Genomic DNA, 72,089 nt, shown 5'->3' on the forward strand with positions numbered 1-72,089 from the left:
AGAGGTCAAACGAAACACGTAAAATGGTGATGTGATAATAATGTAATTAAATAATTTATATGCACCTCTTTTTTCCTTTGAAAAAGTAATTATGCTAAATACAGTGTGGTGTTCCAAATCAGTGTTTGAAACAGAAGAATAGCATTAATAGAAAAGCTGGTGAAATCCATACAAAGTCTAGAGTTCAGTTAATAATGATGTACTGATGTGTGTTTCTCAGCTTTGAGAAATGTCTTATAGTAAGACGTTAACAATAGGAGAAATTGAGCAAAAGGCTTATGGGGATTCTCTGTACTTTCTTTGCAACTTTTCTGGAAATCTAAAAAGTTCTGGAGTAAAAAGTTAATTAGAAAAGTAGTTATAACTCACATGTTCTCTACCACATGTTACTCTTCCCTCAAATTTCCAGCTCAGGATTGTGAAAGTTTTGTTGAAGAGCTAATTTATATGACATTTAAAAAACTTTATGGACATATAATAGTAGTACATATTTATGGGGTACATGTGATATTTTGATACAAGCATACAATGTTTAATGATCAGATTAGAGTACCTGGGATATCTATCACCTTAAAAAATGTACCATTGCTTTGTGTTGGAAACATTTCAAATACATTCCTCTAGTTATTTCAAATTACACAATAAATTATGTAAACTACAGTCGCCTATTGTGCTACCAAACACTAGATCTTATTCCTTCGAACATTTTAACATTACAGACTCAAATATTGGCATGCAGTTTGTACAAGCTTTCAATCTAGCTGTTGTTTATTCTAAAGAAAATTAGAGAAAGGAAATCCATCAGTTAACACAGTTAAATTTGATGCACACTATCAGTTACAAATAAGCTATATATTTGCTACTTTATAATTTGTTTCAGATTAATTTTCAACTAGAAATTTCTTCTTGTATTCTTTTTTGCATGTTTTATGCAATGTTAATTTTGTTATAATTTTACTTTAATTTTTAGTGTAGTAGCCAATGAAAGTGCAGGCAGAGAATAATATATATGCAAAGCATTCTGTCATGTGCTCTATGGCACTCTTTTCCAAGCAATAGCCCAGTTCTACCATCAGGATGAAATTTCTAACCTTCATTCTTCCAGTTTATCTATGCTGGAGGTGAACAAATGCCTCATAAAACAGCCCAATGGTGCAATTATCACTTTAGTATTGGAGAGACACTAGAAAGTGCTAAAATTCCACATTAGATACAACATTTTATTGTAACTATAAACTCACAGTGGCCTTTAGGTATTTGCTACAGTGTTAGTGATGATTCACACTTGGCATCTGACAAGAAATGGAAGGATGCCTTATATGAAACCAGTGTAAGGAGATTAAGAGATGAGTTTAGGGTAAATTGTGTGAAAGATAATGGCACATCAAATATCCAGTGCCACCCTTCAATAAAGTGATGGCAATTTAACACATTTCATGGCAAAATATGATGTTTCAAGTTAAATATCACTGTCTATGATTTTCAAAGCACACAGTGGTGCCCTAAGCAGTCTTAACAGGTGAGGACATGAAGCCGGCTCTCTTTCCATTTATTTACACAAATGGCTGCCAGGACAATTCTAGGTTATCTGATTGAACAGAGCCTAAAAGAACATCACTAATATTTGCTGTATGGTTTGGTTAGTCTAAATTATAAATTTCTTATTTTGAATTCTACTTTTTTCTGGAAATTTTACCCACAACTATTTCTCTTTACTTTTGACAATTCCGAGAAACACTGAAGGAAAGGATTATTTTGTAAAGAACGTTCGAATACCTTTTACTCTCATTGCCTTAAACAAAAATAGATTTATGGAGATTTTCTTCACAATATTTCGGTATTAAAAATATCATCACTATAAATCTATAATGCCTTTTAAATTTTTAAAATGTAACATTAGATAAAGTTTTCTGTTTTCATATGGATTTTATAATTATGATGGATAAATAGTATTACATCGAGTGGGTCCCTATGCCAGAATTCATTTAGCTGTTCATCTGCTGTAGAACATTTCAATTTCTTTCAACATTTTTTTCATTGTAGATAACATTGCAATTGGCATCTTTATGTAGCTATCTTTTTTTTGTATAATTACTTTCTTAATATAAATTTCCCAGAAGTGGGATTATTGCTTTAAAATGGCAGCTATGTTATAGTTCTTAAGATATGTTTCCATATTGTTTTTATAATGTGTTTTGTCATCTTGCTGTCCTGCTTTCATGTACACACATTTAATGAAACGTGCCACACATGTTAACAGAACTCACATTTACATGATGGTTCCCCCAAATTCTATTTGGGTAGATAAGTTAGAGACATTTGCTTATATTTTTGTTATAGAAAGGAGTATTGTCTATTTTATTTTATCTTTATTTTAAAGACAGTATACATCTACTGAGGATATGAGCAACCTTTTATTTTTGCCTTTCCAGATTTTAAAAGTTGCACCATTACCAGATTGCACATTAAGTGTGAGTATTTCATAGTAGGAAATGTTGCTACCTAGCTTTATTGGTTGATATAACTTCTTCTTTTTTTTTTGTCTAAGTAAAATATAATCTAGTTCTAATGTTTATAGTACTCTAAATAAGACATCAACTTATTTGTATAAGTGATTTAAAATGGGACATCTACTTTTGAATGGGCTTGTTTGTTCTTTTCTTGTAAATATGTTTTAGTTCTTTGTAAATTCTGGATATCAGCCCTTTGTCAGATGGATAAACTGCAAAAAATTTTTCCCATTCTGTTGGTTGCCGATTCACTCTAATGACTGTTTATTTTGCCGTGGCAGAAGCTGTGGAGTTTGATTAGGTCCCATTTGTCTATTTTGGCTTTTGTTGCCAATGCTTTTGGTGTTTTGGTCATGAAGTCCTTGCCTACGCCTATGTCCTGAATGGTTTTGCCTAGATTTTCTTCTAGGGTTTTTATGGTGTTAGGTCTTATGTTTAAGTCTTTAATCCATCTGGAGTTAATTTTAGTGTAAGGTGTCAGGAAGGGGTCCAGTTTCTGCTTTCTGCACATGGCTAGCCAGTTTTCCCAACACCATTTATTAAACAGGGAATCCTTTCCCCATTGCTTGTTTTTGTCAGGTTTGTCAAAGATCTGATGGTTGTAGGTATGTTTACAAAAGAAGACATACACAAGGCCAACAAACATATGAAAAAATGCTCATCATCACTGGTCATTAGAGAAATGAAAATCAAAACTACATTGAGATACCATCTCATGCCAGTTAGAATGGCGATCATTAAAAAATCTGGAGACGACAGATGCTGGAGAGGATGTAGAGAAATAGGAACACTTTTGCACTGTTGGTGGGAGTGTAAATTAGTTCAACCATTGTGGCAGTGTGGTGATTCCTCAACGACCTAGAAATAGAAATTCCATTTGACCCAGCAATCCCATTACTGGGTATATATCCAAAGGATTATAAATCATTCTACTATAAGGACACATGCACACGAATGTTCATTGCAGCATAGTTTACAATAGCAAAGACCTGGAACCAGCCCAAATGCCCATCGATGATAGACTGGACAGGGAAAATGTGGCACATATACACCATGGAATATTATGCAGCCATCAAAAACGATGAATTCATGTCCTTTGTAGAGACATGGAAGAACCTGGAAACCATCATTCTCAGCAAACTGACACAAGAACACAAAATCAAACACCACATGTTCTCACTCATAGGCAGGTGTTGAACAATGAGAACACATGGACACGGAGGGGAGCACTACACGCTGGGGTCTTTTGGGGTGAAATAGGGGAGGGACAGCAGGGGTTGGGGAGGTGGGGAGAGATATCATGGGGAGAAATGCCAGATATAGGTGAAGGGGAGGAAGGCAGCAAATCACACTGCCACGTGTGTACCTATGCAACAATCTTGCATGTTCTTCACATGTACCCTAAAACCTAAAATACAATAAAAAAAAATGGGACATCTAGGCCAGGCACAGTGGCTCACCCCTGTAAGCCCAGCACTTTGGGAGGCCAAGGCAGGCAGATCATGAGGTCAGAAGATCCAGACCATCCTGGCTAACATGGTTACACCCCATTTCTATGAAAAATACAAAAAATTAGCCAGCCATGGTGGCATGCGCCTGTAGTCCCAGCTGTTTGGGAGGCTAAGGCAGGAGAATCGCTTCAACCCAGGAGGCGGAGGTTTCAGTGAGCCAAGATTCCGCCCTTGCACTCCAGCTTGGATGACAGAGAGTTGTAAAGCAGTAGTTTTATATCAAACAACAAACACTGTTACATAATTTGTTGTGAGGAATCATTTCAATTAAAGTAGATAATAATCATTATATATAATAACATAGCACATATAATTATAATATAACATATATGTGATTATAAAACATTCCAAACTACTTTTCTTAGTATCAGTGATAGCAAGTATAGAAACTGTGAATGTTGGGTTAGTCTGATCATTGACATTATAATGGTTAAATCTGATTCTATTATTATTAGATAATAATACATTGCTACTGATTAATGAGCTGTGAACAATGCAATTATTTAGAAAAAAATAACAAGATCAAATAAACCAAAGGATCTATTTTAGTTAGAAACATACAATAATTCGTATATTCTCAAGGTGTACTTGCCATCATTTAGTTGACTTTCTTCTATCTCAATATTTCTGTATTAATTGGGATGATCCTTATTACAGAGAAAATAATATGTGGTAACAGAATAGATTTCTGCTCTCACTTTGCTATATCAAACTGTGTAGAGGACATTATCAAAATATTTATTGGTATTTAAACTTCCCAATTTAAAGACTCCATAATCACATGATGAGAAATAAGTGTTAATAAGAAACTATTAAGTTGTGAAAAAAATTAGAAATTGGTGAAGGCTCACCATTACCTTGAGAGACACAAACAAATTAGTACAGCCTCCTCTGTAGAGTGATTTTGAGGGTAGGCTTAGGTATAAGTTGACTACTGGATTTTCAGAGCGTTGCTCTGTTATCCTCAGAGGTCAATTATGCAATCATTAATTGTCTTCATTTTGCTAATTTTTCTGTAAGAGGAAAACATTCACACATTAGCCCTAACTGTTTCACTTCAACTTACATACACTGGCTATGACTTCTGGGATGGGGAGGGGAGAATGAGGCATTTTCCAGTGAAATGAAGCTATTTCTTGCCAGCAAACTTATCTGATTAGAGCGCTAATAAATCCACCTAAACTGAAATGTCTGTGTGTAAAGCAACTACATGCAATAAACAACTAAAACTTCATAAATCATTTGAGATTGAACTTTCCGTAATAGAAATTGCTTGACAACCATTTTTTCCTGTAGACTGCCCTCTTGTTATATCCACATAAACCTGCTCCATGGAAGAAAAGTGAGATGATTCCAGGTAAAGCAGGCATAGGTAAATTTGGCTCTAAAATACTTGGTACTCTCAGTGGTGACCTTACTGCTTTGTGTTTCTCTCTTTTTATAAATCACGAATTCAGATATCATAAAAATAAAAGTTTGGATTTAGATTTTGAAATACTTACATAAATTATCCACGTATATATTTAGATAATTTGTTCAGCATGCATTTTTTGAGTAATTAGTTAGTATATGTGATGTTTTTCCTGGATACCTGAAATATGAGGATGAGAAGACAAACTCTCCATCCTTGGGGTGTTCTATCTGGTATTGTAGATAGGAATTAAAAAAAAATCATGTGTTTGTAATATTAGATAATTAAAGTATAGCAAAAATATTATATTTTTTGCAATGCAGTATATAGTATCTTGAAAATGCTCCACTCAGTTATTTTGCTGTTAAAAACATAGTTGATTGATGGTTGATGGCCCCAGCTGCTGTCCCTCTGTGTCTACCACTGACTTGTGCCAAGACACCACCTCTGGCTGCTCTCAGCCAATGACTGAGCACTGCAGGCATAATAAGGCGGGTCCAGTCTAGACGGACATAAGACTTCTCCCACAGGTATCACTGGATCAAAGACTCTCCATTGGCCTGGTGAAACATTTCTTGGACCTGAGGTGAAGTCTGAGACTTCTCCGTGATCTTTTTTGCCCTTGTCCTGCCCAGGTGCCAGACTTGCTGCTCTGTCAGAAGTACCTCCCTACCATCTCTTGCTTCCTCTCCTTTATATTTTATAGGTCTTTTCTTCAATAAGTCTCTTGTACATCTAATCTCATCTTGTCTGCATCTTGGAGAACCTGAATTAACCAACCATATATATTGAAGTCTTACTATGTGGCAAGAATGAGCTAAATACATTATCACACATCCTTTCCTCAGAGCAAGTCTGTATGCTAAGTCTCCAACAAGTCAAGTTTACAAGTGAGGAAATTAATACTTAGAGAGATTAAATGACTAGATTGATGTCATATGGCTAGCAAGAGATGGAGATGGAATTTGTAGCTCCCCAAATTTATACCAGCCACCAAGCTGCCACTACGCTTAATTGCAAAACCATAAAATGGGTAAAAGAAATGTACAAGCCCAAAAGAAATAGATTGTCCTGATATATGAGAAAATAACTATACAGTATGTAACTTTTTATGTTTTAAAGGGTAGGATGTAGCTGGCTAAAAGAGGATTTAAAAAGCACTATGGCATTAATCATAAAAAGACAAATGATTCCAACACTTTGGGAAGCTGAAGTGGGCATATCACGAGGTCAAGAGATAGAGACCATCCTGGCCAACATGGTGAAACCCCATCTCTAGTAAAAATACAAAAATTAGCTGGGCATTGTGGCGCATGCCTGTAGTTCCAGCTACTTGAGAGGCTGAGGCAGGAGAATCGCTTGAACCTGGGAGCAGAGGTTGCAGTGGACCAAGATCATGCCACTGCACTTCAGTCAGAGCAACTGAGTGAGACTCCATCTCAAAAAAAAAAAAAAAAAGACAAATGACTCACAAGAAAAATAGTAAAGGATATGAATAGACAATTATCCAACATTTATCCAAGATGATAAATGAAAAGATGCTTACTATCATTAGTAACTAAGAAAATGCAACACAAAATCCCAATGAGATTCTACTTCATACCTAATAAAATGGCTGTAATGAAAGAGACAGACGATAAGATATGTTCACAAGGATATGGAAAAATTGGAACCTGGAACATCACTGGCAGAAATGTAAAATAGTGCAGCCACTTTTGAAAACAGTTTGGCAGTTTCTCAAAAGGTTAAACCTAGAATTAACATATAACGCAATAATTGCACACCGAGTTATTTACCCAAAAGAATTAAAAATGCCAGTCCACACACAAACTTGTATATAAATGTTCACAGCATTATTATTCACATAGCAAAAAAATGCCAACACCCAAGTTTCATTAGTTGATGAATGAATAAAAAAAGATATATCTATATAATAGAATGTTATTTGGCCACAAAAAGTAATGAAGTATTGAAGCATGCTCTAACATGGAAGAATCTTGAAAATATACTGAAAAAAAAAATTAGCCAGACATAACAGGCCACATATTGTTTGATGACACATTTATTTACAATATAGAACAGGGAAATCCATAAAGACAGAAAGTAGGTTAGTGGTTGCCAGAGATTGGGGAAGTTTTCTTTTGGGGGGTGATGAAAATATTATAGATTTAGATAGTGGTGATTGTGTGATTTTTGTGAATATACTAAATACCATTGAATTTTCACACTTGGGAAGGGTAAATTTTGTGGTATTTGAAGTATGTCTCAATAAAAAGAAACTCAAAAGGTTAGAGAAAATGTTTAATACAGTTAAATTGTCATGCTTTCTTTTTCTCTGTGTTCACAAAGATGCCCGTCCAAATATCTGTAGAACATGATTTAAAAAACAATGGTTTCAGGATACAAATAAAAATGAAAATTAAAGCAAGACAACAATTACAATTTAAAAATCAACAATATTGGAGAGCACGTTATCTGTGGTTTGTAGGGTTCAAAGGAGAAAGTCGAAAGAATGTGTTGAAAATCAACATCCAAAGAAATTAATTTTCTGAAGGAGTATAAACTCTCACCTGAAGACAACAGTCAATCATCACCAGCTTTTGCAAAGAGGAGTGAATTGATTCTAATTGTGTCTCAAGACTAAAGTTCAAGGAGCAGAAACTGTAGGAAAATGTTATCAGGGAGAGGCTAGATGCAGGCAGGTGCTGGATGCAGGAATGTCTATTGGGAAGTCTGTGGTGATAGTTAAAATAGGAGTACTTGACCTAAGATAATGGTATTGGAGATGGAGGTGGAGGAAAGTTTGGAGTTACTCTTGTAGAATCCATAGGGCTTGGGTCCAAAGTGAGGATGGAAAGAGAAAGAAAAATTGAGATCCTGTCATCTCCTGCTAGGACACCTGGATACATCATAGAACTACATTAGTTTATATTGGTAATCTAAGACATTAACAATGAAAGTTGAAAATCAATATTTAGTTGAGTATTTTGACTTTGTGGTGCTTGCAAGACATTTGGGCAAAATTCTGTTTTTATGATTCAGAGATATGAGTCCAGGACACAGGAGAAAGATCTGGAGTAACACTCTGATATTAGCTTGTTTTCTCCATGAAATTACTTTCCTTCTTACCTTTTACTAGATACCAAGAGTTTTTTCTTGTACATTGTCTCAAGGTGTTTGTTTGTTTGTTTGTTTTTTAAATTGCAAAATGCATGCAGTTTCATTGTTCTTTATTGAGTTTCAAAAGAAAAGTCTGAATCCAGGGAAGAGACAGTTGCTTTCAGAGAGTATTATTTTGTCGTTGTAATATTCTTGGCATTTTATTACCTAAGCCGAAAAGTACCATAAGCAACAGATTTTTGGAAAAATACAAAGACCCACGCAGACAGAATAGACACTATGGTTAAGAGTTAGTTGCATGGCTAGGGATGGCGGTAATTGGAAAGTATTTAACAGACATTAAGTCCCTTGAGTTTCCTCAAGACCTCCACCCCTCATTTCTCTAAAGTGCAACCTTGAAGGTGATGGCTGATGTTAGGCGGGGGTGGGGTGGGTCAGTCAGATTTGTGTGAATTTTTCCTGGAAGAAAACCAGAAGTTGTAGCACATTCTTGTTAGAATTCCTATCCACTGGCATAGTCAGACAGCTGGAAGTAGAGACCACAGGTATTGTTTAGTTTTAAGTAATCCTGTGAAAGTCCCCATAAATTCTCTGTGTGCACCAGAGAACAGCTAAGGGCTTCTAGGTCATTGTGAATGATTTAAAGTAAATGCTTCAGTTTCCTCATCTGTAAAATGGAGAATTGATATGAGAATTAAATGAGTAGAAAGATATAGAATACTTAAAACTTAAAATAGCATCTAGCATGTAGCAAGTGCTCAATATGAATTATTGTTATTAGTGTAGAGTCGGGAAAGAAAAACTGAAATCTACCCTAGCCTCACTTGGCTGTGAGTACTGCAAATGCCCAAGTAGGAAAGATTGTAAGCTGACACCAAATCTGTTTATTAATTATAAATATGTGTATTTTTGTGTTACATGTTTGTGCATGGGCACCTACAGTTCACTATGTACAATATGCACAACTGGCAGGTACTCATAAAAATTAAAAATATTTTTAAAAGAGTAAATGTACCAGTCCTCAATGGTTCTACCATTAAGGACATTTGCTCATTGTTTTTAATAGAAAGTCTTGAGTTACAGAGTCCACTTAATTATACTTAAATGACAGTACTTGAAGCAGGTCTTCTACTTCACTATCTTAACCACTAATTTCATTTGGGTTCCCCAGTTTGGTAAACCCCATTACAAAGTCTTATCAAACTAGTACTCCAGTGGAATTGGAACTTGACTGGACTTAAATTGACCCTTCAATTGACTGGAGAATAATGCAGACTCACCTTATTTATTTAAGGGGTTCCCTCTTCAAAGTAGAGGTCTGAATTCTGCCTCCTTGTTCTGCATCCTGTTAAATGTCTGTTCAGCTATACCAAATGCAATCCCCTGGTCTACAAATTGTTTCTTGAAAATAAAATGAGGCAAATATTTAGTCTATAAAATCAGTTTAAGGGGTTTAAACATCAGAGACAGAAAAGTAGTTTACAATCTATAACTCACTATTCTGTCTTTTTCAAAGATGTTGTATTAAATTTGCTTATTTTCTCATATTTCTAAAAATGTGAAAACTTGATTGCCAGAATTCCTCTACCTTAATTTTGATTTTGACCTTGGCAATGTGTTGGGCTTTGGGAAGTGAAGTGTGACCTTATTCAGGAGTTGGAATCAAGGCTGAGGTTCACTGCCATCCCCATAGGAAGACTTCACTCAACACTGGGCAAAAACAGCCAAGGGACACTCAAGGGGAGACCTATTCATGAGTAAAGGCACAAGATAGAATGTGGATGTCATGTTAATTACTGAGTAGACGGTCTTCCATTCAAGAGAAGTGTCCAATTGTAGTGCAGAGGGATATTTGGGTGGAATGTAGCTAAGTAACTCCAAGAAGGGAGAAAGATTTGAACACGAAGAAAGTAAGCGTGGACTTTCGCTGGCAGAAATAGAATAGAGACTATGACAGAAATCTTAAGGCTTTGAGGAAATAAAAATCTCTTGTCTTTTCAAAAGTATTAGGTATATCTTGCCTGTAAGATGGTCTTTCATGCTTTAAGAACAGGGAATGCAAACTTAATAATACCTTTTCTACACTTTGGAAATGGAGGAGAGTGTAGGTCCAGAATCTTTACAGATATTGGCTTTTAAGGCTGTCAGTTCCATTTCATAACTATGATTCAGATTTACTGGTTGATCATTCCCACAGCAGGCAATGAAGACACTCTGAATATTAGGGAAAGGTGTTCTACATGGAATATACAGTCATTAATTCAGATAATTTGATATTATTTAGTATGAAATCAAAAACAAAATAAAAATTTAAATAAAACAATAATGCTTGATGCACTAGATAAACCATTTGCATTCAGCTCTCCTTGTATTTGTCAAAGAGACAGGGAACTTTAAGGACAAACACCTAGTGTGTTGTCCTCAAAGAACCATAATATATGTTGGCTTGTGTTGTGCTCATAAATGAGAAGGTGTGTATGTATTAGTTTATTCTTACACTACTATAAAGAAATACTGGAGACTGGGTAATTTATAAAGAAAAGAGGTTTAATTGTCTCATAGTTCTGCAGGCTGTATAGGAAGCATGGCTGGGAGGTCTCAGGAAACTTACAATCATGGCAAAAAGTGAATGGGAGAAGGCATGTCTTTCATGGCAGGAGCAAGAGGAAGAAAGAGAAGAGAAATGTGTCACACAGTTTTAAAGAACCGGATTCCATGAGAACTCAGTCACTATCATGAGAGCAGCAATGAGGGAATGGTATTAAACCATTCATGAAGAATCTACCCTCATTATCCAATCACCTCCCACCAGACCCCACATCCAACATTGAGGATTACAATTGAATATGAAATTTGGATGGGGACACAGATTGAACCATATCAAAGAGAGAAGCTATTTGCAAAAATAAGATGTTATAAGTATGCCACTGGTTGAAGAGGAGAAGGATAATGCAGATCCACTGTTTATTACAAGACTGTGGCTAACAACATATAGTTCTCTACATCATTGTGTGACATCATCTGGTAAATTATGACATTAACTTAATGAAGCCATGCAGAAATAAATTTCTGTTTCAGGCAAAACTGCATGAATAAAATGAAAGGAAATAGACTACTATTACTTAGTGACTTGCCGATTCTTATGCCCCTACCCCCCGCCCCCGCCCCCGCCAAATTCTAAAAGTTTCTTTGGGTTTTTCGGTTTTTGTTGGAGTTTGGAAATGGGAAACTCTTAAGTGGTTTTATAAACATTTAAATGCTTTACTTGGTTCCCAATCACATTAAAGAAACAGTAGGGAACAAGAAAGGAGAACCGGGCAAAACATTACATAAACATTCTACATTTCACAGCTATAACTAGTCAATAAAGGTGTGGGCATTAATTATAGGTTCAGAGGAAATGCACTTTATTGGATAAATTTACTGTTTTAAAGACTCTTCATGAAACTATTTCAGAAAATTAGAAAAGAAAGTAAAATATATTGTGCATCTTGCATCTCTGTACTCTATTTTTGTGTCTGTAATTACCATGTGTGTGTAGGGGAGGTGTATGTATTTATAGTAAAGTCATATTTACATATTATTTTTCCATTTTCATTTTTTATTTTTTGAGACAGGATCTCACTCCATCACCCAGACTGCAGTGCTGTGTTGTAATCAGGGCTCGCTCACTGCAGCCTCAGCCTCGGCCTCTTGGGCTTCAGTAATCCTTCCATCTTAGCCTCCCCAGAAACTGGGACTATAGTCATGTGCCACTATGCCAGGTTAATTTTTGTATTTTTTGTAGAGACAGGGTTTCACTATGTTGCTTAGGCTGGTCTTGAACTCCTGGGATCAAGTGATCCTCCCCATTCAGTCGTCCATAGTGTTGGGATTCCAGATGTGAGCCACCCTGCCTTGTCTATCTCATTTTATAAATTAACCTTTTGATATTTTTTGCACCACCTTGATTGCTTTTTTTTTAATAAAAGGCCTGATCCTTAGAGCAGTCTTAGATTTACAGCAAAATTTGAGTAGAAAGTACAGAATTTTCATATACTTACTGCCCCCACACAAATGCAGCCTTCCAAAAGTGGAACATTTTCACCTTTATTTTTAAAGTTTAGTCTAGACATCAGAGAAACATATTCAATGTAGTTATTTAAGAGAAAACTTACATTTAATACTATAGACTATGCAGTTCAGGCGTCTGAAACATACCCTTGCTCACAGAGACCCTGAATCACATGAAGATGATGTTATAAGTTAATTCCAGAAATAGGATCAAAGCTAAACAATCTTTGATGTCTCTTGTTTCTTTCTAGTTTTGTTATTGTCCCCTTTTCTAATCCTTGCAGCATTGTTACACTCCAATTATCTGTGAGAACTTTAACTTCTACAGCAATCACTATCCATTGTATTTCCCGACACATCATCTATGCTTTCCTTGTTTTCAACTGTTTCAAAATAACTAGAGCTCTTGGTTTAATTGGCATACTTTGCACCATATTCAATTTTATGTATGCATGTTTTCACATTTTTAAAACTGTTGATGTAGAAGGTATATAATATGTAACATCACATATTAAACAAATATACACACAGATTGAGTGTGTGTGTATAAATATATATGTATATATACATATATGATTTACCACAGAGTACTTAACTGCCAAAATATAGGTGAGTCTCTTTCAGTCCTGGCCACAAACAGCTTTTTCTAAAATCTGATGCTTGGGTCCTATCCCTTAGCCAATTGAATCTGAAGTTTTAGGAATAAGGCCTGGGAATCAATATGGTTGTGAAGTGCAAACAAGTTTGAAAACTCCTAATGTCGCCAAGTGTGGTGGCTTACACCTGTAATCTCAGCACTTTAGGTTGAGGCAGAGGATTACTTGAGCCTGGGAGTTTGAGTCCCACCTGGATAACATAGCAAGACCCTGTCTCTACAAAAAAAATAGTAAAATCTATTAGCTGGGCATAGTGGTACATCAGTGGTCCCAGCTTCTGAGAGACTGAGGTGAGAAGACTGCCCAAGCCCAAGAGGCTGAGGCTGCAGTGAGACATAGTCATGCGACTGCACTCCAGTGTAACAGAGTGAGATTCTATCTAAAAAAAAAAAAAGAAAAGAAAAAGAAAAATTATTTTAAATAAAAATAAAGCTTTTAATGTAAATGTTAGGCTTGGACAGCTAATTCGTTCATTAAAATGAAGGTTCCCAGTAGGTGTAGATTGAGGAGTTTTGTAAAGGAACCATAGAGTACAGCATTTGTCCATGAGAATGGTTCTGGATTTAGAGCATCCTCACCTAGGCTTTTGTGCCTACTCTATGTCTCCTGGTGACTTTTCACACTTTTCAAATTTTGTGTCTTCTATTTAGTTATCCAGGGAGCTGATCGTGGTCAAATATTTCAACTTTTATTCTAAAGTACATATTTGTTTTGCCTATCTTACACGTGTTTAATTATTAGATATTTGAATTCACACCCATTTTCTGACATTTCTACTCTTTAATCTTGATTTGGCACTGAAAGAAGAAGGTGAATCTAATTCTCTATGTGGCTGAGATAGGGTTCATACTAGGTAGACAAAAGCAATATGTGTTAAAGAGACGAACTTCATATGTATGTTCGCCTTTCAAGTAGCTGGGATCACAGATGCTTGCTGCCATACACAGCTGATAGTTTTTACTATTTTTTTTTTTAGAGACAGGGTCTTGCTGTATTATCCAGGTGGGTCTCAAACTCCTGGTCTCAACTGATCCTCCTGCCTTGACCTCCCCAAGTGCTGAGATTACAGGTGTGAGCCACTGTGCTTGGCTACACACACATACACACACATATCCAATACCAAAAGCAGTTCCTATTCTCATTTAGATGTGTATTCAAATAATGAAACCCTCATATGTTATACCAATTTATCCTTCCCTCAAACAACATCTTCAGAAATACTCTGCTATACTTCATGTCCCCATTTTCTTTTTAACAAACAATGTATTAATCATGGTCTTCTGTTTCACAGAATTCCACCTGGAGCTGTCATTCACTCTACATCAACTGAAAATACTTGAGAACCTTTTCTTGCACTCTTTCCCTTTCCTAACAGTTTCATACATAATCTATGGGTAATTCTACAGCACTTTTTTTTTTAAATGACTGAGTATATCTCTGATCAGGATGTAGCAATCACAGAATAATAAGCATAATCACATCAAGGAAGATTTTGTTGCTTTGTCTGTGGAAAATGCCTGTGGGAACCTGCACCTGCTCCAAATCTGGAAATGCTTTCAGGATGTCAAATATCAATTGTCATTGACTTCCAATGAACCTTTTCTGAAAACAGAATTAATGCAGTTTCCTTGAAATATTATCTCATTTGGCTTGTACATAGTCACCCTGAATTGTTTTATGAGGTGGGGGTGGGGGGGATATATATCACAGAAATAAAAAAGTTAAAATGAAGATTTTTGTGAATCATTTTTCCAGTTTAGAGAACAATTATTTTGAGAGATGGCTTTTTAAAGAAATAACTTGTATATATTTTTTCTGCTTTTATGAATGATTTACTCTTAATATGCTGAAATTTGGAATTCTCACAGAACCTGAAATACTAAAACCAGAGTGGATGAGTATTGACTTCATTAATTTCACTTGGCATTGTTAGAGAATTCTTAAATTATGTAATTCAAGGTTATTCCCAAAGAATAAGTTATTTTATTGTTCTACAGTGAAGTTGCTATCTTTCATGTCAAAGCATAAGATATATTTTCTATGCAAATTTGATAAAATGACTTCTCATTCGATTCTATTCAAGGAAGACTATGAAATTGTTTTTCAATGCGTCTCTAAATCTCATTAAGTTAGTGGTCAATGGGACATTACCTTTTAATCTGAAAACATATAACTATTTTATAAGTCTCATTTATCTGAATTATATTAGCACTGGTTATCAGTTGAGAAAAAGAGGAGATGTAAAAAATTGTAAAATGGCTACTATCACATAAGCAACCTGATGAGTGAGTCAATGCTATGAGAAGGTCAGAAAAAAACTCTGTTCACAGTTTCACAGTCTAATGTTTCTTTCATATTCTGAAGATTCTCTTCCTTCTCATGCTTACTCACATCTTCCTTGACTAAAGCTGCTATTCAGATGAATGGAAGCTCTCCATAGAGGAGATGCACAAAGGTGAAGAGCTGAATGAGAACAGAGTTAATGATGAGCAATCAGAAATCCTGTGTAATTAAGTGACAGCTTGCTGGCTTCAGCCAAGAGCATTAAAATGATTTCAGTGGACATTAGATATCCTCGATGAGATCTTAGTCGGCTGTGGCATTAATCCTTAAAGGAAGTCTGTGCTGTCTGGAGAAATACCGTTTCAGAGATCAGACTGAATTGCAGCTATGATCATATTCATTAGCAGTCAATTTGAATGTTCTCTTTCAATGACAAATCTGGGGTTCTTGGATATGAGAATTGCTTCTCTCACATGGCCTTGGACATTTTTCCGTTTTCTGGTCTGATTTCCTGAGTTTAAGGTATCAGCAATCAACTTTCATGATAGTCCCATGATTGAACAATTATGTAATGGATGTTTACAAGGAGCCACCATTGTTCTAAAAACTAGGATGTCTAAGCCAAATGGAAACATTACTACACACAAATACTTTATACTGTATTGGTAATAGACAAATACCAACAAAATAAATAATAACAAATTGGGTAAAATGTTGAAAATGGATTTGTTCTCTGCCTTTGTAAGCTTGAATTGTTTACGTTGTCTACTGGTTGCCATTAGTTTTTAATGGAAATATGTGCTGTCCAAAAATGGTGAGCATGTGACTTTTGTCAGGCTGTCGGTCTTGTTATCCATCTTTTTCTTTTCTTTTATTATGAAAATATATATAGTCTGCTTAAAAATTATCTTCTATACATTTATTATGTGTTTCAGTATCTTTATTGATAAACACTACATTTCAGTGAATATTTTATAATAAAAACTAGCAAAATAATGAGAATGTTTAAAGTATAAAGCCCTCTGTCACATATATGTGTATATATATGTATATGTATATATGTGTGTGTGTATATCTATATAGATATATATATGTATATATGTTGGTTTGTCTTAAGAAAATTGGGACAGAGCCATACCTACAACCTTAAACTTTGCTATTTATTTTTAAAACATCAAGGTAATATGTGCAGATTTATCTTATTCTGTTTTAATAGCTGCATAGTATTTCATTTTATGGCCATATCATGTTGTGTTAATTTGAAACCATTTTGAAAGACATTAGATTTCTTCAGACTTTTCAATAATACTAACATCATTGTACATATGCACTCATTTCTATGAAAGATGAAGGGTTGGTAGATGCAAATGCATTTTAAATTTAGAGTTACTGCCTAATTGGCCAACATAATTTTTATGCCAACTTGTTCTGTCCCAGTTACATCTGAAAATACCTGTTTCCCCACTAGAATGTTGACTCTTCAAGGACACAGCCTTATCTGCATTTCCACCACTATTTTTGGTCATGTCACTTGTCTACTGAAATCCCTTCAGTGGCTTCTGATTGCCTTATACAATCTGTTCCTTCCTCATCTCCTCGCCTCATTGATGCTGTTTGCCTCTTGCTTCCTGCACTCCCCACACTGATTTCTCTTTTAGTTTCTCACATATATTTGCTCCTTCTCACCTCACGTTTTTGTTCATATCGTGAATTTTTCTTGGAAAGTACTTTGTCCTCCTCCTTGCCCTGCTTCTTTTGACTCATCTCAGAATTCAAATCAAATGTTAATTTTTCGAAGGAAACTTCTCTTGCCCTGGTCAGTTCTGACATTATTAAATCCTGTAGGAGCCATAATATCTCGTTTATAGCACTTTTCACTATTTAAATGTGCATTTTGGTACGTGATTATTTTTTAAATGTCTGTCTCATCCGCTAGCAGGTAAGTTCCATAAGGGCAGGAACCAATCTTTCCTGCCCACCAGGAAACCCCAGTCCTCAGCAAACCACATTTTTACATGGTAAATGCTTTCTAAGATGATGCAGAATAAAATCATGTATCCCTAGTACCTAGTAAAATATCTAAGACACTCAATAATTTATTATTGAATAGAATGTTTTTCATGTCTGTTCCCAACATTAGCAATTATATTTTTTAAAATTCATGCCAACTTAAAGAAAACCTCATTGCAATTTGATTTTCATTTCTTTAATTATAATATCAACTTATTTTCATGTGTATTTTTTCATGTTTATTATTATATTTAATTTCTTTGGTGAATCCTCTATTTTCATTCTTTTCTATCTTTCAGTTGGGATAAAGAACAGTGTCCGTCCTTTACTATAGATCAGCAATCCCCAACCATTTTGGCACCAGGGACCAATTTCATGGAAGACAATTTTTTCCATGGATGAAGGGAAGGGTGGTGAATGGTTTCAGGATGAAACTGTTTCACCTCAGACCACCAGGCATTAGATTCTCATAATAAGTACACAGCCTAGATCTCTCACATGCACAGTTCACAATAGGGTTCTCACTTCTATGAGACTGTAATTCCTCGGTGGATCGGACAGGAGGAAGAGCTCAGGTGGTAATGCTTGCTCGCCTGCTTTTCACCTCCTGTTCACCTCCTGCTGTGCTGCCTGGTTCCTAACAGGACACCAGCAGAAACTGGTCCACAGCCCAGGATTTGGGGACCCCTGCTGCAGATGAAAATATGAAGGTCCATCGAGCTTGTAGCTCAGGCTACTGTACTTCTGCAGCCTCTCATAGCAACTCAGGTAGTAAAAATATCCTCCCAAATTCATATTGGTCAGGAATAGGAAGAGCACTGGATGGTCACAGGGGAACGGAGAAACCTAAACAACAACTAAAACAAAAACCAGGCAGAGAAACTACAGGGTAACAGAAAACCCAAAATAAGGAAGAGGAAATAGCCAAAACCTCAGTCAGGGTGATATATCCATGACTCTTTTAAACAAACCCAAATAAGGGAGAAAGTCAGTGGTAACTGGCAGGCCCCAGATAGCCCCTCCTTTTCCAGAATACCTTATAAGTATCCCATCCCGTTATTAAAGAAGTACCTATAAAATGGAAATACTGGGTGGTCACAGGAGAATTAGGAAAATATCAAGCCACAATTTCATACAGCAGCAGGAAAGGAGATATGAAAATTATCTACAAGGCAAGGAGGAGCCTGGGCTGATAAGCCCAACAACTGGGGTGGGGACTCCAGGTGATTGACCCACACCCAACCCAGGCCTAATTATATGCTTATTACCATACTAAATCACTCACCCACCAGTGCAATGGCAGATCCAAGCATGCCCATATTTAGTATAAAAATGGGGGGCAACTCAATGCTAATAAATCTCCACCTTTTCCCTAGAAAACCTCAGGATGATTCCACCCTCTAATGAGAAAAGCCCATAAAATTAGAAACCCAAACTCCAGGTGTGCGACTCACTCTCCCCAGTATGCTTGCATGCCTGCTCTTGAATGTGTACTTCCACTTTGCAATGAAAGTTCCTTGCCTTTCGCTTCCTTCTGACCCCTCCCTGAATTCTTCCTTGCTGCCATGTCAAGAACCTGGACACCAGCTGGGGCTAGGGTCTCAGCAGCATCCGGAGACCCACCTGAGCCCCTAGCAACAGTACCACTATTATGAAAACTGCAAATTCTGCCTCTAATGATGATTGATGGCTTTTCAAGAAACAGCTCCTTTAGTTCTGTTCTCCTCTCTCTCTATAATACAGGAACAAGCCTTTTCTCTGACTGTCCTAAGAATTTTTAGTATCTAAAAGGATGCTATTTATTGTTTGCTTTTTGTGTATTCTCTTCTCACATCCCCCACCCTCCTTCCCACAGTCCCCCCTGCCCCCACCCCCCACTGCCCCATTAAGAAGGAATTGTTTTAAAGACTGGGACTCTTTCTTGGTTCCTGGTGAATCTTCAGTGGCAACAACAGGACATGGAATATAGTAGGAACTCAATAATTATCTGTTGACTTATTGAGTGGCTGGCCTGTCCAGAGAACATTGCAAGTTACAAGCATCAAGCTGTTAAAAGAAAAAAATCATCCATCTCTTCCAACATTAACTGTTTTGATCTAGATCTGTGCTCCTTTATTCATCTCTTCCACTTGGATGCATTTTCCCAGGACAACTGTCAGTGTTTCAGAGTAGAAATCTCATCCAGATATTAGCCTCAGGTGAGCACAGGCCTACTCTGAGCCTGGCAGGCATTGTGCAAGAGTGGGATGTATGGCTGTGCCTCCCCGGGGGTGGTGAAATGTCCAGATTCTGTATAAAACTGTTAGAATTAGACATGGCTCCATATAACCTTGGGCATTCCATTTAACCTCCTGGCGCCTATTTTTCCCCAACTTCTAAATGGACTAACAAGAGTGCCTGCCTTGTAGAGTTAGTGTGAGGATTAATAGAAGTAATATATGTAAAGTGCTTAGAGCACTGCCTGGCACATAGTAAGTGCTTGATAGATGTTGTTAGTATTCTATTATTCTGGTCTAGCTAGAATTATGTGTCTGTCTACCTCCCTTGAGGTTAACAGGGAATCCACACATAGAAAGGCTGTGGCAGATGTGGATCTGACTTGTTTGCAAATTACTACCCAGGAATTATTTTTTTCTAACACTCATTTATGTAAAATGCCATACACTTTTACTTTTCATTTATTTTCTGTGAATATCTGTGATCAGAGTGGGTATCATCCTATTCCATTTGAAAGTCTGAGGCATAGAAAGGTTAAATGATTTGCTCAAGGACATAACAAATGACTGGTGACTGGGAGATAGAAATTATATGACTTCTAGTCCACTGCTCCAGACCAGGCTCATTCTATTTAGATGTTAAGTTCTTACTTAATATTATACATCCAAATGGCCTGGACTGATCTCACATTTCCTGTATCATAGTGGTATGCAGATGGTGAGTGTAAAAGCAAGGTTACAAGTCAAATATTGTAGCATAGACAGAAAGACTATAAAATTGAAACATGATCCTTTATATCATTCCACTTTTATTTGAGATCTGTTCTTTCTCCTTACTCACATGAAAATACTATTTATTTGCTTTTTGGAGATGGCATATCCTAGTTTGAAATTATTTCTGTCAATTGCAAAATAAAGTTGCCAACTATATAAAATAAAAAAAGATCACCTTGGCAACTTCAAAAATAATGAAGTATGCTATTATAAGAAGTAAATTTTTACACTAGCAGCAATTTATAATAAAACCTTAAATTCGTATTTATTGCATGAAAAATAAATTGGACCACATTTATACCTACTACTTTACAGCCACATGCTATATTAGAGGAGAAAGCTGTAATGCATAATAGAAATATACAAATAGAAAAATATTTCCCAAAGCTGTTTTAGTGACTGAGACTAAGGTAAGCCTTTTGTTAAAATTACACGTTGGTATTTCATGAATTGAAATTTGGAGTCATGCTTTAGAGAAAATGGCACTGCAGGTTTCATCTCATGCTGTGAAGTATAGTTCATCAGAATGAGGGTGGGAAGAAGAAACAGCTCAGAGCAGCTGGCTATGGAAACAAGGCAGAGCAGCTGAAAACTGCTGTGGGAAGTGGCAAAGGCAATGATCCCAGTGCCCCCAACAGCAACAAGTTCCAATAGATGAAGATTGTGAACCATGAGACAGCAGTAGTGACCAAGAGGAAGAAAACAGCGCAGGTACCAGTACCACCAATAACAGTTGGGCAAATAAGGGTAAGAGTGAGCAGGCGTTCAGGCTGAAGGTGTTGGTCACAGCCATGAGAGGAAGAGCGTACTGCCAGTGACCTAAAGGGCCAGTGACTGTACATGGGGCATGATCTTTGGGTTTTTTCCATGCTGGATGAAGAAGGAAATATCGAAAAGAAATATATATCAAACTGAAAAAAAATCAGGCCTGGTTTGTAATTTCAGACACCACAGTGTAGTAAAGCCCTGGGCCATTTCAGTTCCCATAATATACAAGACTTCTGTTAATAAGTCTAATATCACAATGTACCGTGACTTACTGAACACTTATTCTATGTCAAACATATTTTATCTCATGCAACTTTTATAAAAAGCCTTGCTAGGAAACATTATTATGCCCAACTCCACAACAGGCATAATAATGTTTCCTAGCAGGGTTTTTGTAAGAGTTGCATGAGATAAAATGAGCTCCAAAAACACAAAATTAATCTTCAGTGTCACCAATGGAGGTGTCAGGATTACAGCAGGGCCCATGAACTTTTCACCTAGCTTTATTTCCTCTGTTTAGGAGACCATTATCTCCAGAGCTTATAGTCTAAATTTGGTTATTAAAGCAATGCAACCAGTTTGAAAAAGCAACATTTTCTGGAAAACGGACTGTTAATTTGTCTTAAATATTTTTCACTGAGATTGTAGGCACTGCTTTGCTTGTACCTTTCCTTCTTCAGAGATGGAAATTGCTTGGCAAATTTCTCTGCTGCCATTTAAGAAACTTTGTATAGCAAGTAAAATAAGACCCAATTCACATGGACGTATACAGAAAATAGACTTTTTGTTCAGGTAATGGAAAAGTCACTGGGTATGTCTGGAGCTTCAAAACCAGTTTGATTCAGAGACTCAGGAACGTCACCACAGCCTCAGCTCCTACTTTCTGCACATTTCCTAACTGTCTAACTGTATGAATTCCAAAAATGTGCTACCCTTGGCCTAGAATTGGGCAAAGTGAACCATCTCTAAAGCTAGAGAAGGCTTTGCCTGGCCATGAGAGCTGAGAGTGGAAGAGTAGGGGTTCCTGTATATGGAAAGTCGGGTTAGTTTCTAGGACAGTGAACCTCCGGATAGAGAGAAATAAATAGAAAAGGGCTATAGTAAAAATCTGAACTGCAAGTCAGCACCAGGGAGTTCACTTGATCTCTGTGAGTATGCCCTGAAGGCTATCTGTAATATTGTTATGAAGGGGGTAATGGGAAGAGTTTACTTTATATTTGTGATGAATGGAAGACTTTATTCTTCAAAAGTTTTCCATAAGAAATAATGTAATATATGAACATGATGAATAAGTCAAACAGCCTGAGGAGGCTATAATGAAAATAGAGGTCTCTCTCTCCATCTTCATCACTCCTGTCCCCTAAGTCTTTATCCCTCCTCCCCAAGGTGACCACTGTAATAGATTTGCTGTGAAATTCCAGCAAGAAAGTATACATTGAAATTTGTTTTTGTTCCTCCAAATATTTATAATAGAAAATGAAGAAACATTTCCCAATTTATTCAAGAAGGCTAGTACAATTCTCATCACAAAATAGCAAAAATAGGTTACAAGAAAGACAAAGCTCAGGCCTATTTTACTGATTATTATATAGGTGCTAAAAATCTTATGCAAATTTGCAATCTGGATGAAAATATATATTTAAAGAGATAATATACCATGAATAAGTGGGTACAGAAGAATAGTTTCCATCAGAAAATCCATGAATGTTGTTCATTACACTAACAATTAAAAGAGAAAACAAATAATCATCTTATTAGATAGAAAAGACATCTGATAAAATTAAATAACTACTTAATGCAAAACTATCAGTAAATTGAAAATAGAAGGAAACTTCCCTAGCCTGATGAGCATACCATTTATTACAAATCTGAGCAAATAGCACCCTAAGTGGAGAAACATTAAAACACAGTCTTTAAGGAATGACAGAAGATGCCCACTCATTACTTCTAATGGAAACCTTAAACAGTGTAATGAGACAAGAAAAAGGAATTAGAGGAGAAAGGAGTGAAATGGAGGAAATGAAAATCCAGTTGACCCTTGAGCAACATCACTTCGAACTGTGTGCATCCACTTACGCATGGATGTTTATCAATCGAATGTGGACTGAAATTGTAGTATTTGAGGATGCAAAGCTTGGGTAGACTGAGGCTTTTCATTTGTGAGTTCTTCAGGGCTAACTGGGAGACTGAGTATGCATGGAATTTGGTATCACAGGGGTCCTGGAAAAATCCTTTCCTGTATACTAAGGTATAACTGCATTATTATTTCTAGATGATAGATTTGTTTTTGACGATTCAAAAGATTCTACAAACAAATCATTAGAAACTACAAAAATGTTTACCCCAAGTGTGTTAGATATAAAATTCAATTTAAAAATCACTTGAACTTCTATACAGAGCAACAAAGTACTTAACAATTAAAGAGAAGATAACAGTTATGATATTATCAGAGGGTACTAAATACAATTAGGGATAAATACAACAAAGGAAATGTAAGAAATTTATAGGGAAATGATAAAAAATATTTTAAACGCAAAAATTCTTCAAGAGCCATTATGATTATGCACAGGAGCACTGAGTATGTGAATATATGAATTCTTACCAAATTGGGTCAATGAATTTACAATCAAAATCAAAACAGTTTTTTGACTTAATAACATGATTTTGAAATTGAATTTTTATCCTACACCATATGCTAAGATCAACTCAAAATAAAAACCTAAAATAAGACCATTATAAAACTTCCAGAAAAAAACATAGGGGAAAGGCTTTGATATTGGCCTTGGCAATAGTTTTTTGCGTGTCACACCAAAGCTCAAGCCACAAAAGCAAAGTAAATAAGTGAAACTACATCAGATGAAATAGCTTCTGCACAGCAAAATAAACAATCAGCAAAATGAAAAGGCAATCTACAGATTGGGAAAAATATTTGCAAACCATATACCTGATAAGGGGGTAATATTCAAAATTTACTAGTAACTTGCACAACTCAACAGCAGAAAATTAAATAACCAAATTAAGAAATGGGCAGAGGACCTGAATATACATTTCTCAAAAGAATACATAAAAATGGCCAAATATATAAAAAAAATGCCCAACATTTTGCTAAATGAGCAGATTTTAGCCACTCTTACCTTACAAACACACAATGGATGACTGTGAGATAATGAATATGTTAATTTGCTTCATTATAGTAAACATTTTACAATCTATATATATTCTATAATATATTGTATACCTTAAATACATACAATAAACTTTATTAAAATATTTTAAAAATAAAATTTGTATGGAAGAGGAAAGGGCCAAAATTACACTGTTTCTGAAGAAAAGTAGAAACTTACAACGGAAGCTAAGATTTATTAAGAAGCTAATAAAGTAAAAAAAGCAAATAACCTAATAATGCATCTTAAAGAATTAGAAAAACAAGAACAAACTACACCCAAAATTAGTAGAAGAATATAAATAATAAAGGTCAGAGCAGAAATAAAATAATTTGAAATGAAAACTATACAAAAGATCAATACAATGAAAAGTTTGTTTTTTGAAAAGATAAATAAAATTGAAAACCTTTAGTCATGCTAAGTAAGAGAGGGAGAAACCCAAATAAAAGTCAGAGATGAAAAAAGAGACATGACAATGGATACTGCAGAAATTAAAAGGATCATTAGTGGCTACTATGAGTAACGGTATCCCAACCAATTGGAAAATATAGAGGAAGTGGGTAAATTTCTAGATACATACAACTTACCAAGATTGAACCATAAAGAAATCCAAAACCTGCACAGACCAGACAAGTAATGAGATGGAAGCCATAAAAGAAAAGCTAGGGACCTCATGGCCTCACTGCTGAATTCTACCAAATATTTAAACAACTAATACCAAACTTACTCGAACTATTACAAAATAGAGAGGAGGAGGGAATACTCCCAAACTCAACCTACAAGGCCAATATTACCAATACCAAACCCAGACAAAAAATCGTAAAGAAAACTATAGGCCAACATTTCTTATGGACATTGATGCAAAAATCCTCAGCAAATGCAAGCAAACCAAATTTAACAATACATTAAAAAGATCATTCATCATTACAAAGTGGAATTTATCCCAGGAATGCAAAGATGGCTCCATGTATGCAAATCAATCAATGTGATACATCATATCAACAGGATAAAGGGAAAATACCATATGATCAGTTTGGCTGATGATTCTCCTTATTTTATAGTCAGCAGATTAGAAAATGAAAATTTTAATTCCTCCTTACATATATTCATTCACAGGTTCTGCAGATTGAGGTATGGACATCTTTTTTTTTTTTTTTTTTTTTGAGATGCCTTGTCATCACCCAGGCTGGAATGCAGTGATGCAATCTTGGCTCACTGCAACCTCCGCCTCCTGGGTTAGTGTGATTCTCCAGCCTCAGCCTCCCAAGTAGCTGGAATTACAGGGGTGCACCACCATCCCTGGCTTTGTATTTTTTTAGTAGAGACAGGGTTTCACCATGTTGCCCAGGCTGGTCTTGAACTCCTGACCTCATGTGATCCACCCACCTCAGCCTCTCAAAATGCTGGGATTACAGGTGTGAACTGCCGTGCCCAGCCGAGGCATGGACATCTTGTTAGGGATATATTATGTCTACTACAACAATAACATGGTTTGTGACTTTTATGACAGTTCTTTAGACAACTAATAACTCCTATATAAATAGCCACTTGCAATGGTAGGACTCACACTATGCCTTCTCTTGTCTATTAATATTGACATAATGATAGCCATTCAATTTTAGGTCTTTAGCTTTCTAGTATGAGTTCATATCAGTCTTAATTCACAAAACTAAAATCCACATTGTGTTTTAACACATCTAGCATGGTAGCTTCTTCATTTTATCAAGGCCTTCAAAATAATAAAAAAAAGTAAACAAATTGGTGGATTTGGTTATATTAATTCTCTTGGCCACAAATGTTGTAACTGTCCTACTTCTCAGATTAGCAACTTTTATGTATAATAGATGCTTGAGTTTCCCTACCATATGTTCAAGATCAAAGGTGAATATAGAAAAGAATGCTAATGCAAAACAAACATAAAATTTAATGACATTCAAGTTAGGTAGATAAATAGTAAAAGGTTTTCATAGTTTTATTTATATTTTTGATAAAGTAGAATTTATATTTATACTCATCTAGTTTCAAGAAAATGAATAACCATTAGAAATTACATTGTCCAGGCCGGGCGCGGTGGCTCAAGCCTGTAATCCCAGCACTTTGGGAGGCCGAGGCGGGTGGATCACGAGGTCAAGAGATTGAGACCATCCTGGTCAACATGGTGAAACCCCGTCTCTACTAATACAAAAAATTAGCTGGGCACGGTGGCGCGTGCCTGTAATCCCAGCTACTCAGGAGGCTGAGGCAGGAGAATTGCCTGAACCCAGGAGGCGGAGGTTGCGGTGAGCCGAGATCGCGCCATTGCACTCCAGCCTGGGTAACAAGAGCGAAACTCCGTCTCAAAAAAAAAAAAAAAAAAGAAATTACATTGTCCATATTTATACATGATTGAAATATTTCGAGAAAGTTATCAATTATTCCTAGAAGAAAAATGTCAAGTGCAAATGCCCTTTTAAATCATACTCTACAAACAATTAAATTGTTTTATTAGTTTTTGCAGTTTTTTGGTCCTGGATGTTATTATTATTGGAGATGGCATCTCGCTCTGTCACCCAGGCTGGAGTCAGTGGCTCAATCTCAGCTCACTGAAAGCAATTATCCTGCCTCAGCCTCCCAGCGGGCTGGGACTACAGGTGCATGCCACCACGCCTGGTCAATTTTTTGTATTTTTAGTAGAGACGAGGTTTCACCATATTGGCCAGGCTGGTCTCAGACTCCTGACCTCAGGTGATTTGCCCGCCTCGGCCTCCCAAAGTTCTGGGATTACAGGCGTGTGCCACTGCACCCCGCCCTATTATTTTTATTTCAGTAGTTTACCTATATTCTCAAACAGTAGTATCTGCTATATTAAAGTTGTTTGGTATTTTGGCGTTTCAATAGAAGCTACACATTAATGAATTTTACTGAAACTACACATTAATCACTTGCAATTACCTATATTTAACAAGTAGTAAAATATACAGGTGTAGAAATCTTTATCTTAGTAGCTACACATGGCTGATTCCAACTGCTATCAACTGCTACCCACACATACAAGACATAGGTGGTTAGAAATGACCTTTTAGAGTGCCTTCTTGTCTTGTTAATCTCCATGTATCTATATTATGTATGTATGTTTTAATATTAGGGGTTTAAGGTGTCAGAAAGCATCATCAGAACCAAAGAGAAATGTACTTTATTTTAATTTTCTTCCATTTGAAAACCTAATCCAGAAAAAGATTTTGCAGGACCTGAATATTTATACAACATAACACCTATTTCTCTCATGCTCCATTATTTATGTACTATATTCTGCCATAACTGGTTAATTAAATCTCTTTGTCCTTGGTAACCAGGTGAGTGTTACTACCAGTCACATTTTGCTGGTAGGCACCTTGAGAAAATGAGTATGCGAGCAGTATGCCTACACACATTCTGCATACAGATTCTGTTGAATGCCACGAAAGGAAAAACAGAGTGTAAGGCAGAGCTTCCCTGATGAGATAAGAGATGCAAAGAACTGTTTAACCAGTGTTTTGAACCTAGTTTGTTGAATTTAATTAAATGAACCTGGGTTAGAAAAGCAAATATTCTAAGGTCTGTGGAGGATACAGAGATAAATAGGATTCAGTTCCAGCTCTCAAAGTTTAAAATCAAGAGAGGCTGGTGTATTTGCAACTACTCTAATGTAGTCAGGATGTTATAATAGAGAAAGGAGAAGAAGATATTGATTGCAGTTTTGATTTTGTTTTTGAGGTAGGTGCGAATTTTGGTTATTTTAAGAAAGCCTTTTATTTTAAAATAATAGATTCACAAGAAGTTGCAGATTGGAGAGGTCCCCTGTACTCATCACCTAGCTTCCCCTGGGGTACCAGGAGATCGGCATTGGTACAATAGAATTAACTAGACTCCATACTCTATTGAGTGGTCTTTTAATGTGTAGAAACAAGGAAGGGAGGAAAAAGAAACTCCAGGTTGAGGAAATAACATTTGGTTGAGGGTAGGTCATGATGCAATTTGGGTTATTCAATATATCTGCTAAAAGGGATTTTTTTTAACACATAGCCCAAACTTTCACAAATGAGTGAATGAGGCCCAGATAAATTAGACAGCTTACATATTTAATTTTCTTTCTGTGGTAAGATTGAGGTATATTTATACATCATACACATAGGCATCAGTCTCCAGGGTCTTAGTCCAGGTATATTCCTCCCCACACTATGTTTTCTTTGATGGAATAAAAACACAATTATTTTTTAGGAACCTCAATTGAGAGCTCACTCAATGTACATTTTTTTTATGAGTCCCTAGAGCATAATGCAGAATTTGCCACATAGTAGATGTTCAATAAATATTTATTGAATAGATAAACCAATGAATTTCCTTATTTGCCTTTAGAAGCTGGAAGAGAGATCAACGGAGGATAAGAGGATAAATCACACCCACAATTAGCCAACTGCAATGGAAATTTATTTCTAAAAGTCAATTTGCAGTTGGGCAAAATGACAGCTGCAAGAAGAAAGAGAAACACATTTCATTTGAATTGTGATGAATTAAAAATGTACACAGGTAATTAGCCCCATTTCAGCTACACTGTAAAGTAAATCTGTAAATAAAAGGTGTGAGTTTCCAGTGTACAAAATAGTATATCTTAACTTTCTGCATTTTGAACACAGGCATCAGACATCCCATCATGAAGACCATTATGGTTTTTAACTTAATTCCAAGCTTAGAAACAGAATCATTATAGAAATGCTGCTTTTCTTACTGAACAGTCTACAAGATAGCTTGTTGCCAAATTAAGCTGCACACAGCACTTGTTAACTTAATTAGCAACCTAATGGCTGAACCGCTGCCTGACAAAATGCATGTTGTCTTGGATGGAAATTGCAATGAAACTATAGGCACTTTAAGAAAAGCATAATTCGAGGTGATATTTATTTTCCCTTTGGACTAAAGGAAAATCTGATTGCCCGGAAAGACCTTCCTCTTCCTATTTAAGTCCAAACAGCTTTACTAGGAGCCAGCACCTCCGCAGATATGAAGCATGCCTTTTTCAAAGGCTGCATGCAAGCAAACTCCCAAATGGCTAATGGATATACTTCTGCCTCCATTAATAGCACAGAAAGCAAACTAATTAATTAGAGGACGCGCTGAATGAACTCCATTTATCACCAAATGGCTCAAGTGATAAACAAATTATTTAAGAGCTTATTGAAAGCAGGAATGAGGACAGCGATTGCCAAGGATTCCACCCAGTGTATTTCTGAATATCCCTAGATTAGCAGCAGTGTCAAGGCCTCTTGCTAGAGACAGTCATAGAATTTTTATGTGATAGAGAATCTGTATAGGTTGACTTGCCATCAAATCTTAAATTATTGTTGAATTGCTTCTCCTCTTCAGAATCCATTTATGTCTCTTTGACTCTGATAAAACCCCGGTGTTTTGATTCTGGGAAAACAGAGGCTCAAGTCTGATATGCTGGCATAAATGGGCATAAGTTTAATCCCAGTGTCACTCTAGTATTTTAAAATGCAAAATTTTCTTTTTACAGGCTGCTGCGCACTTTCAATGAAACACTGAACTATTAGCTAAAGAACTAAAAGCAATAAATATGAGAGACAGTTAAAAGCAATAAAGATGATTGCAATCTTGGTTATATACTGAGACTATTCGATGTGGTTTAGAGATTTACCTAATATATAACAATTAATTTATATAACAATACCATCTATCTATATATGTTATATATATACACACATATGTATGTTATATAAATTGTGTGTGTGTGTATGTGTGTGTGTGTGTGTGTGTGTATATATATATGTATGTTATATAAATATATGCCAGACCCTTAGGTCTTTGTATATTTTTTTTAAAAAAAAGCAATACTACATAAGAGAAAATGGGTTCTGTGACTGGTCACTTGCTGCCATTTTCTTCCTTCCTTTCTTTGTCTGAGGCTGTTTTTGCTCACAACCTATCATGTCACTGCATTTTGCCAGGGCCTTAGAAACCTATATTGACTCTTCTCTCATGAAAAAGCACTGACCTGGCTGAAGTATATTTTTTTCCACTAAATACTTTGGGGAAGGGAATGTGAATGGAGACCATCTCTATTGTAAGTGGGTCCCCCTCCATCAGACTAATTTCAAGATTTCTTTGTGAACCTCAGACTATCTGTGAAAGTCGGCTGCTTGTCTTGGGAGTGACATTAGCTGTCATCAAACTAAAAAACATTCCTGGCGGGGTGCAGTGTTTCATGCCTATAATCCCAGCACTTTGGGAGGCCGAGGCGGGCAAATCACCTGAGGTCAGGAGTCTGAGACCAGCCTGGCCAACCTGGTGAAACCCTGTCTCTACTAAAAAATATGCTGTTGACTCAATTAGCATGTGGATTCCTTGGTAATAGGGACTGTGTCCTTATAATCTAATTAACTGAGCGACTGCCATATGCCCAGCACTCTAGAACCTTGAGTTTTTTTAAAAAATCTATTAAAGTTGTACTTCCTCTGTACCTTAAAACTGCACTTGATAATGTATCTTCTTTAAGTCAATTTTTATTCACTGAATCAGAGTGATTCTGGGGATGGCAACAGAAGATGTAGCCTGTTAGCCTATTACCTTTAACTGGCTTTCTTTGAACCATGGGGCCAAATGGGCCCATGTCATGGTAACATCCCATTTAGCTGATGTCTGATTTTTTTTTTGAGACGGAATTTCGCTCTTGTTATCCAGGCTGGAGTGCAAATGGCGCGATCTCGGCTCACCGCAACCTCCGCCTCCTGGGTTTAGGCAATTCTCCTGCCTCAGCCTCCTGAGTAGCTGGGATTACAGGCACGTGCCACCATGCCCAGCTAATTTTTTGTATTTTTAATAGAGACGGGGTTTCACCATGTTGACCAGGATGGTCTCGATCTCTTGACCTCGTGATCCACCCGCCTCGGCCTCCCAAAGTGCTGGGATTACAGACGTGAGCCACCGCGCCCGGCTGATGTCTGATTTTAATGAACAATTCTAATTGGTATGCATCATACTTATGGTACTGTTACAGTTGTTATATTGATATTAGGGAGAGTGACATTCAGTAGTGAAAATTACTATGAATTAAGGGCCAGTGAATTTGAATCCCATAATTTTGTCACGTCTATAATTCTGAGAAAGATTCTTAAATCTTTAACTTGTAAGGTCTCCATAAGTCTGGAAAGAATGTCAATGAATGTTCTTAGAATACACTTTCTTACTCATTTCTGAGTTTTCATCTTGATTATAGTGTTATTTGGCATATGGTTGTGGTGTGAACAATAGAGAAAAGTGAAAGAGAGTCATCAGCTTGGTGAGAAAAGAAAACAGACCCAGCACAAAATCCATTGTATGCTCCTTCTCATGGTTTCTAGATGGATAACAGGTTGCTTCTAAAGGGAGCAATCACAGATGTGATCATAACACAGCTCTCCCGGAGTCATGTGTACCATTGGCATTAAGTTTGGGGGCTAGATTGTCAACTTCTGAAAGGCTCAGTGTTGCTAGTTTTGTTCATAAGGCCTTACTGAACAGTCAGAATGAGTCTCAGTTCCTACTGCTATTCAGTGACAAATATCTCCTGAGCTAGGCAGGTTCAGAGAGCCAGGGCTAAGTGGTATTCAGCATTCCTCTTACATCTTCCTTCCAAAAGAGTAATTGTGAGTCCCAAATACATTTTTAATTCATACCTTCTAAAATTTCAGCCCTCAGCATCAATATATTTTTCTGATTAAATATAAAGCATATTTGATCACCATCAGCTTGTACTTTTTATAGGCCACAATTACATGTTCTTTACAAAGATAGTTTCATGTAACTGTTAGAGGATTACAATTTCAATACATTCTGATATTTTAGTACTTATCATTTGGATGCATACTTCCAAAGCTTTGTCTTCTATAGATTTGCAAATTGTTGTCCTTACATTTTTTTGCCCTATTCCAATTATTACACTATTGTTTTTTTGCTTCAAACTCATCCATCTGTGCTTGACTTGGCATTGCTGAGGTTGAGACTCTGCCAACTATAGTTCTGCTTTGCAAGACTTCGCCAGTGAAAGGTGCAAGAGGGAGACCATGAAGGTGGAGGAGGCTGCACAGTGTGTTCTTGCCTGTTTGTTTCCTGCTCCTATCAGTGTTCTGTAACTACAGTCTTACAACTTCGCCTTGACAGGAGCAGTGATTTGAAGAAGCAGTGATAACTCCTGTTTGGACTGTGTATAACACTGGCTGAACTAGCCCCAGAGACACTAGGCCCAGCTGGCCAGTGCCCTCTCCTGAAAGGTCTCATCTCCAACTCCTTGGAGCCAGGGAACCGAGATAATTTCTGAGCCCTAAATGTGGCAGCTGCTTCCTGCAGGTGCTCCCACCAACATGTCTTGGCATTTTCATCTTCGTTTTACCTTTCTAGTTAATATAGTTAAAAATTAGTTGTACCTACTTACTTCTGCATATTAGATTCTCTCTGTTAAAAGAGCTGATGTGATTTCTGTCTCCTGAGTAGACTGTGACTGACACAGACCATTACTTATTTATCCTGGCACAGCCATTCCTAGGGTTGTTCTTCAAGCCAGTTCTAGAAAATACTTCAAATTGTTTTCCATCCTGTTTTTCTGACCTCACAACAAAGGCGCCTAAGCAACTGCTCTAATGGATTTTAGTAAATGCCTCATAAATGCATGTAGTGAATTTCAGTCTTTCAACAGAAAAGATCACACTTGCCTTACTGTCAAGGCTCTGAAACCACCCTCACCTCTAAAGGAAACCACTCATGTTGACAACATTTCCACACATTTTGTATTTAGTCAACTTTTGCACAACCTCATTAAATCATAAGACTTGGAAGAAAATTGAGAAATTATTTAGTTAATTTGTTTGCTTTAGGTGGTACTAAATCTCAATACTTGTTTAATTTAGTTTTTCCATCAAAGCTAGATACTAGGCATCCAAAAAATGAGATGAAAGAATTCCATGATCTAGACATTATAGCTGATAATAACTTAAGAAATTTCTCATGTGGATATATGACTATTATCCCAAGATATATTAATAAGATATCCCTATATTATCTAATTTTGATATTATTTTTTTGAAATGAAATAACACAGAGAGATTCTAGAAAAACCTCATGGGTGGCTGTGTATCTGGTTCTAGTGCTATCGTCTGATTGCTATTCCTGCTGGTTTATGGCCGTTGGCCTCAGTCCTCATTGTGTCTACTATGGCCTGGCTTGTTTTCCTACTGTGTGTCCTGCCCTGTTATGACTGAAGTGAAATTATCTGAAATTTGGCTTAAGATTTGGCAAATGATACTTCTAATCATTCTTAATCTTAGGAAGACATGGCTCCATGACAAGACTTTCTATGTTTGACTTTTCTCTGCTCCCAATCTGTAAGGTCATGTCATATACTCTCTAGCTCAATCTCTAATTCTATAATCTCCTGTGAATTATCTCCTCTGATCTATGGTCTAATTCAGGAATTTCTGGTGTTGGATTTCTACCTTCCCACAGGTGTAGAATTTTTTGACTTAATGTAGGAATTCTCCACAGGACACAGAAGTCTTATATCCCTGTTATCACAAAAAACTGGTTGGGCTATGCTCTACCACAGTGCACATTGGCTTTGCTGACAGCATTGCCTCTTGTTTTGAGGTTCCCAAATGTGATGAGCTTTTACTTGAACCAGTCTTTTTCCAATTCACAAGTTTTTTTTATAAATTCCATAATTCCCTTCTTTCCCTGAGTTCTGAAAATTCATTATCAGAGGCATTCAAATTATTTTGCTCACATACCTCCTAAAATAATTTTGGAGATCTAGTCACTACTCACATATTTATAGTTTAGTTTTCTCATAAGTTTTAATAGTTGCAAAGGATATGATTTTAACATGTTGTAAATATTGACATTTTAAAGTAGAACTGCTATATCACTTTTAAAAATATATCCAATGCAATTTAAATTCATAATAATTTGATACCCACTATCGTCCATGTTAAAAGCATTGAACAAGCTCTGCGTTAAAAGTCATAAATTCCATTTTTGTCCCTCTTCTCCTTAGTTTATATTTTCCCTTTACTTTTCCTGTAGAATTTGTTCTTACATGTTTCAGTGCTTTAAAGCCTTTTAGTTACTGCCCTGTGGTAGAGTACAAAAGTGGCCCTAAGTCTCTCCCCATTCATTGCCATTAACTTTGTACTACTTTCCTATTTTGACTCTGAGATTAATCTGTGACTTGCTTTGGCCAATGTGACATTGTCAAATGTTATATGAGCAGAAGCTTAGGAAGCTCTTGAATGACTGGGCTTGCCCTCTCTATTATGCTTCTGCCAGAATCAGTTGTCTATAGACTAAAAGACACATGAAGCAGAGCTAAGTGTTCCCAGCTGTCTGAGCCTAGATCAGTCAACATCCAGGCAACACAGATGGATGAGCAAGACCAGCCCACATAAACAGAATCTCCAAGCCAAACTCCAGCTGCTCCAGATGAGCAAATAGACCCTTACTGCTTTACGATACTGAGGTCATGTGTTGTTTTTAATGTAAAGCATACTTGTATGTAAAATCTAACTGATTTTCTCTACCATGCTTTTCTGTAAAGATTTAGTTTTTTGTTCCTATAACCATGTTGTAAATATGCTTAAAAATTTTAATATTAAAGTGTTTAAAATTAAAAAAATGTTTATCAGTTCTATTGTTAGTATTCAGTTTAAATAATTCAAATATATTTTTAAATTGGATACATATTCATTAAATTAAAAGGTAAAACTTTATTGAAAATCCATCCCATTAAGAGAGATGAGGATTTTTTCCAATTATTTCAAGAATTCATAGATGAATATTACATACTACTGAATGAAAAAAAGCTAATGATCAATTTTATTCATTTAAAAATGTTTACAGATATAAATGTTCAAAAATCTTGTCCACATACATAAGTTTATGGGAATGGCAGTTGTTTTATAACAATGTCATTCAATTGTTTTTTCTTCCTTGATTATATGCCATATTTAACATAATGACCTATAAACAAAAGTATTTTTAATGATTTAGTACTTGACAGCTCTATGGACCATACTTGAATTTTTACGGAAACCTAAACACTAGATAATCATCTGGTTTACAAAATAAATATTTAAATCCAGTCAGGTAGAGATATTCACTTTCTCAATAGATACAGCAGTAATCACAATTATCTCTTTATTTTGTGTCCCGTACTTTTTACAACTAGGGCAATTCACCAAAGCGTATGTTCTTATTTTGTAAAATAGAAGGACTATTGTCAAAAGAGAAAGAATGAGTTCCCAGGCAAATCAAATTTTGGAAGGAGTACAGTTGGAAATTGAGCATCTGGAAATTAATTTCACTTAAAATAAACCTTCAAATATTATTAACCTTGGAAAATATATGTGTTCTCTCAGGGGTAAGCACATTCTGGTGTCTGGTTCACAGCTCTTACACAGAGCCAGAGAGGTGAAACTCGTTTCAGATTCATTCACCCAGACCCCAAGTCACCCATTTCTCCCCTTCCATTTCCACAGCAGTTGGATGTAATGCTGGGAATTTAGGTCTCCTCTGGGAAGCTTTCACTTCTCCCAGGCTGTGACTGGGAAAAAGGGACATCAGGCTGATGTCCTTAGATTCACTCAAGCTTGTCTGGCCATTTTCATTCTATTCCATTTGGGAATTAATCCTTGGTTGTAGTCATTATCCTCGCACTTCAAATCTCTTTGTCCTTTCTCTCAGCTCTGTTTCCGCACCCCAAAGACCCAGAAGAGTTTGTTTGTTTGTTTCTGAGGTGTCTTAGTTCAGGCTATTACCATAGACTGGGTAAATTTAACAGTGGAAATGTATTTCTCACAGCTCTGCAGTCCAAGACCAAGGGATAGTGTCATTATGGTGAGGGTCCTTGTCATGGTTAATACTGAGTGTCAACTTGATTGGATGAAGGATAGGAAGTATTGATCCTGGGTGTATCTGTGAGGATGTTGCCAAAGGAGATTAACATTTGAGTCAGTGGACTGGGAAAGGCAGACCTACTCAGGCAGAAAAATGTAAAGAGAGAGAATGGCCTAGCCTCTCGCCCTACATCTTTCTCTAATATGGATGCTTCCTTGGAGTCCCCAAACATCGGACTCCAAGTTCTTCAATTTTGGAACTTGGACTGGCTCTCCTTTCTCCTCAGCCTGCAGATGGTGTGTTTGGGATGTTGTGATCATGTCAGTTAATAATGAATTCCCGAATATATGTATGTATGTATGTGTGTGTGCATTCCATTAGTTCTGTCCTTCTAGAGAACTAATACAATCCTCTTCCTGTTTTGCAGATGGCCTTCTTCTTGCTGTGTCCTCAGGTGGCAGATAGCAGAAAAAGAGGAAGCAAGCTCTCTTGTGTCTCTTTGCATGAAAGCACTAATCTCATCATAAGGGTTCCACCCTCATCCCTAATTACCTCACAAAGGACTCATTTCTAAACACAAGCATCACATTAGGATTAGGGTTTCCACATACAAATTTTGAGTGGACACAAGCCTTCAGTTCATAGCATGTGAGTTTGGCTTTTCTCTTTAACATAAATACCCTGTGTTTTTGCTTTTTTTCTTCTATTTCAAGGTTTATTCTTTGGGTAACCCACCAAGATTTGTTGTTAATATGAAAGTCAAGAGTCCTCTCTTAAACTGGGAATAAAAAGTCTATGATTTCCTGAAAGTCTGGCAAAGGCTCGACTAACCTCACTACTGTGGTTGTATGAATTTTCCTTTTTGGTGGTGTTAGTATAAGCTTCATGGATATATTATTTGTGAAATATCTGAAGGAAGAATATAAAATAACACACAAAACCAAATAACAAAACCTACACTATACCAAGAAAGGTGGAAAACTTATGTGATATTCCAAAACACTCTCCATATTACTATAACCTTTAATTATACGAAAGTGTTTCCATTGAATTTTGACCTATGAGATCATGAGTGTACATTTTGTATTCAGGAACATGTTCTGCTTAATTATGTACTCATAACCACTCTTCCTGTCACTGGGACTGCACAGTGAGGCTACCTGGGCAATTTTCAATGAACTATCAATCCTGACTAGAGTTGCAGAAGGCAGGGAAGAGGATGCCAAATATATACACTTCTGTGGCTTTTTATCACCCACATAATAAAGCCCAGATTCCTTACTGTGGTATCTACAGTCTCTCTTAATGTATTTCCTTTGGCTCTTCTGTAAAATCTAAATCTGACCTACAACATACATTTAACCTTTCTCATTTGTCTCTTTAAAGCCTTCTACTCTAGCTAGGGAAATCTGTTCAGAAACTCTTAAATGAGATGCATATCCATTTCATCATCAAGAATATTTGATATTTGCTTTCATTTTTTGTAATATATCTTTTCAGATTGGGTTAAGTTCCATATCTTGAAATCTTTGCTCATCACTCAAACCAATGTTCTTTTGTTTTCACTGCCTTTACAATTTCCTAGAAACTTAATATATTACAAATGGCATTATTCATATTTTTATTATTTTGTAGTCCCCCAACTAAAGAGCAAGTTTCTTGAGAGTCCAGAAAATGTTTTATGCTTCTTTGTACCCATATTATTATACAATGAGTTGTGTACATGTGTCATATTGAGCGTCATTAAATGTCCAAAGCCCTTTCACAATTCATGCCTCATTGTTAACGTATAATATTGCCTTAAATTTCTCAGAAACAAAACTGCATTAGTTGTAGGGGATATCATTAACATGTTAGCTTCCTATGTCTACACATCTGCCTACCCCTGTTCTTGCCTCCCTACTGCTAGCCATCAAAGAAACTGATATTTGAGCTTTACCCAAGAAAAGTTTAATTAGAATCACCGAGCATAGGACTTGGAAATTAGAATTGTAAAGAAGCCTCTCATGATGGATAACCAGCATTTTCAATCTCTAGAATAAATTCTAGCCTCTCCCATCTTGAAGACAGTATTTCTTTTTCTAGCACCTTCATCCTACTTCTGTATTGATTCTTTCCTTCGGCTTACTCAGCTAATTTTTCCCCATACCAAAACAAACCAAACAAAAACCCTTGATTCTTCTCCCATCTCTCCTGTTATAATTTTAGTACACATTTTCTTTTTATAGATTACTTTTGTAACATGCATTCAGATCAGCTATTGTTAAGTCCAGGTCCAATCAGCAGATAGAAACAACAGAGTAGGTTAAACAGGAGAAATTTAATATAAAGAGCTAATGACTATGATAAAAGAGTAAAATTAAAAAAAATTAAAGGAAACTCTATACGGTATCCTGAGAGAAAGTGCCTTAAAAAGGACAATTTGGAAAAAGTTCATATTTCTCTGGAAGAAGTATGGTTTAGTCCATCAGATAGCAAAGAAGTTTGCTTCTTTAGCCAGAGCTAGTCTGGAGTTTCTGGGTGAGCAATAACTCACGGTGGTAGGAAGAATAAAGGCCTCTGAAGATGCCCACATCCTAATTCCCATAACCTGTGAATTTGTTGCCATACGTGGCAAAAGGGACTTGCAGATGTGATGGAATTAAGGACCATGAGATGGAGAGATTGTCCTGATTTTTCTGGATGGATCCATTATAATAACAGGTTGTTAAATAGTGCCACTTTCTCACCTGTAGCTGGAGCGAGCACTATAGGAGAATTGTCAGAGAGATGCAACATTGCTGCCTTTGAAGAGAAAGGAGCCATGAGCCAAGGAGTGTGGGAATGTTCCAGAAGCTGGAAAAGGCAACAAAAGGGATTCTACCTACAGACACCAGACAGGGAAATTAGCCCTGTTGCCATCTTGATTTCAGTCCAGTGAGACATGTTGGATTTCAACTTACAGAAATGTAGGATAGTAAATTTATTTCTGACCACTATGTTTGTGGTAATTTGTTACAGTTGGAATAGAAAATAAATACATCCACTCCTCAGAGTACAGGAGGGAGCAGGTAGTTGATTGGCAACTGGTGGCAAAGTGTGCTCTGGGAATTCAGGATGCTGGTGATGCTGGGCATGCTGGGAGACACTCAGAGAATAGGACTCTGGTTTCTAGGTAGAGTGGGCAACAGAAAGGTTATCTCTAGGCTGAGGCTGCGAAGTCTCACCACAGTCGGGGCCTGTGGTTGGGTAGGCATCACTGGATGCCTTTAGGTGCACATAGCCCACCTCTGGCTCCTGTAGAAAGAGGACAGGAAAGCCCTTTCATTTTGCAAAGTTTTTCCAGTACCCTTTACTGAGAAAGGAAAACATCACGCTCACTTGAAAGGAGACACAATTAAAGGAATTATGGGTTGTTTATCACAGAGCATATATTAAAAGGTATATTTGGATCTGAGAGGCAATAAAATGATAACTGACATATATTCTAACTCCAAATTAGACTATCCTTTTATATATCCCACGATTTTCTGACATTATTCATCATTCTCCTCCCATGTCTGATTGTCTATTCATATTTTCCTTCTAGGGATCTTTTTTATTGTTCTATGACTTTAACTCCTTCTCAGCTCTATACTCACTTTACATTCTTTTTTTGGGTGAACATGTTCATATCTACAGATGTGAATTAATTAAGCAGTAGATGGTGATAATTCCCAATCTGTCCTCCCCCTGGATTTCTCAACTCTATTGCCAGGGCCTTCCTGAGCATATATCATGGGAACCACGAGATGCCATGGTCCAAACTGAATTATTTTCCCTAACTCTCCTTTACATAGTACATACTGTTGTGTAACACTAGCTTTCCAAACTGCAAATCAGAAACCTGCACATGATCTTTTTATTTGTTTGTTTTTTGTTGTTATTCTTTAAATTCTGGGATACATGTGCAGAATGTGCAGGTTTGTTACAGAGGTATATACATGTGCCATGGTAGTTTGCTGCACCCATCAACCCGTCATCTACATTAGGTATTTCTCCTAATGCTTTCCCTATCCTAGCACCTCACCCCCTGACAGGCCCTGGTGTGTGATCTTTACTCTTTCTCTCACATGCCCCGCAATCAATTCTTAACAAATATCACCAAGTTGAGTACAATTTCTGAATGCGTCTAAGGTTCAGCCACTTCTACTATTATCCTTGCCTTAGTTGAAGTAGGTTTTTCCTCCTCTCTGGACAGTTGCAATGGATTCCAGGTGATCACTAGCTCTTCTAGCTTCCTACCTATCTATGCTCTAAGACAAATAGTGGGGCGGGTGTGGTGGCTCACACCTGTAATCCTAGCACTTTGGGTGGCTGAGGCAGGCAGATCGCCTGAGGTCAGGAGTTCAAGACCAACCTGGCCAACAAGGTGAAAACCTGTCTCTATTCAAAATATAAAAATGAGCCAAGTGTGGTGGCACGTGGCTGTAATCCCAGCTACTTGGGGAGCTGAGGCAGGAGAATCACTAGAACCCAGGAGGCAGATGCTGCAGTGAACCAAGATTGTGCCACTGCACTCCGGCCTGGATGACACAGTGAGACTCTGTCTCCAAAAAAAAAAAAAAAGAAAGAAAAGAAAATAGTGTGAGTTTTACATTAAATTAAATTAGCAACTCACAGCTCTGCTCACAATCACATATAGCATACAATCACTTCTCAACACAGTCAGTAAGTGCTTTGCAAAAATTTCTGTACAGGTAACGGAGACCATTGACGGAGAAGTGTTTGACTTATGCCTGTAGAATGCATTAAATTCAGCTAGGAGGTGACATGGAAAATAAATGGGAAGAAGAGAATTAAAGTTGATACTTTCTTCCAGCTAGATTAGTATATTTACATGAAAATGCTATGTATGATTTTTTAAAAATTAACCCATATTTGGAGTCTTGGAGTGCCTGTTTGAAGACTTTGAAGTAACCAATTAAAGGCTATTGATAGAGCAAGGGGATTTTTAACTGGAAAACCTTTCTTAAATCTACATACTCACCTGCATTTGCCTCTTTCTCTCTTGCTGTTTGAATTGATATCATGTGCCACCTGTCAAAAGGAAATGCTTTCACGCATGCTTAAGATCCCACCCGATCCTGCCTTCTTAGGTGTGTTTTCTGTGTGTTATCTTCTCCTTAATTCAAAGGAGAAGATAACTTTCCCTGATCATTTTAACTTTCCCTGATCATTTAAACATGCTTTAATATCTCTGACATCCCACTTCCACTCCCTTGGGCCTCTCCTTCCATAATACCTTCTGAAAGGAGTTGTATACCTATACATTCTTCATTTTCTCACCAGCATTTCACTTTTCAAACATTTCCGTTTGGTTTCTGTCACCAGCACCTCACCAAAACTGTTCTTGCAAATGTAACCAAAATTTTCATGATAGCAAACACTGTGGATCTTTCTAAATTTTTTTTGATGTTTCAGTCCATTTTCCACGTTTCCTCTCTCTACCTGCCTTTAAGGGTGCTGCTTCTTCATAGCTTCCTTTGCTAAAATCATCTTATCTAACAGAAATGTTGGCCATCTTTGAGGCTTATTTCTGGGTTGGCTTCTCTCCTCACATACTTCCACCTTAAATGACTCATCTGTGTCTTTGTCTTCAAAAACCATGTGCTGAGAACTCCTGGGAATTTTATCTCCCAGGATTTCAGGCATCCAGGTATGAGCCCAAACTATAAACAGTTGGGTCTGAAGGAAAGGGACAGATGGAGAAGCATGATGAAAGATGAGTCAGCCTGATTTCATTTCTCATTACTTCAAACCAAAGCTAAATTTTGGAGAAACTAGCTAAATTTTAGTTCAGAGCTTTAAAAATCTCAAAAGAAATGAATATTCATTTAGATAAAAAGTATCTATCTCCTCCATTGCATCATACACCCTTTGTAAGATACCTTAATTTATCCTATAAATGTGCTCAATGTATTTTTTGAACTGGGGATTGAACATTTTAGAAGATCTATAAATATTGTGTGGGTAAGTCATTGCAACTTTAAGTGTGCCTGAGCTGCCCTTGTGAACTATTTTGTCTTTGGGTAAATCTTCGGGCCTCCCTCCAGACAAGTCTCACAGTTATCTCCTAATGTAATTCACTGATACTATTGTTAAAGCAGGAATTAGGAAACTTTGAAAATATTGTTTTCTTAACTTATGCCATAACTCATAGTTTTCCTGTATGCTGTCACAAGTACTGTGCTTATTGGCTAGTACAATTGATATCCAGTTGGCAAGGCACTTTACAACAACATCTGTATTTCAGTAAGACTTGAGTATTATTGAGCTTTTAGAGCCATCAGGTCTAAACAAATTTTGACTGAAAACTAAATGTTTTAATTATGTTGCTATAATACTGGGTGAAATTATATTTTTATATTGATGAAAGTGACATGAAGTTGTAGCAAGACCTCAATCAAAATCATAGTCATTTCCTTAACACTATGGTGTTTTAATTAGCATTGGAACAAATAAATTTTACTTTTTGCAAAATTGCTTCTTTGTATCTGAGATCTGTATGTGAGATTACTTCAGGGTGAGAAATAGTGTGGCAGCCACTCTGATGTTCACAGCTATTCCTTCTTTGCAGTAACTCCTTTTTTTTTTATACTAACATTTGTTAAGTCCAAATAAACATTATCGTATTTTCATATAATAATCAATTTTTTCATAAACAATGCAAATTCATTAGCTTCCTTTTGTCCCTTACTTTTGACTATTTCACACAGTTTTTCACTGAAACAGTATTTGATCTGAGAACATTTGCAGTTGTTGGAAATACTTTTCCAGTATTTAACATATTAGTGCTTGCCGTAGGATTAGCTGTATATTCACAAATTGTGTCACACTTCTTGACATTAGTGTCCAAATACCAGTTTTGTCTATGTATTAGAAGCCTTGATGGAATTGATGATGAATTGACTATATCAGTGACATACCTAAAGATTTCATATTTGTCTCAAATCCTGTCAAACATTTTTCTACTATTTCAAAAATTAAAGCTACAACATAACATTTACTAAGTAGGGATATCTTGATATCAGCAGTAACATCATTCACTGACTACCTCTGTTTGCAGGCCATTAAGATTCACAATCAACTTTTAAAAAATTTTTACTTTATTTTTTGAAATGGAGTTTTGCTCTTGTCACCCAGGTTGTGGGGCAATCGTGCAGTGGAGCGATCTTGGCTCACTGCAACTCTGCCTCCCAGGTTAAAGCGATTCTCCTGCCTCAGTCTCCCGAGTACCTGGAATTACCGGTGCCTGCCACCACACTCGGCTATATTTTTAGTAGAGACGGGTTTCACCATGTTGGCCAGGCTGGTCTTGAACTCCTGACCTAAGGTGGTCCGCCCACCTCAGCCTCCTGGAGTGCTGGGATTACAGGTGTAAGCCACTGTATCCGGCCCACAATCACCTTTAATGCTTATGTCAAGTATGTATGTTCACTGTTATAATCTTGTAACTCAAAGAGGCTAAATCAGTAACCAAAAATCACTAAAAAATATAAGTGCCAAAGTAGACTCAAAATTATGATTGAATCCCAAAGCTACAATCTTTCCACTTCTTCTACTGCTTCCTTTATCTACATTTTGAAGCTTCCCATTGCCATTTATAGCTGACATTGGTTGGTAGCAGTAATGTCAAAGTAACTGTGAGAGAAGTTTTGCTACCATAGTTGACTCTGTTGTATGTTCTAGACTTTATTCTCCCAGTTTTCTGTAAGAGACAGAAAATATCCCAAATATAAAGTTTTGATTCATGTAAAGGATTTATTTTGTCCACATAAAAGTCATTCTCCTGTCAAATTTTTTTACTCTGAAATTTGTTGTTTTCGAGTTCGTATTTTTTTCAGATTCGGGCCATATGAAAGCATACATACAAAGTTGTCTTCTCAATTGAATAAAAAATGGCGAAATAGAAGATACATATCTTTGTTATACTTTGTTGTTCTATGTTGGTATCAAAATACCTGGAATATGATGTTGCCTGTATTCTGAGACTACTTCCCTTTATTACTCTGCCTGGCCTACCAACTTTTACAATAACCCAGCTTCATATCTCATCACCTCCCCCTCCCATCTAACATTGACCTGTTGTGTCCTAGAAACACTGACGCCTCAGTGATGATCAGTACACCTGCCACTCATCTCTTGGATTCTAAATATAATTCCCCACTAGAAGAAGCCTAAGGTCCTTGAAAATATGGTTGATTCTACAGCTGGGGCAAGGAATTTTCATCTTATACCGGGAAAGAGGGGAGATAAATATGATGATACCACTCTGATTAGGCTAGACTATATGGCAAAGGTAAAGACGTTTTGCAAATATATATTAATTCAATAGTATAGCAATTTTATTGCCACAGAATATCACGAGTTCCATTTATCCTAACCCAATTTGGAATAGAAGGGTATCTCATGTATCGTCAATTTTTTTGGAAGTTTTCATCAGTCTAGGAAAGTATGCTGCATTTGTGAACATAGAATATTATGATTAACAAGAAACTTATAATTTGTCTTATCTGAATAGTCTTTGAAAAGTCCTCACAATGCAAACTTGGCAACAAATGAATGTCATTCACAAGTGTGTGGTTGTTACAATGAATCATAGATTTCCCCTCACTAAGTCCCGGCTACTTGTGATTTGTAATGTGTTTAAAAACTATCACGTCTTGAATTTCTATTAGGTAAAAATACCTTTATATACGTTTTGTTTAACTTTCACAGAAACCTTATAATATTGAGAATCTTATACCTGTTTTAACTGAGGAGGCTTAGGGGTATTTCTGCAAAAACGAAGACCCCAAAGTGTTGACAGTATTTGATCAATTCTTTCTATCCCAAGATCTAGGGATTTGGCAAAAGCAAACACAATATCAACTCTCTGTTTCTTAAACAATAAAAAGGTTTATTACTTTTAATTAAAAGTTTGACACGTTTCAAGCAGAGATCTATCATAGCTTGTGGTGGCTTGGTAGACTCTGAGAGTCACCTGGCATTCCTCTCTTCTTGTCATGGCCCTCCATGAGCCAGCATCAGGCCTCTGTCGTGCCCACCATAAAATAATGAAAAGACTGGTGCACTGGAAGTCAGCTAAAATATAGAGCACTAATCTCTAGTGCTAGTGCCCCTAGTAGTTAAGGTAAGTGTTTCCATAGAGGTCGCTTTTATAGTTTCTGCTGAAGTCAGAGAGTATAGAAGCTGCTACTCAAAAATGGCCTGTAGGCTTTATGTTCATGGGCAAGCCCTAGGGTATCATACAATCACATTCTAATTCATAGGAAGCAAGAAGGAGGACATGGTCCTGAAGTTAGCCATTTGCTGTACCACAGACATAAAGGAAATATCTGGGATTGTTTTTCCTCCATCACAATAGCAGTTGGCATCCCAGGGTAGCATAGGAGTTAGTGGGATATAGTCCAAAAAGTAAGCCCTCGTTATATATCATTTACTTATGCATTTCCTCAGTTTTAAGAATTAAGGCCTTGGTAACAACACCCATTCATATTAGTGCAAACAGTAGGGTGCATGTGCCTTCTAAGAATTTAAAATAGTAAATACCAAGTTAAAATGTATGTGAGCATGTACATGTGTGTTAAGCATTTAAAATAAGTCTTAGTCTATTTCAATAACACTTAGTTCTTCAGTGTCATATATCAATAAATGTTAAGCAATGAATTATAGTCCAGGTATTTTCGACTCTGAAGACTATGTTTTAAGTTTTCTCTATTACAGCATACTGTAATATCAAACTCTGGGGGGTTTGATGCTCTTCCTTTGGAAGTTTTCTGTTTACATAGTTTTGAAGGTGAGAACCTTGATCTATGGATCTATAGTCTGCTTATCCATAAATTTTATTTTGCGAGTGTATTCAGAATAAATTGGACCTAGAGAATGGAATGGGGCGGCTAAAATTACAAAAGATTTACTCAGAAATAGAAATGCCAATATATTGATTTGTAATGATTAATATAAATGCAAAGAGTACAAGAAACAAGTATCAATTTATCAATTCAGTTTACCTCTGTAAAAAATTCTACATTGGAAGCCAAATATAACATGTTATTTAGAACTAATTGAGTCAGAGTATGTGAAGGTACATAACTGGTTTTAATTGCTACATGTCTAGTGCATGCATTTCACTATAGGAACTTATTTGCCATAAGGACCACACCTTTGAGTGTTTGTGTCAATATGTCCATCCTATTAAAGGAAAAGGAGAGCATTTTATTTTGATTTAGGTAATTTTATCATGTACCACCAAGAATTGTCTACTGGCCAGGAAGGGTACTTTTTCAGAGGAGGGGCAAAGCGTCAATCTTAAATAGTAGCCACAGAAAGCGTTAAATTATTATATTCCAGAAATGTTTCTCAGATCAGTCAGACCTTGGGGAAGCAGAAGTAAAGCACAAGAGCAAAGTGTTGGGACCTGAGTATAAGTCAGTGGCAAAGAGCTCAGGAGGCATCGAACTAAATAAAGGATTCTGATCGGAGTCACATGGAGCATACCTCACCACAGAGATCCAAGAAATAGGCTCTCCACCTTGTGATAGTCACATAATAATAAGAAAAACTTCATGCAAACGAAGTAAAGAATAACTAGTAATAAATCTGTAATTGGTCTAGTGGGGTTCCTTTTAGGGAAGAGTCTAAGGAGGCAGGAGGAAGATACTTGTGTTGCAGATCAAGAATCAAATCACAGAAGGAAGAATAAGTCTTAGGTATGAAAGTGTTAGCAGGAAACTGCACTCAGGAGTTAAAGATCCTTGTGGCACTGCTGATTTGCTGATTCCCTGACTGATTCAAGTCCAAGCTCTAGTTTAGTCCTGTCTATCTTAATGAATGATGGAGCCATAGATTCAAATCACCTTCTAGTCCTTTCATTAGCCCTTGCAACTTGGGGAGAAAAAAAAAAAAAGAAAGAAAAGCCTAAAATCGTGAACTTGGGACTGAAAAAGAGGAATACTCACTTTCCTGTTTAGAGGAGCTTACACACCCTTCTTCCTGGAGTGGCCTCCTTTAACTTACTGTCACCTGGAAAGTATGTTAGGGGTAGTAGACAGGAAGTCAACAAATTATAGTGATGCAACAGGTAGATTGCAGAGAAGAAATTAGATCTGAAACAGCATACCTGTAACAATACACTTGACTCATTAATTTGTTCAGAGATTGTTTTGGTGCTGTGCTTCTCAATATTGCCATACCTAATTTCCCTTTTTTTAAAAAATAAAAATTTATTATTTTAATATGTCTTCTTTAATCCTGATAATGGAATTCATAGCTAGCATAACCTAACAATACCGTTGATCTAATTATAATTTAAAATAAAGATCAAAGTAATTTGTAATAGCATCACACATGTTTCAAAGGTGCAGATGCTTGGCCATGACTACACTGGGAGAGCTGAGGAAGTGGTCAAGCATTTACTAGGAATGTAATTGCTACAGATGCAGTTGGGTATAGGCGCACTGCATTGCAACTCAGATTTTGTGAGTGGCATTTCCAGGGATGTTGTGGTTTTACAAAATGGTAATCAACTCCTGGAAAAGGTCCAAAGAAAGTACAATCTTTTCTCTGTTTACACAAATGTTGCATTCCTAGAATAGCCAATTTGTATTAAACCCACACAAGGAAATCTTTTGCTTGCACTTAAAACTGTCACATTATAGTTTTAGTAAATTATAAACAAGTATTTTATCTCTAAGAATGTCCTGTAAAATATCTGGAAATCTTGAAGAGTTAGGGGGAATGCTTCCATTGGGCAGGACTGCAAGTTTATTTCAGGACATCAAGTATCCATGACTCTTAAATTAAATTCTCAGAGTGACAATAACCATTATGATAACCAAAACACCTTCACGTCTTCAAATTTCCAAAGCACAACAAGTCACTAAGAGATCACTAGGAACAAGTCTTCTAGTGTTTGGAAATGCATTAATTTGGGATAAGCTATATATAACTGTTGCAAAATTTTTAGAAAACTGGAGAACTCTTATTTGCCCTATGAAACTTATCAAGTAATGTTTTAAAATTAAATTTCTGCATGTGGTCAAAGACACAGATAAGGATAGGAGTGAGGAGTTAATAAAAAGCTAATGTCAAACACAGAGTCGTGAGCCAGAGAGTTGTTTATTTCTAAATGTTTGAGATGAAACGAAGTGAAACTATTATAAGCACCAAGACCTCTTTATGAGAAGATCCAGTTCAAAGCTAGATTTGAGATGTTGAGATGTCTAGTGCCTGAGATCTAGAGAGTGGGCATTTGAAAGAAAACACAGGATTTGGGGACTAACATATAAGGTTGTCATGAGCATGTTTTCTAGCAGCCCACGGTCCAGCCAGGGCTTTGGCAATGTAGGGATAACTGAGTAGGGAGGCCTTGGCTACTCCAGTGTGTGATACATCAAGGATCCATTAGGATATGTCAAACAGCTTCTCCTGGGAACCTCTTTGGTTCTAGAATCTCTGTTGTCTCAGCTTGACTTCAGATGCTGATGCTGTTCTGATGACACCCTGGCTTCACTCTCAGAATCCACAGGCTGCTCATGCATCCTTGTTGCACACAGGGATGATATCCTATGACCCAGATCAGGGCCCCCAAAACACGTTAGCGCTCAGCCAGAGATATGATGTGCAAGCCAGCGTGGAACCAATAAGCAGGCTCCTGCTCGCTGAGCTGTCATCCAGCCCAGTGGGAAGGCAAAGAGGGTGTTACCTGCTGCCCATCTGAAATTATTTCTCTTTGTGGTTCTTTCTTTTGTCTCTTAAAATTGTGCTAACAAATTAGGAGGGTTAAGCTCAAATTAGTTAAATAAAATAATGCTAGCCCTTTTGCCATTGGGGTAATGGTGCCTCCTTATTCATCTCTTTCCATTTGGGGGCATGTCCCTTCTCCCCATCCCCGGCCCTCATTTGTTAGTTACTGTAGCTTACACTGGTTGTTAGGTTTTACTTACTCCCCTCCCACAGCCAGCTTCTTGCCAACCATCTACCATATACAATATTGCAGCTACAAGCTGTTCTCAGAAAATCCACTCAAAATAGCTGAGGAACAGCTGCTCTTGTGATATTTTCAAAAGAAAGAAATTTGTATTTGGCTTCATGGTCTAAGGGTCTGTTGGTTTTGCATAGAAAGAGACAAATGAAGCCCTTCACTCCAGCTGAAATTCTCTGTCCCTCATACTCAGGCTCCTATTTCAGTGGAAGGATAAGTGGGCCAGGAAATGGAAAGATGGTTCTGGAAAAAGCATGCATCATTTGCTTGAGGACTGTTCATTTACTTCTCATATTTTTGCAACTGATATTTACAAGTAGATTAACAAGAGTTAATTTATGGGTACAAATTAGGGGGAAAAACAAGACCAGTTGAATCCAATTAGAATTTTTTGACTCATTTGCCGCTCACCTAACATAACACTAGTGGGAACACTTTAATAATGCAGAAGAAATGTATCATTAATGTGTGGCATGCTTCTACTATTCTTGAAATTTAGAGGCTTTGATAAATTTTGGTAGTAAGGCTAAGTACCCTTAAATTTTTAGTTTGCTAGTAAAAGTCTCTTTTTATGTCTGTCTTCTCACACCTCCCCAGGAAGCATCTGAAAGAACAGTATGGCTGTCAGGTTTGGAACAGAACAATTAGATGTCAAGGATGCAATTAGTCTAAAATTAGCACCTTAGAGACTCAAAATCATAGCATCTGAGACCACACAGCTATGAACTAGTAATTAAGAAACTACTTTCCAACTTACTGTTTCCTGGAAAAAGAAAGTATTTGTGTATTTCCTGTGAGATGATATTTATTCACTGTAGAATTAAGTTTCATTTAAGTACTTGAAGCCATATCTTGATTCTGGAAGGCTGAAATGCATCTTCAAAGGAACACGCCTGTATTAGCAAGAAGAGGTGTGTATTAGCAACATTGTCCATTGCTTCTAAAGTAAATTTTATGCCGCAGATCAAGCAGAGCTACAAATAATCACACTTCTTGTCACATGCTGTGGGATCACATCAAGCATTATAAATTATTAGAGATTTCACATGGACATCATGTAATACCACAGGAGTTCCATTATGATCTACCGTTAATTAACATCCACTGTCTGTATTTCAAAATGCTATTGCTCTGTCACACCACAGGCTGTTATACAGACCATAAATGCTATCAGTATTCCTGCATTTATCTAAGCTCCAACTGATTAAAATGTGATTTGTCCCATAATACCTTCTTAGTTTGATATGTGACTCAGATTGCTGACCTCACATTACTTCTATCTCAGGTTGTCATGCAGTCAATTATACTGAATAGCTGCAGGGCTTAAGAGCACAGAGGAGAACCAGTATTGGAAGGAAAACATTACTCCCATAATTTTAAGAGAGAAAAGAAATACTGGGACGAACAGTGTGGGGGCTATTCTGTGCCAATGAAAACAAGTTGTAAAGGTTGTGAGTTTCCTGGGGCAGATCAAAATTTAGTTTGTGCCTTGCAGTTTAATGAGTAGGAGTTGCTCTCAACTTTGAATAGAAGCCTGCTTGTTTACATGCTTTCTTGCATTCTTCTCTCTCCCTTCCTTTTTCCTCTCTTTCACCAACATTTACTTATTGAATGCTTCTCTCTCTCTCTCTCTCTCTCTCTCTCTCTCCCCCCCCCCACCCCCCATCAATTTCATCATGGGATGACATAAAAAAGAAGGCCCTCACCCAATGCTGGCCCCTGAGTCTTGGACTTCTTAACCTCCAGCACTGTGAACTGTGCTAAATAAATTTCCCTTTTTCATCAATTACTCAATCTCAGACATTCTGTTATACCAACAAAAAATGGGCTAAAACAGATCACAAACACATTCTTTGGACATGAGCTTTTTTGCTTGTCTATCAGATAAACTCCCTCATGTTGTAAGAAAACCATTTGCATAAAAACTGTTTTTGTGTTAAAAATGTACAAATGGTCAGACACTTAAAATTTCTAGAGTTAAAAAGCAATGACCCTTTGACGTTTTCTGAATGCTTGTCAAATAATGAAGTTATTGCCCTGATCAGGCAGGAGGAGTTAAAAAAGAGTATAGGACTTACAGGTTGCTTACAAATGACAGGAGGGCCGGCTATATCCAGTCTATGAAGCCCTTATGGAGAAAAGGAAAGTGGCAGGAAAATAAAAGGCATCTCGTGTTATGGTCTTTATAGATCCTTTGCTTAGTTTTTGCCAGGTAAAACTCAACTTAGAGAAGAGAGTTTATTCTTAACATGTCCAGGCATCTTCACCAGCTCAGGAATAAATTTAGAGTTCTGCGATACATCAAGCCTGCTTTGTAATTAGATGAGCTGCCAAGCAAAGTCCTCAGTGGTGTCTGACTAGTGCATAGAATCCTGGATTTGTAGAAATTTAAAGTAGGCTGAACCAATAAACCTCCAAACACCTCAGATACCCAGAGACTAGTCCTAAAAAGAGAGCCAGAAACCATATACAGTGTGAGTCCTGGCAGAGACAGTAGTTTTCCACATGGGTGGAAAGAAAAATTTTGACAAAAGAAAAAAACCTGGAGTTCCTAAGAGCCCATGCTGATCTCTTTATAACATACTCTAGATAGCGTTTACCCGTAGTGCAAGTTTCAAAATGACTGTTTTCAACTTTGATACTAGCTTTTCTTATTATTTTGCTTCAAATGACATTTTCTTAATATGAGGTATAAATGTATATAGTGAATTTTTGTACATGTTGGACAGTTTAGCAATTAGGGAGTTTATTTTTCTGAAAAAAAAAATCAAGCCCCACAGCTGGATAGTGTATTTTCATAGTTTTCTCAGTTAACCTCCTATAGAGAAAGGTTCGTTAGAGTTTTATGCTACCTTCAATGAGGCCTCCTGGTAGAAGCTAAGCTGGGGTTAATTCCCAAAGTGAAATAAAGTAGTCTCTGGTCAACATGCCCTACAAATCTAGCTTAGTTGGTGATTACAAGTGTCATACTCATTGTCTTCTTTTTTTTGTTCAAACAAATAAATATAGCATTTAAATATCAGACAAGTTTATAGAAATTTATTTCTGTTTACTTATTTAAGGCTGAATAAAGGGCTCAGCTGAATTCACAACAAATTAATATGCGTTTACACAACAAATACTTAGTAATTTTTTTTTTACAGAACTGTGACTATTCAAGATGTAATATATTTCTATATTAATGTTGCTTTTACTTCTTTTAAAAATTAAACTTACATGTCAGGAAGTATTTTGGGATGAAATGAATAAAATAATAAAGTTACTATATATTTAATTTTGTTTTGTTTTAATTTTAAAATTAAATTTTAATTAAATTTTTAAGTTTAATTAAATTTAATTTAATATATTTAATTTTGTTTTGTTTTGTTTGCATGAGGAACTTTCTGATAAACCCAAGAGATGGCAGGAATTGAAGAATAAAAGGGAGGATGAAAGGAATGGTAAGGAGGCATTGACTAGATCTTTGTGGAAATGCCATTTTGTTCAGCTGGCATCAGCTTCCCGGGCAGCTTAAATAGCTCTACAATCTCAAGATTGATGGCTTCCTTGTGTTCCTTTCACTTAGAATAACAGTGAGTCATTGGGCTCAGCTCCAGCTTTAAGCAGAACTTTGGAAATAACAGTTCTCGTAGGGTTTTTTCTTTTTGCTAATGAATCACATAGAGCTCTCTTATGGTTAGAGGGCCTCCAATTAGGAAGGATATTGGACCAGTTAGATAAAAGAGTTTGAGAAATCAGTGACATTCCTCATAACTGAGGCTACGGACTTGTAGAAATGTATTCAATCTGTGCACAATCTAGGTGATACATTTTAAAAAATTATTTCTAATCCTGGGGCTGTAGAAAATAGCAACTGAAGGGCTGAGGGAGGGACTTACACTACCATTGCGCCATTCACACCCTTGTAACATTTTCCCCTGAAAAAAGCAAATTGGACTTTGGGGTTCATCCCTCTTCTTAGCAGACTAAGTGAGCCATATTGATAATGGCATTTTATTTTTAAAGAAGATATGAGTTATTATGCAAAAAGGCAAACCTTCTGGTGGACAAATAAGCATTGCCAATCTTAAGGAGATTCCTTCTGAGGCTGTTCTATTATCTTCAGAGTTGGCCATTCCTTGGAGGAGATTTTGACAAGAGATTAGACCACACTCCTTTCCCTTTTATGTAACCAACATGTCATAATAGACGTGATCATCTTCTAATCTTTTTGGAGTTCTGATGAACAACACCTTTCCCCAAATAACTCTGAGCTCTATTTGTCAGGTGACCCTGTGTACTTGTCTGTTCTCACACTGTTATGAAGAAAAACCTGAGACTGAGTAATTTAGAAAGAAAAGATATTTAATTGACTCATAGTTCTGCTTTGCTGGGGGTGGGGGTCTTAGGAAATTTACAATCATGGTGGAAGGCAAAGAAACAGCAGGCACCTTTTCAACAGGGTGGCAAGATGGAGTGCCGAATAAAGGGGGAAGCCCCTTTTAAAACCCTCAGCTCTTGTGAGAACTCACTCACCATCATGAGGACAGCGTGGGGGAAACTGTCGCCATGATTCAATTATCTCCACCTGTTCTCCCTCAATATGTGAGGACTGTGGGGATTACAATTCAAGATAAGATTTGGATGGGGACACAGAGCCTAACCTATCATCAAGGTTCCCCGAAGTGTCCTTACTTTGGCACAGAAATAACTGAAACAAAGAACTAGCTGACCACAAGGCTCTGAACACAGGAGAACTGCCCAGAAATGTGTGAATTGAAGATCAAGCTTTGGCTAATGGCTTTTTCATTAGCCAAAGTTGAAATTCCAAAGGGGTTTGTTGTCAGAGATGGCATGGATAAACCTGGAGGACATTATGTCAAGTGAAATAAGACCCAGTCACAGAAGGACAAATACTATGTGATTCCACTTACATGAGGTATCAAAAATAGTCAGACTCATTGAAGTTGCCAGGGATTGGGGGTGGGGAAAATAGGGAGTTGTTCAATGGGTATAAAGTTTCAGTTGTTCTAGATGAAAACGTTCAAAGTATCTGCTGTACAGCATAGTGCCTATAGTTAACATCATGGTATTATGTACTTCAAAGAGTGAATTAAGAGGGTAGATCTCATGTTAAGTGTTCTTACCACAAAAAAAGAAAAACAAATACAAATAACAGAAACTTTTAGAGGTGTCAGATATGTCTAATACCTTGATTGTGGTGATGATATCATAGGTGTTTCTTTATGTCCAAACTCATCAAATTATACACATTAAATGCCTAAAGTTCTTTGTGCATTATTTATACCCCAATAAGCTGTTAAACATTAAAAATTTTTTAAAGATACTGGTTAAATGAATGAATGTATTCAGTAGCCATTGATTGTAATGAGTCAGATTTTGTGGCAGGTCCCTGGAACACAGAATTAAATAAGTTAATCACCAACATCAAGGGAGAGTGACTGAGACACACATAAAAATGCATAATTACAGTCCAGAGTGATGGGGGCTAAAGCAGATGCTGACTGTAGAGCACTGGAGAGTAAGAGTAGTAGCCCAGTGAAATCAGGAAATAATGCCGCAGGAAGGAAACTTTGAGCTGGCATTTGGTCTTTTAATTAAGGCACCACTAATTCCACAAGATCATTATTTTCAAATTATTTCTATGTTATGTCTCTCAATTGTTTTTGTAGGCTAGCATACTGGCTAGGAGTTAAGCCATGGCTTTAAAATGCATTCTGATGTGACTGTATTCTGCATTCGTTTACCAGTTGAACAAACATTATTGATCCCATAGTTTATTTTCTGTTACTTTCCAAATTTCTAAAACTTTGGAAATCACCCAGACTATATCGAGAAATCTATAGTATGCCTATAAACTTAATTATCTAACAAAAGACATCTATTGTTTTAACATAGCCATCCTTTCCTTTTTCTGATACCTTATATTTTCCTAGACCATCATGCACTTCAGGTTTTAAAATACATTTCCATAGAGTTGAGACAGATTATTTTAATTTCCTTGCTATGATTCATTCTCATTACCAATTATAATTTTGTGATTTTGTGTGTTTTCCTGTATTTTTAAGTTCATATGTTTATTTCTTCAAAGAACAAAATTCTGCATATATTCATTAAAGTTATTGTTTTCTTTTATTAATTTCTCCTTGTGATTTGTTATTTCTCTCCTGCCAGTATATTTTGGTTGATTTTGCTTATTCTTTTTCAAATGTCTCGTGTGGAGTACTTCCTTTTAAAAAAAAATCCTTCTTAGCTTAAGTCTCCAGACTCTCTTGTGAGCATAGTTTTAGCAATTTTCCATTTGCATAATTTTTATATTTTTATTCAAAATAATTATTTATATTTATTTGTTGCTGTTATAAAGGTGTTTGGTTCATTCTCATCAATTACACTGATATTCTGATGGTTCATATTGGCCAACATGGCTCCTCTCCTTACAGCAGGTAATCTGCAGCCTCACTGGGATTAGAGCAAGGGATGTGAGCTCAGCCCAGGGTAGGAACGATGGCTTTTCAGGCAGGTGGCCTGTCCTGTGTGAAAGAGGCATAGGTGGGTGGGCCACCAAGGGAGCAGAATTGGTTGAAACACCCTTACAGTCTTTTATTTTTCCCCATTTGTTGATGATTCTCTACTATATTTCCAAGTTTCAGGTTAAAATGTTTTTCTCTAGATTTTTGTCATGAATTTGTAGTGTAGTCTCATATTATTATAAATTATGGACTGTTTTACTATGACTTATTTGAATTTATTGAAAGTTTTTGTTATATTTCCTAATTTAGAAAATGTTTCAATGACATTCATTATTAAATGTGCTATTTTGTTCTACTTATTACATATTAATATAAATAAAACTACCTCATTTTGTCAAAATTTTCAAGTACTTCTGACCTGCCTGTGGTATATTCTCACGGTATATGAAAACCCTTTGAAAGAATCAAAACATTATGCAGTCCAGGACCACTGAAGAATATTTGTCAGTACTCTTAAGGTTTTAAGAGACTTTGAAAGAAAAAGGCTTTGTGTCTAAATAATTTTTGAATGATTTGAGGTTAACAAAAATTAAAAATCATTTTTTTGAGTTTCTAAAGGTCTTTAATATGTTAACATGAATCGAGTATTTCTAAGATGTAGCTTTTTAATATCAGTTTTCCAAACTAATTTTGTCATAAAAAGTTGTTTTGTGGAACACCCCAAGTAAAGTGATCGGATTTCAATGGAATTTTTTAATAGAAACTGGGCAGTGAAGAGACCTTTCCAAAACTGTTAATTTAATTGACAAACTTTGGATCTGGTGTTCTGGCAGAGCCAGTGGTTCCATATCAAATGTATCAATAGTTAGCTAAATACTGCCCATCAAATTACATGGAAAGAGAGTGAAATACCTTGTCAGCAATCCGAACTGCATCTAGTCTAGCAATCTATTAAACTCCAACTGATAGCCTGTATAGAGTTGGTAAGCTCTAATAGTATTTTACATTTATTCACATTAGATGGGTCACAGTTTTCTATGTCTTGGTGCTACACATTTCTGATACACTGGTTACAATTGATTATAAATATGATTTGAAACTCTCAATATTTACCCCTTATAGAAAAATAAGTAGTCAAAGAATATATCTAAAGTAAGTGTCAATATCAATTCAAAAATAAATTATTGGCCATTAGTAATGTAAGAATTTATTTTTGAATTGATATTGACACTTATTTTAGATATATTCTTTGACCACTAATGTTTTCAATATCTAACATTTATCTTCCTATTTATGTTTCTAATTGCTCTGAATTTAATTTTAATTGTATATTATGAATTTTATTGATATAGTCACATATATTAGTATGAAGACATAAGTTACTTCTACAAATGTATGTTTATTTCCCCCATTAACTACATTAAGTTTTAAATTAAGATTTTTCTGTTTTTGCCTGATTTCTTTTCTTTTATTGTTTGTCTCCCAAAGAGTAAACTTCTGGTTATATTCACAAACACCAACCTTTTAGTTTTAGTCTTTAATATTTCAATTTTACTTATGAATTTATATTTTCTTGTTTTTTGTTTTGTAGCAACTTATACTTTTTTTTTTTTTCTTTTTGCTTTTTTGGATTTCTTTTTGAGATGGAGTCTCACTCTATCCCCAGGCTGGAGTACAGTGGCGCGATCTCGGCTCACTGCTACCTCCGCCTCCCGGGTTCAAGCAATTCTCCTGCCTCCGCCTTCCAAGTAGCTGGGACTACAGGCACCTGCCACCACGCCCAGCCAATTTTTATATTTTTAGTAGAGACGAGGTTTCACCATATTGGCCAGATGGTCCCAATTTCTTGACCTTGTGATCTGCCCGCCTCAGCCTCCCAAAATGCTGGGATTACAGGTGTGAGCCACTGCGCCTGGCCTGTGCTTTGTTTTTATTTGATCATTTTCTAATATCTAATATCTAAGCTTGGTTTTTTATTTTCAAGCTTTCGGCATCATTTCATCTTTCACTTATTCCTTTTTAGATCCCATGCAATTGGATTTGATCAATTGTGTTTTTATCTTAATCTTATTATTTTCCTATTTTACCAAATAAGCTAAATATTGGGCTATTCGAATTTACTGTCATAACTAATTATATAGTCTTATTTTGTCACTTTTTAAATTTTTAATATATATCTGCAATTGATTCCTTAGATTTGTGTGTTATGCTATGTAAACTGTTTTCTTTCACTTGATTGTATCTAATTATTTGGAATTTTCATCACATTTTTAATGATCTCACTTATTATCTTTGTTCATTAAATATTGCTGCAACTAATTAGATGTAATATTTAATTCTGAGTCGTAAGATAGCATAGTTTATCTGTTTATTGCCTTCTTGCTTTTTGATAGAATTTTAATTTTTTGTGTAATTATTGTTAAATTATACTTTCTAACTTATTTCTTTAAAGAAATACTTATAACACTTGGATTTTTTCTTGAGATGGAGTCTTGCTCTGTTGCCCAGACTGGAGTGCAGTGATGGGTCTCGGCTCACTGCAACCTCCACCTCCTTGGTTGAAGCCATTTTCCTACTTCAGCCTCCCAAGTAGCTGAGATTACAAGCCCTTCTCCTGTTTCCGGTTTTTGTTTTTGTTTTTGTTTTTGAGATGAAGTTTCACTCTGTCGCCAGGCTGGAATGCAGTGGCGCATCTTGGCTCACTGCAACCTCTATCTCATGGGTTCAAGGGATTCTCCTGCCTCAGCCTCCGAGTAGCTGAGGTTACAGGCATGGGCCACCAAACCGGGCTAATTTTGTATTTTTAGTAGAGACAAGGTTTCATCATGTTGGCTAGGCTGGTCTCAAATTTCTGACCTCAAATGATCCGCCCACCTCAGCCTCCCAAATTGCTGGGATTACAGGCATGAGCCACCACACCTGGTCCACATAAATCACATTTCCTAATGCTTAAATCTATATTTCAATGGTTTTAATGCTTTCTTTCATTTCTTTTATGTTGCAATAAGCCATTACTTTATATTTTTATTTAATAAATCTCATTTCTGTAATATACTTTGAATAATTTACTAATACATAGTGGGTAAATAGTAATGAAGACTTTCTTATGTGATAATTTTTTCCTCGGTGTCAAGTCACATGAACCACAAATTAGCTAGCATATAATTTCTGGCAATAACTTTTTCTCTTTGAAGTTCTATAGACTGTGAACCATTACTGGGATATAATATTATGGGAAAAATTCTGATATGAGGTCAAAGTGTCTTCCTTTCTGAATGAATTGATTTTAACACTTGATTTATGCACCAGTGAAAGTCTCTAGATCATAGTAAACCCTCTTAGCTTGTATTAATATTTAGGCCCCCACATAGGAATATTTTCTTCTATCATATTTTATTATTGTCCTTTTTTTGTTTTTAAAAATGTTTTTGCATGAGGAGCACCAATGATCCTTTTGTATGTTTATGTTGCGCTAGCCACCTTTCCACCTCAACTATTTTTTATTTTTTATTTATTAATTTATTTATATTTTTTGAGATGGAGTTTTACTCTTGTTGCCCAGGCTGGAGTGCAATGGCAAAATCTTGACTCACTGCAACCTCAGCCGTCCAGGTTCAAGCTATTCTCCTGCCTCAGCCTCCAGAATAGCTGGGATTACAGGCATGCACCAGCACACCAGGCTAATTTTGTATTTTTAATAGAAACAGGGTTTCTCCATGTTGGTCAGACTGGTCTCGAAATCCTGACCTCAGGTGATCCACCCACCTCAGTCTCCCCAGGTGCTGGGATTACCGGCATGAGCCACTGTACCCAACCTCTACCTTAACTATTATAGTCTTTATTATTTGTGTGATTTGTTCTTAATAATCTATATTCTGCAGTATTTTTTCCAGCATTTTATCCATAACATGGTTTTATTTTTTGCTGTTTCTTGTTAAGGACTAGTATTGTCTAGTTGTTCTGCTTTTTAATCTCAAGCTATTTTTTTTTTTCTTCAACAAATGTTTGAGTATCTTCTATTGCACTAGGGACACCAGTGAACAAAAAGGTCAAACATCCTTGCACTGAGGGAACTTATATTCTGTGGCTAGAGAGACACAAAAAACAACATAAATATATAATATATCAGACGGTAGTACTTCGGAGAGAAAAAAGTAGGTAAGAAAACTGAGGAGTGTTATGACTGGAGATTGACCTCATCCAGGAGGTAAATTTTGAGCAAAAACTTGAAGGAGTTGAGAAATCAGTGTGATAACAATATTTAAATAAAGAGCATTCCAGACAGAGCAACAAAGAAAAAGTTCCAAGATGGGACAGTGTCTAACTTGTTCCAGTGATAGCAAGGAGTCCAGGGATTCTGGAGCAGGAAGACCAAAGGTATGAATAATAGTTAAGAACTAAGAGTAATGGACATGCTGACTGTGTAGGGCTTTCTAAGGCATAGTAAGAATGTAGCTTTCTAGCCATCTAGGTATCTCTCTCTGTCCCCACCTGTCACTCACTCTTGAAAGGTAAATGAGATGTGATATTTATTCCAAAATTATGAATTCTCCTTGTGTCTCCTCAAAAATTATTAAAATGCTACTGAAATTTTCTCCTAAATCTTAAGCTGGAGCACTGATAAATCATCAGGCTAAAAAGAATGTGGTAGGAGCTGGAACCATGAATCAGCCCAAGTGTTTACCTCTGCGTGGCAGTTTCCTCATTGTTTTTGTGGATGCTATTTAGCAAGCGCCAACTTTCTACTTGAGTCCAGCCTGAAATTATTTTGCATGGTGAGACTTATCTCTTTCCCGGTCTTGTTGACTGCTAGGAAATACCTTCAGTAGCTTGAGGGAGAAGTTGTGTCCCAGAGCAACCCTGTTATTCCCAAGTTTGGAATGGCCACTAACTACTGTTGTGGCAAAGCAGGCCCCTCAACCCTCACCCCATATTCTTCCTTCACTTGGTCATTCAAATTAGCAGCTGTGTTTAAATTTACTTTCTTCATTTCCAGTGTCATTGTATCTTCTTAAAAGGAGGAAGAACAAAAAATTGTTTTTTAATGTTTTCTCTAATTGTGGGACGAACTCTTAAAGCTTATGTAATGTTTATTCTTAAATTGTATGTTTTCTGGATGGTATCTTCCAAAGTTTGCAGCAATATCATTTAGATGTTTAAGATGGATTCTGTTGTATGAATGTGTGTATGTGTAGAGGGATGGAGGTGGGTAGAGAAAGCAATTTAAGGATAGTTAGGCATCTCTGCAAAAGTGTTTTAGTTTTTGATTGCAGCATAACAAATTAACATTATTTTAGTGGCTTAGAGCAATGCATATTTATTATTTTAGAGTTTCCATAAGTTGCAAATCTGGGCACAGCTCGGCTGGGTCCTCTTAGCTGCTTTGTGTCCTGTAAAGCTGTAATCAAGGTCTTTATTAGGTTGCATTCAATCTAGTAGCTTGATTGGGGAAGGATTGCTTCTAAGCTTATGCAAGTTGTTGGAAGAATTCATTTTCATGTGGCTGTATGAGGGCACCAGCTTATTAGTGGTTGTTACCTCAAACTCAGGTCCTAGAGGCTTCCCATAGTTTCTGGATATGGGAAGTGTGGCTGCCTACTTCATTAAGGCTACAAGATGAATCTCTGACCTCAAGGGAGGCTAAAGATTTTCTCAAGGACTTTCACCTAATAAGGCTCTTCCAGAAATATATCCTTTTTGATTAATCTCCAATCAACTGATTTGTGGACTTTATCTGTCTTTAAAACCTCTTTTTCTTTGCCGTTTTCTGTTGGCCGGAAGGAACTCACAGTTCTCATCTCCACTTAAAGGAAGGCATTTTTCAAGACTTGAAGATCAGAGAAAGGAATAGTAGAGGGAGGAACCATCTTAGAATTACTCCTACCGCATCAACTCGCAATTTTCCCCAGATTCATCTTAAAATATATATATTATTTCATATATCTAAAAATAAAATTTAATTTTAAGTGTAATAGTGGAAAATATTTTAAGAGGAGATCTTTTTTATAGCAAAAATTACTAATTTTGTATAGTTTTCAAAACTTCACTCAACTTTCTAAAATAAAACATCTTATTGAAAATATACTCATCAACTTCCATGAAATACTTATGAACTATTCTAATTTTATTTCTTTAGTACTGTGAAAGTTTCATCATCCAACTTATTTTTTCAGGCTAAATTCCAAGTACCCTGTCTCTGTGCTTCTCAAAACACATTATTTTCCAGAGCATAAAAACACAGTACTAAGGAATGATCCATTGCAGACCTTCCTTCCTTCCTTCCTTCCTTCTGCCTTCCTTCCTTCTGCCTTCCTTTTTATTGTTTTCTTTCCATATCTTACTCTGCCACCAGGCTGGAATGCATGATCACAGCCCACTGCAGCCTCAATTTCCCAGGCTCAAACAGCTCCCTTACCTCAACTTTTTGAGTAGCTGGAACCACATGTGCATCCCACAATGCTTGGCTAGGTTTTGTTTGTTGTTGTCAAGATGAGGTCTCCCTGTGTTGCCCAGGCTGGTCTTGAACTTCTGGGCTCAAGCAATCCTCTCACCTTGGCCTTGCAAATTGTTGGGATTACAGACATGAGCCACCACAGCTGTTCTATGCGTTAATTTCTAAAAAGTAGTTTATCTAAGTCTGTTGGATTTTTCTGTTGTTTAGTTTATTTGTTTTTACCCTGTGACACTACTGGGTACTTGACTCTATTCCTTTATTGACTCTATCCTCTCATTTTGAAATTTTGAGAAATGAGAATACGGAATTAGGATAAGATATGAAAATCAGTAATAGTTATTTGTATGAACTTTGACAAGCAGAGGAAAGATGATAAACTGCTTTTTTGAGAAGTTTGCCTTCCCTTTCCCAGACTGTGCTTCAAGAATCACTCAATATTATAAGCTGAATTACTGCTTGTCATTTTAGACACCCAATAACTGCATGAATAAAAGGTTTTATAATGATCTTTATTATATTTTAAGAATGGAAGCGAGAGACAAGAACAGAATATATGCTATCCAAGTTCTTAATTTATCACCAACTAGGATTGCAATAGAATCTATTATTTGCCAGTAAAACCAATGTTTTAGAAGTCAAAACTTCAGGTGGACCACTAGAAGTCTCCCTTTGCAAAAGTGGTATAAATTGCCCTGATTCAAGTCAGCTAATGCTGGTAAGACTTTTTAGAAGTAACTGGCTTCAGGCAAATCCCTCTGATCTTCCATTGTTCTGACTTGCCAGTAGGAAGGGTGCAGGAAGTTATGGTGTTCATTAAGAAAAATGCCTTTCAGACCTCCCTAGACTCTAGCCCCAAGTGAACTGACTGCAAGCTTGTCTGTTTTAATGTTGCAAAAGAACAATTTTTGTAAGAAAAAGCAAACAACTTTAACAGCAGGTGGCAGAAGCATAGCCTTCAGAAAGCTGTTAAGAACCATTTTTGTCTGTGAAATAAAACATGGTTGCGAGCAATGTTATTTGCACTTATTGATTCAGTGAAAGAAGTCACCTTATGTTTAATTCAAATTGCAGCCTTGACATGGACAGGCTTAAAACAATCATGTTTTACAAATCCATTTGTTTAAATGATTCTCTTGTTGGCTGTTCACACTGTGCCCTGTGTTGTTATATTATCACTCACTCCAAGTGCTATTTAAAGAAGTAGGAAGCCAGCAATACACATTGCTTAAGGCAACCGAGATTAGACTTAGTAAAATAAGGGAAAACATAGTAGGTGAGTGTTAATTTCACAATGCGTTTTTGTATTTCTCCAGTCCACTTCAATTGTTATTCTCCCTTTCTGTCCCTACTGGTGGATTTAGTGTGCATCCGTATACCCATATATGCAGTTATGATGACCGTATTTCTTTTCTTTTTCTTTTGAGGTTGAAATGCAGTATAATATGCTACAAAATCTTTCAACTAATTGTTCTTGTAGTTCTATCTATGTTGGGCATCATAATGCTTTTCAAAATCTCAATTTCATTCTTTAGATGCCAAAGCTCTATACTGGATGGAAAAAAATGCTTGTCAAAAAGATGACAAGATGCAGTGGAATATAATTCTCTGCAACCCAATTATTCTTGCCATTTAAATTAGGGAAATCTCCTTGAAATTGCTGAGAAATTGCTGTAGATTAAGTTTTGGCCCATGTTATTGAAGTAATTATGATCACAGGAACATCCATGGAAGCTTCTCTGATTGCATTTGAAGTTCTCCAAATATGAGTAGAGAGAAAGGTTAAATAAACTCCCTCAGATTTTAAAAATTAATAAGTAAAAGTAAACCTTATTTTTATGTGTTTTAAAATTCTGGTCAGAAAGGATAGCTGATCCATTTGCATGGAATTAGGATGCCTAGACTCATGATAGCTGGTAAAATTGGAAGGAGTCTGATGTGAGGTCCCAGTGTTAGTTAGACAGGGAAGAGCACCAGGAAAGAAACTGCATTGTGCAGCTAAACTGAGTAAATATTAGGTACAGAACTCAGATTGAAGAGGCATCCAGAGCTACCTAGAATGGTGCTTGCTTGCCTTCTTTTATTTCTTTTTTTTTTTCCTCTTGGTGGGCAAAAGACATCAATCTCTTGGAGCCCAATAAAGCCCAGAAAAATCACATATGTATGGCTCTTTGAAAAAGCAGTTGCTTTAGCATCAGATACATCCAAGTTTGTATCCTAAATCTTCCACATCCCTAACTGCTTGGCCAGCCCTGGGCAATGGGCAAACTCCAGGAATCTCAAGTTGTTAATCTGTACAAACAGAGATAACATCTCCCTTACAGGTTTGTTGTGAAGAATTAAATAAAATAAGTTACTAAATCACCCAGTGGAATGCTTTATTATTTGGTTTCTTTTGTTCCCAAATTTGCAAAGCTGAGGACTCAAGATCCTGGGATCACTCCTCATAAGACCCTGTCTGAGTGCCACCACACTTGCCATGGTATCTACATAGACTTGCAGAAAGTGCTGTGCCCATCATTCTCTTGTCCATGATTATATGGAGCTAACAGTGACTTTTGAAAAATGAATGAGCTTTGAAGAAGTAAATAGAAGGCATAAGAAATATTCTAGTACTAGCAACAAATTTAACCTGAAATTCGGTTGTTTTCCTTGGTTGTTCTTTCATTGAGTAAATCATCTCTTAGTATCACCAATGCACATCTGGATAATTGTTTTAAAAGGCACAAAAATGAATCAGCATATGTTTGCAGTCTAATAGATGAACTAATACATGTAAATAAGAAAATGTTAAAGATGTGAGAAAATGTTAGGAGCCATAAGAGAAGTACTGATGTATTTTATTAATTAGACAAAATGATTTAATATTAATATAGCATGCTCCTTGGGAGACTAGAATTCTGAACACCGAACATATTGAGAAACTGAAAAATCATGTCATTAATATTATAGCCGATTGTTTCCATGTCTCGCCAGATCTTTAAGAGACAGGGCATTGACTTTTTCCTTCCTTAAACCCCTTAGCATTTAGATTTTTGTATGTATTGTGCACATAATAGAAATCCAAAACATGAATGAAGCAATGAATGAGTGAAAGAAAAAAATGAGAATAAGAGGATATTGTTAAGGCAAAAATGAAGACAGTATAGCCTTAATCGGCACAATTATAAAAGATTTCCCATAATGGTTTTCCTCCAATAAAAACTTACTAACTCATACCCTGTTCTAGGACTATAGCAGAATAAATCCTGGTTTTGATTTTCCAGGCAACAGTTTTTAAAAGAGAGGACTTATTCATAGATTTGGCAAGGTAATTGATGTGATCCTCAATAAGTTGTACAAATATGAATTCGTAGGCCTGTCCTCTATTCTGGTAGAATTAAATTTAGAACATTTTTTCAAACTGCCTTATAACATTTAAAAATCCTATTTCATAGCCAATGTTAATACCCTAGCTCTGATAATCTAAGTTTTGGTTAAATTGGAGGAACTAAAGTGACTCAAAATTGTAAGCATGTGGTTGTTACCCTGAAGACAAATATAGTTGTGATTGGGTATTCATTGTCCCTCAGCCAAAGGGTTGCCACTAAAATAAATTGGGAATGGAGATGTTGGCAGAGGTACCAAATGGATGGCTCACATGTTTGGAAAACCTCTGTTGACCCATAAGCATCTATCTTGACAGATGAGAATGAGAGTGAAAAGAATCTTGGCTCATGTAAAGAAAGGTGCCCCTTTGAAGTCAAATTGTAGGGTAACCTCAATAGAGCTAGTAAATCAGGTCCAACTCTGGTTCTTTGAATTGCCTACTTAACTTCACCATGGCAATGCAGGCAACAACACACAACTCTTACCAAGCTTCGTTAATATTTTGTAAGAGAAAACTGAACGTAAATGTTTAGAAGGATTACATGCATAGAAACAAATGAACAAATACATGTAAAACATTTGAAACAGTGCCTGTACAAGTAAGTAGTCAATAAATGTGGGTATTATTATTAGACACATGTAAAAATGGTCACTTTAGTGAAATCAATTCTTTCCATTTTGGTACTCTGATTTAGTTAGTTGATATTTAACCAATCAGCTTTTAAGTGAAAATGCGAAATTTTTATAAATTGGAAATATAAGAATATAATTAAAATAATATACTTTTATAATATAATTTTATATACTATATACTATAATTCTATAATATATCTTATACCTTAAGATTTCTTAAATTTATCTTATACCTACAATAACCCTGTTAGGTGGGCAAGGAAAATTCTATTATGAATTTTTTCTGTAGTACTCGAGTCTATAGGATTTTGTAGGGTTGGAATTTTGAGAAATTTAAATGAGTTATCTAAGTATATACAACTATTTTTGTCCTTTAAGACCCAGCTAAGAAAAGAGTATGTATCTCCCAGTGACACACCTAGTGATCTTTCTACCACCTCGGTCACCTTATAATGGCGCCACGAAGCAGGAATTTCTGTTTATTTGTTTTGTTTATAAGTGAAAAAGCAAAATAGTATAATGAAAAGAGCTTTTGGAGAAAATTGACCTGGTATTAAATGATCTCTTTGCTACTGCAGTAATAATTATGATCACTTACTGAGTACCCCTTACATGTGAGATAACTCATTAAAAGTTTAGTTGATTTTTAGAACAATTCTACAGTGAAAATGCTGCTGATGCTCACAGCATTTTACAGATGGGGGAAATAAACTAATCCTCAAGATTTTTTTTCTTTTTGAGATGGCATTTTGCTCTTGTTGCCCAGGCTGGAGTGCAATGGCCCGATCTCAGCTCACCACAGCATCTGTCTTCTGGGTTCAAGTGATTCTCCTGCCTCAGACTCCCAAGTAGCTGAGATTACAGGCATGCACCACCATGCCCAGCTAATTTTGTACTTTTAGTAGAGACAGGGTTTCTCTGTGTTGGTCTGACTGGTCACGAACTCTCGAACTCCTGACCTCAGGTGATCCGCCCGCCTCAGCCTCCCAAAGTGCTAAAGGCATAAGCCACCATGCCTGGCCATTATTATTATTGTTTTTAAATAGTAACTTTGTAAAAGTGAAGCACCCAGGGTGATCTGGATCACAAACTGGTTCTTCTTGCATTTTGTCATTGTGATTCCTATCAGACTGTATGCTAATGATCATACAGTGCAATCTGCCTCACTAAATGTTAGTTTCTTCATTTGTAATAGGGTGCTAGTTTCTTCACTTGTAACAAGATAAAGGTACTACTTGCTTTGCATGGTTGCTATGAGGTATTATTTTAAAAGTGTCTAAAAAACTTACTACAAAGCCCTTCAATAATAGAAACTCTAAAACCCTGGTTGCTCTATCATTATCTTTTGTGGATAATCATATTATCTGAATAAGTTATAAGCCACTAAGTGCTTGCAAAAATTTTAACATTTGGCTAAATTTTGCAGTGATTAGTCAAGTTTTTATTTTATGTTGCAGTAGTAACAGATGGACACATTTTGGTGCCGTGTGATTTTCAATATAAACTGTGAGGAAAATTGATGTGGACTACAAGTTCTTAATTCTTCATTTTCATTAAGAAGATCTCTTTAGATATAAACTTGCCTATATAAAAGCCAAGTACTTTCAGAAGCTATGCTGAAAATAAACATTTTCCTCATGAAATTCTATAACTTCCACATTACTTGGCAGATTGTTGTCAAGCTTGTAGCTCTCATTTCTTTGTGGAATATGGTGGAATTAGAGCTCTGTTTCTAGATCTATACATGTTTATTTGATAAAGTATTAGTACCAAAGAAAAACATATGGAGTTATACAGATATGCAGAAGTCTAAGAGACATCATTTTGGTCTTATTGAAATTGAATAAAATGTTCAATTTTAAGTAAGAATAATTTGGCAAGTCATTAGGGATTTGATTATTTTTCAATTGCATATCAATACATTTTAATTAAGCCACTTTTACAAGTGGTTCAATGCTCTCTCTATTAAAAACAATCACTGATCTCTTTAAATCTTTTAAAACTTGCTATGTATATATTTTTATACTTGCAAATGCAAACTTTGGCCCATTTCAATTAATATTGACTTTTTAAAATTAAATATTCATTTTCAACTCTGAGAAAATTTGACAAATGGACTTAAGGCAATGTGGAACATTCAACTGGTTTCTGAAGCAGGTTTAGGAAGCCTCTCTCTCCAAATTGCTACATTGTATATACATGTAACAATGCCCAATCTTCACTTTAAAAAGTCATATGTTGTGTAGCATATTCAACTAAAAACTATGAATTACACGCCCTCTCTGACACTCATAATGGAAATTCAGAGCCAATAATGACTTCTTTGATCAGCTAATCCAAAAATTTTATTTTTACAGATGAAGAATCTAGGAAACAGAAGGATAAGTTAGAATCACACAGCTGATTAAACTATGAGCTTCAAGTTGAAGGCAGGTTTTTTGTTTGCTTTTCATCTCTGTTATTTCCCATATACTAGATTGCTTCACATTTTGTATCAAAACAACTAATTTCCTCTTATACATAATAGAAATACATAGAACATGCCACTCCAAAACAGCATATTATACATTTTGACAATTTAACTCTCCAATTGAAAAGCAGAAATTACCAGAATGAATAAAATAATGATTCAACTACATGTTGTCTACAAGAGACTCGATATAGTATACACAGATATCTCAAGTGCAAATAGATTTCTCAAGTGTTCATATACTTCAGTATAGACTACACATTAGGCTTCAAAACAAGTCTCAACAAATTTTAAAAGATTGAAATCAAATAATCTTTTTCAACCATAACAGAATGACACTAGAAATCAATAACTGTAGGAAAACTGGAAAATTCACAAATACATAAAAATTAACACATTCTTAAGTAACCAATGTATCAAAGGAGAAACATCAAGGGAAATTAGAAAATGCTTTGAGATGAATGAAAAGGAAAACACAAAAGCAAAACTGTCCTTAAAATACATAGTTGTAAAAGCCTACAATAAAAATAGAGATCTTCCATTGAGAACTTATATTGTTTTTTACCTTAAGAAATTAGAAAAAAAAAAGCACAAACTAAACCCAAAGCCAACAGAAGGAAAGAAATAACAAAGATCACAGTTAAGATAAAGAAAAGAGAAAATAGAAAAACAATAGAGAAAAAAATCAACGAAACAAAAACTTGGTTCTTCATAAAGATCAATAAAATTGGCAAACCTTTAGGTAGATTAAATAAAAATAGAGTAGAATCAAATAACTAAAATCAGAAGTTGAAGTGGAGATAGTGCTAATAATTTTACAGAAATAAAAAAGGACTGAAAGTACTATGAACAATATTATCACAACAAATTATGTAAACTAGTTGAAGAGAAAATCCTAAAGGCACTCAAACCACAAAAACTGACTCAAGAAAAAATAGAAAATCTGAACAGACATATAAAAAGTATAGCTATTGAATTAGTACCCATAAACTTCCCAATAAAGAGAAGCCAAAGACCAGATGGCTGGAATGGCCAATTCTGCCAATTATTTAAATAATTAACACCAATCCTTAAACTCTTACAAAAAATATGGAAGAGGAGGTAAAACTCTTTACCTCATTCTATGAAGCCAGTATTACTCTGACACCAAAGCCACACAAAGGGAACCCAAGAAAAGAAAAGTGTAAACAATATCTGTTTATAAATATAGATGCAGAAAACCCTCACAACGTACTATCAGATTGAATCCAACAGCATCTTAAAAGATTTATACACCATGACCAATGAGATTTATCATAAGAATCCAAAAGTTTAATCAATGTAATATATTACATTAATTGAATATAGAGGAAAAAAAATGCTCAGCTCAATAGATTTGAAAGCATTTGACAAAATTCAACACCCTTTCATGATAAAGACACTTAACAACTTAAACTAAAAGTAGGAGGGAATTTCCTCAAACTGTTAAAAGCTATTAATGAAAAACTCACAGCTGACATTATACGCAGTGATGAAAGTCTGTCTGTTTCCTCCCTAAGATCAAGAATAAGACTAGGATACCCACTTATGCCACTTTTATTCAACATTGAACTGGAAGTCCAGTTTAGTTTTCTGTCCCATACATAGATGTCTATAGATTAACGTGTGATTTAATCACTGTCTTAGGTTGTAATTCCACTCTCATAGCTTTGATACACTGCTTTGGATGTTTTGTGTATGCCCACTTGGGGCTGAAGCTTTTATTTGTTTCTATGTGTAGAATTAAGGAGTCTCCTCCAGTTCTCAATTCCATGGGATTTTTTCTACACTAGTTCCCAGAGGCTAGAGAAATTTGACGATTTTCTTATAGTTGTATCTGCTCACACTGCTCTGCAGTTCCACATAACTCAGGTCACACCAAGGAAAAATGATGAGAGAAAAGAGAAAAAAACAATGTGGATATTCCCCATAGTATTTAAACTATAGAATTGTCTTTTTTCTTATATTTTTTATCTAAAGAGAGGGGTTTTCTCTCAGATTTTAAGTGGCTTTACTGCACCTCCACCTCACCTCCACTACGGTACAGATTCCCAATTGGGACAACTCCCAGGGCAGGCCTGAGGAGACAAAGGAAAAGAAAAAAAATTTAAAAGAGAACAGGGATCTCCTATCTATACTCTTCAACTTCCAGGGTCCTTTTTTCCCATTCCTCTGGCCAGAATTAAATGGTTCTTGGAGATTTGACTGCAGGTATCTGATGCATTGGAGCAAAGGTCAAATTTGTGGCAATAAAATCTGAGAAACTCACCTTTGTTTGAGGTTATTTCTCATGTTTTGGCTCCTTTTCCTATTCTGTTACTGTTATTATTTCAGAGTTTCCAGTGACTGCTTTTTGTATTTTGTCCAGAATTTTCAGTTGTAATTAGTGAGAGAAATACATCATAGTAGATTTACCCCTTCTTTGCTGGCACACTTTGGTGCTATGACTTAGACTTTTAAAACATACATATGTGGACATATTAAAAAATTGTTTTGCTATTGCAAATTCTATCTTTTCTAAATAATATACTTTTAGCTGTCGATTTCTAGTGTATAAAATGCATCTGACTTTTGTGTGTGGATCTTACATGTAGCATATCTGCTTCTATTATTAATTATAGTAATTAATTTCTAGATTCCCTTCATGAGATGATAACATGACCTCTTATTTGTGTATGCCCACTTGGGGCTGAGCTTTTATTTGTTTCTATGTGTAGAATTAAGAAGCCTCCTCCAGTTCTCAATTCCATGGGATTTTCTCTACACTATTTAGTTCCCAGAGGCTAGAGAAATTTGATGGTTTTCTTATAATTGTATCTTCTTACATTGCTCTGCGGTTCCACATAACTCAGGTCACAATGAAGGAAAGTTACTTTAATGTTTTCTAATGTTATAATGCTTTTTATTTTCTTATTTTAATTCACTGGGTAAGACCTTCAGTTTGATGATTTATATAGACAGACAGGAAACTTCCTGCTGCAATTCAAATTTTAAAATAAATGTTTCAAAGGTTTAATCGAAGCTTTACTATTTGAAATATGCCATTTTTCAGATTTGTGGTTTACTATTTTTTTCTATATTGTGGAGAATGGGTATTAAAATTTAAACTATCATGAATTGCATGATATTATCTTTGTGTTATTTTCTTCAAATCTTTGAAAAATTATTTAATTGCAAAAATTCATCAGTTTATATGTATGACAAATATATTTATTGTGTATATATTTATTGTGTATATATTTATTGTGTATAGCATGGTATTTTGAAATATGTATGCATTGTGGGATGGATAAAACTAAGT

The sequence above is a fragment of the Aotus nancymaae genome, unplaced genomic scaffold (assembly GCF_030222135.1).
Source record: "Aotus nancymaae isolate 86718 unplaced genomic scaffold, 86718_ANA_hifiasm-v0.15.2.pri h1tg000020l, whole genome shotgun sequence".
In the NCBI taxonomy this organism is placed as follows: Eukaryota; Metazoa; Chordata; class Mammalia; order Primates; family Aotidae; genus Aotus; species Aotus nancymaae.